Source organism: Cryptomeria japonica, unplaced genomic scaffold (assembly GCF_030272615.1).
Source record: "Cryptomeria japonica unplaced genomic scaffold, Sugi_1.0 HiC_scaffold_19, whole genome shotgun sequence".
Lineage (NCBI taxonomy): Eukaryota > Viridiplantae > Streptophyta > Pinopsida > Cupressales > Cupressaceae > Cryptomeria > Cryptomeria japonica.
The window spans coordinates 244,195-316,283 of NW_026728841.1; positions in this window are offsets into that span (position 1 = coordinate 244,195).

A 72,089-nucleotide genomic window follows, 5' to 3' on the forward strand; every position below is an offset into this window, starting at 1 on the left:
AGAGCAAAATTCCTCTAGACACCTTCCCTAAGGTTAGTTTTTCATGTTTTTATCAATGAATGGCTAAAAGCTTTAAGGTTTAGCTCATAGAATAAAGAGAAGTGAGTGAAAGCAAGTTCAATGATAAGTTTGAAGATCACTTCAAGTGCATCAAGATTGGAGCGAACTTAAAGTGCATCAAGATTGGTGCAAACTTCATGTGCACCATCTTTGGAGCGAACTTCAAGTGCTCCACTTTAGGAGTAAAATGGCTTGTAGAGTCCTCTTCCAGGTTAATTTGATGCCTCCACTTGCATGAAGGACAATTTCTTCAAACCTGAAGTGAGGAAGGGTAGAATTGGACTAGGTTTGAGAGGAATTCTATTGCCCCTTATTGGGAGCGAAATCCTCTTCTCTTGCCTCCATCGTGGAGCGAAGTCATCCTCAATGCATTCAATGAAGGTGATATGATCAATTTTGCACACGAAAACTAAATCTTAAGAGATCAATTGATAGAGAAATGATGAAATGATGCTAAACCTTCTTTGCCTCTCACCATGAGCGAATTTGCTTCAGCTTCCATCGTGCACCCTTAGGAGAGAAATCCTCTTATCAAACCTGCAAATCACATAAAAACAGAGAATATATCAAGTTAGAAGAATTATCAAGGTTATATATTATGTGTTATTGATATCATGTTTGTTTTGTTTTGCAGATGGGAGAGGATGATGAGTGAAAAGCAAAAGGAGAAAGATTGTAAGATCTACACCACCATGCAAAAAGGGAAAACTTCATTTACAAGCACGAAAATGCCCAAGAGGAATCTCAACTCTCACCACAGCATGGAGACATGAAGAGATCAAAGGAGTGCAAAGGAAAAGTCATACAATCACCCCAAGGCAAGCAAGCGAGGATGGAATGCCTCAGCTACATCAATGCTTCCCATCACCACTACTTTGAATGAACTTGAAAAGTTGAGTGTCAAGAGATATCTCTTAACATCCTTTCATGATGACGAATCAAGTCCACAAGTGCAAGTTAAAGTGGTATCCTAGTCATCGTCCCAGTCACTACTCCACTAATCAAAGCATTTCCACATCAACATGTCTAGATGCAATGAACCTGACTCGTCCATGATGGCACAGAATCTGAGGCACCTACACCCATTATCCATTGGTCGAATATTCCAGAGAGGACATGTGGCCAAATGTTGTAATTATTTCATTAGCTAGAATTGAGTTTGTTGTGACAAATGCTAATTAGGGTTTTCATTGTAAAATCTCGACCATTGATTTCAAATTGATCTAAGCCATTGAACTGTATTAAGAGCATTATAAAAGGCTCAAGCTCTTCATTTGTAAAGGTTAATAGAGAAATATTTAATAGATAGTTTTAGAAGAATAGAAAAGAGAATAGTTTGATAGCAGACAGTAGCTAGAGTAGAGTAGGAGGAGAAGGCATAAATTGTTGCCAAAGTTGTAAATAAGCTTCCTTTTCATTGAAGTTATGGTTGAATGTGTTGTTTCTTTAAAAGTGCATAGTCTCTTGTTGGATCTTCTTGCTAGATGATGAATAATTAGATGGAATGGAAGAATTTGTTGAATGCATTTATGTGGAATCAGTTTAGTCCATACCACTAGCCTCTTGCTGATTGTAAGTGTGCCTTGTGTGGTCAACTGGCATTGAATGAGCTTAACTTCAATCATCATACGTTCAAGATGATGTTGAGACCTCGCCCAATAGGATTCCATCGAATCATTCACCCATTCTCTTGCATTCTTAAGATTAGAATAGGATTCTTAAACCCTGTCCTTTTGTCTTTTTTTCAACTCAAGGTAGTTTAGGACAAAAAGCATCACAAGATTGCAACATCAGATGATCGAGTTCCAACAATTCAAACATTCAACAATTCAACATAAGTCCCGTTTGTGATTCCAGGATAATCACATCAAACCATTGAGCTTATCCACACGTTGTAACCCGACATACAAGAACCTTGGAGTTGTCTTGAGTGATCCTTAGGCTAATCTTCAACATTTGAGTAACTTTGTTCAAGAGAGGATAAGATACTTTTGGGTATTTTATTCTCTGTTCGCATGTCCATGAAAAACACATCAATAGGTTTGTCACTGAAATTAATATCTCATGTAGTTTTGAGTAGAGGAATATGAGTAAATTATTGAAGCATTTATAGCACATTTATAAAGAAGAAGCTTATGCAGATTTAAAGACAGATTTGTAGAAGTTTTTGGTAGAGTTGTAGAAAAGAATAAGTGTAGATCGAAGGATAGATTTATAATAAGTTTCATGAGAGATTGAGATCAATTGTGTGGCAAATTTAAAGTTACCATAATAGCAGTTTGAAGAAGGAAACCTCTGGAGAAAAGATTGTCCATCATCCGCTGCAGAAGCAACATTCAAAGGTGGAACCTTTGTTTTGAAGTTGGTGCTTCCTGAAGAAGGGATTGGTGTCTGACGCCAATTTGGTGCTTAGCAAAGGGGGTTGGTGCCTCCATTGGGTTGGTGCTTGCAAATTCAGAAGTGGGAGTTAGTGCTTCCATGGGTTGCTCACAAACAAACTCAGGGGTTGGTGCCTCTAGTGGGTTGGTTCTTACAAACATTATAAAAGAAGAAATATATTAAAGTATTAATTTGTTGTGGTTTTCTCCCTTTAGGGTTTCCACGTAAAACATTGTTGTATTGTGTTCTTATGGGCATTCAGTAATTATTACTATTGTGGTTGATAAAAGTTTAATTTGGTAAAGGTGGTTGTTATACTGATTCACCCACCCGTCTCAATATAACCGTGTGCTCTTCAGTATTGTGAAGATCATTGAGCATTCTTGGGTTGGAGAATTTGTGAGTAAATTGCTGGATAATTTCTCAAGGGTTTGTGAGGGCAAAATCCCTCATGAATGACATTCACTTAGTTGTTTCAAGATTGTTGTTTGGTTTTGTTTTGCATTATTCAACCAGTTTTGGAAGGTCGATTGGAGAGGTTTGTATTTCTTGGAGCAAGATTGGAGTTTGGTTTTGGTTTGCATTATTCAACAAGTTTTGGAGGGTCGATTGGAGAGGTTTTGTATTTGGGAGGTTGTTGTTTGCATTTCTGTCCAGGTCATACTCCTTGTTGGGTCATACTGTTTTTTAGGCATCTCAATTTGGAGTTGCACACTTGCGTTATTGCTAGACGTAGGGTTTGGAGCTGGCCGGCAGGATTTCGGAGACAATAAGTTGCATTCATTGAACAAATTTCTTGTTGAATACTGTCCTTTTCTTCAGTTGTATTGAGCTTGCACCTAGTGTTTGAGGTGACAATATTGTTGTTTCTTGTAACTAAATTCATCCTTCTAGTGTAGCATACTTTTGGGTATGTAAAGGAATGTTTTGTAATCTTGTTCTTTGAAATAAGCTATTACTTTTAATGAAGAAATTTATTATTACAGAAATGATATCTTTATTTTGAAAGCTACTTTGATGCTATTTCTAGCGTTATTGACTATCATTGTCTATTGAGTGTTGCAAATATCTATATTATTGCATTGTATTGTTATTGTTATTGGGTAAACTCTTCAAACATATCAAAACCAATTTCAAAAAATCTAAACAAAAAATTAGAACATGACTGCATATTACAAGAACGTCGCTGCTTACTTTTGGCTAGTTGATGAAGTTGTAAACTCCCTTAAGGGCCTAGGTGAAAAGTTTAAAGACAATAATGTAGTTCAGAAAATTTTAAGATCTTTGACTCTGAGATTTCATGCAAAAGTTTCAGCAATTGAAAAGATGGCTGATCTTGACAAGTTGATTGTTGACAAGCTTCATGGAATCTTAACAGCCTATGAAATGAGAACAAACTCTAACTCTTCATCCAAAATGGAGGCAGCCTTTAAATCTTAAAGGAGAAAAAAGAAAAAGAATATGCATCAAGTGCTAGTTCTGATGATGAATCTGACTTTGAAAAGGATCACTTTGTGAGAAAACTTAAAAAAGGTTCTAGTAAATATTGTAAACCAAATCAGAAATACTGAGAGGGGTGGGGGGTGAATCATTATTTCAAAAACTTTAATATAGATAACAACAAATCAACAAAGCTGAACTAATAAACTCTAAGAGAACACAAGATTTATTTTGTGGAAAACCCTTTCGGGTAAAGAACCATGACATTGAAAGCTGTCATAAAATCAAATGGGCACCAACTCAATTACAATAGTGAGCAGCAACTCACATAAAGAACACCAACTCTAAACAAAAGAGGCACTGACCTCATAAAGAGATCCAACTTTATCAATAACATACAAGCTCCAAGATCTTAATAGAAGAAATAAAACTAAACTTATAACCTCTTGGACTTCAGACTTTTACATATATATTAGATTGTAAATTTCTTGTAAAACTGAGAGGAAATGTATCACAAACACCCTTTTCTCTCCAAAAATTTCAAAATATTACATTGAAGTCACCTATGATATCTTCAATTAAGATTGAACAAGATTTCAAAACTTGAGATTTGGATCAGTTGCCTTGACATTTGTTATTCTTGCATGTGTATCTCAGTTAAAGAAACGGGACTCGGACTTGGCTCGGACTCGGCAAGGCCGAAGTGGACTCAGACTTGGGACTCGGAGTCAGACTCGGCTGGACTCGGGAAAGTGAAAAACTCAAGAAATTTAGAGATTTTAAAATATTTAAAACTTTTTTCAGGCACCCTTTAATGAATACACCTTAAATACACAATAACATCATCAAACTCGGCTCATTTGATTACGTACACAAGTATACATCAATCACATAAGCATAAACGCAAATTGTAGCTAAAGGAAATAACAAACATAGATATATAAATATTGTCAAATGTATACAATATTACAAAACTCATGGAGTAAAAAATCCATGTCATCATATGATCATCATCAAATGTTTCATACAAATACCAAAGGTAAATACAACTACAAGCCTATGGCTCAAAGGAGCCAGCACGGTTGCACCCTTCGGCCCTAGCCCCCTGCGAAGGCGTCTAATGTAGGTCCTCGATGATTCGACAGCCATAGCTGCTCCCCGTGACACCATGCCATGCTCACCAACATAAGGAACATCCGTGTCACTATCTTCCTTTGAATCTCCTATCTATGCTCATGCTCTTCGCTCCTCCTCTGCCATGGCTACAGTATTAGGCTCTATATCTACCTGGTCGATCCAATCAGTGTCAGACTCGGAAGTTAAATTTTCCCTACTTCTATCGACGCAGTTTCCCCCCATATTTTTTGACAGGGGTTTGGGGGCAGCGCCCCCAAGGTTGGGTCAAGGGGCATCGCCCCTTGCGGTGGGTGTTATTTTTCTATTGGCTGACATGTTGTAACTCTTTTCTCATTCTCAGGCAGAGGTTGTAGTGAACAAGACGAGACTATTCATTTTAAAAAACTTTTTAAAATATTTTTTTTTTTGTAATTTTACATAACCTAGCCAGTAGCCAAGTATCAGGCATTGGACTCGCCGAGTTTGGCGAGTTTTTGCCAAACTCGCCAACTCGACAAGTCCGGCGAGTTTGTTCACCAGACTCGGACGAGTCCGAGTCCGAGTCCCAGAGACTCGGCGAGCATGTCTCGGACTCGGACTCGCCAAGTCTGGCGATTTTCGTTTCTATTTCTTAGTATATCATCTTCATAAAATTTTTTTTTGCATGTTATTCTTCAAGAAAAACTTTGCATGTTATTCTGCTCCGCAACTCAGGAAGAACTCTCAAAAACAGTCCTCAAGTCAATATTCACACCTTGAGAATCTTCTCTAAAGATCATATCCCCACACCACACACTAAAGAATAAATCACATTTTCGTTATCAAAAAAACTTTTTCATTCATAACACCAAAAGAAGCTCCGACTCCATCTGGAAAGAATTCTTAGAAAAAATGCATAACACAGTAATGCGAAAAGAATATTAAAACTGACCCAACAACTGAGTTTGAAAAACAAATAGATGCTTTACCAAAGTGAACACACATATACATGTGTGACACATGCTGGTAAGGAGAAACAACAATTACAAATAACTAATGACTGCAAAATTAGAGCCTACAAACTTGTAATTGTTCTGTCCAATACTTGCAAACTGACAACCTCAAAAACATTTTGTCCATAACCTGCAAACAACTTGTCCAACTTCTGACAAACCACCAAAAAATTCACTGTTAAAGTCTTTTGACAAACTACAAAAAATTCTTTGTCAAAGTAAACTGCCAAAGACAAGTGGTAGCCTTGGCATCCATTGGGGCACATCTGCATAACACGAAAACGACAGAAACTGCACTTTTGACTAACCACCAAAAATGCTCTGTCAACGTTAGTAAACCACCAAAGACAAAAAGAATAGTTACAAAACAGAGCCAACCGATCATGAAGAGAAGTGGCAACCTTGACATCCATTGACACATTTGCATAATATGCAAACAATAGAGACTGCACAACAAACCACATGGCAGCAAGCAAACTGCACATATGTTGACAAAATATTCCATGAATATCCACAAACAAAACAAAATTCAGCCTGCAAAACATGGACAACCAACCGTTGACATCAATGACAGAAAACGGTTAACAATTTCCCTCTTTTTGTTCATTGATGGCAACCAACCAATAAAAAACAATTTTAACAAGGGAGCTCCCCTTGTCTCACTACTCCCCCTTTGACATCAATGACTAAACAAAATATGCAAATTTGAAGCCAATACGCATACCTGAACCAGGACATAAAATGTAGCAGAATAATGCTCCCCCTGAGTCCACTCTACACCTTAATGAGGAAGTGAAATCTCTCCTAGTTTCTCCCTCGAAAATTCAAATGTCTCCTTGGGTAATGGCTTGGTAAACACATCTGCACTAGTTTGACAACCCTTGCGAATAATATCTGTTGGTTTTTCAAGTTGTGGCATGTCTCTAATAGCCTCTTTCTTGCTGATTTGAACTAGATTGTCAAAGTTCATATACCCCAATCTTTTATGCCATGACTAGGTATCTTCTAATTGATTTAAACAACAGTTTTCACCATTAGTATCATTAAAAATGTACAAATTATTTTTCTGCTCTACTTGCATTAGCAACATGCTTTACACATTTACTAATGATACAACAGTCTGAATTGAAAACTAGATCATACCCTTGATTGTATAATTGACTAACACTCAAAAAATTGTGTTTTAAACCTTTAACATACAAGACATATTCAACCTTGGTTTCCCCATCATTTAAAACAAGAGTACTTTTACCTGCAACTCTTGCTGAAGTTACCTCCAAATATCACTTTGCCTCCATTCATTCTTTTAAGAGTCAAAAATTTACTTTTATCTCAAGTCATATGTTTGGAACAACCACTATAAACATACCAAATATCTTTCTCGTTTTGTGCAAGAAATCCAGTTTGCACAACCAAGGACATTTTAGTACTCTGCTTTTCCTTCTTCTTCCATAGTTTAGTGTTTACCTATGCTTTTGCTTTTGCTTCATCCTTCTTTGCAATATTTGTCAAGCCAATTTTACACACTCTTGCCGAATGGCCAAGGTTATTGCATTTATAACAAATGACATAATTTCTAAGAGGTGCAAAAGAATTTCTCTTTGCAAAACTGAATTTTCTTCTAGGAAACACCCTACAATTTATGGCCTTGTGACCAAAATAATTGCATGTAAAACAATAACCATAAAAGGAGTTATTAAACCTTTGGAAAGCACCATTTCTGCTTTTACCGTAGGAGCTTCTTGTACCATCAGCTTTAGTTTTCTGCTGTTCACATTCAAAGAGTTTAGAGGATTGATCTTCTTCAAGGCCCACTTCTTTCTTATCAATAGATTGTTTTTGTGAACTTAAGAGACCATCAAGAGTCAAAGTACTCTTTTGAGAATTGATCTCATGATTTTGCAACTTAGAGGTTTTTCCAATCTGTCTTAAGGAGACAACTTCAGCTTCGAGCTTTTCACAATTTTGCTCTTTGTCCTTAATCTGATTTCTAAGTTCTTTCACAATCTTTTTTGCTTCTTCAATCTGCACTTTCAGATCAGTAACCATCTTTTCAGCAGCTTCTAATGCCAAAGTTTTTTCAATTTTTTTTTCATTTTCTTCCTGTAGCAGCAACTTTAAATTTTGATTTTTCTTCCTTAACTTTTTTATCTCATTAAGAGCACCAATCAGCTCTTGCTCAAGATCAACTTCAACCTCCTCTTCATCAAAATAAACTTCTCCTTCTTGTGTGTCTTCAACGACCATGAACAAAATCTCATCATGCAAAGTTTCCTCTGCACTGCTATCAGATGAGCCACTATCTTCTTTGGAATAAAAACTTCTCTTAGAGTTATGAAACTTCTTTCCTTTCTTCACATCCTTCTTATTCTTATATTTAAACTCCTTTTCACTACTTGTGTCCTCTTCTTTTTCATATGGACATTTTGATGCAAAGTGTCCTATCTTTCCATAGTTGAAGCATTTTAAGGGTAGCTTTCCCTTATATTTACTAGAGCTTCTTTTTAACTTTATCTCAAAATGAGCTGCTTCAAAATTTGATTCTTCTTTTGTACTATCACTAGAAACATGTACCTTGTCTTTGCTTTTATTTGAAGCTTTGAACGTAGTTTCTTTCTTTGAAGAACAATCAACATTTGTTCGCATTGTTGTATATTGTTAAAATGCCGTGCAACTTATCAACTATTAACTTGTCTAGTTCAATCATTTTTTCAATAGCTAAAACCTTCAGAGAATTCACCATTTCATCAACTCTCAAGAAATACGGTGCAATACTTTCTTCCTCTTTCCTCTTTCATTTAAGGCTCTCAAACAACATTCTATGTGTTTGCAGTTTAGCATTTTTAACTTTATCATCTCCTTCATAAGCATTCTTCAGCTTATCCCAGATCGCTATAGCTGTATCACAATGCATCACTTTAACAAAATTTGATTCTGATTAACTCTACAATATAGCATTCATTGCCTTGGCATGAAGGCTCTCTTCCCATCAGGATCTATTGGTGGTGTAGACGGTATAGTGTAGCCACTTACAATACTCATTCAAACATCAAATCTCAAAGACATTATATATGTCTGCATCCGTATACTCTAGAAAGCATAATTTGCACCGTCAAACATAGGTGCTTTGTTTATAGCAAGACCTTTTAATGCATTCATCTTAAAAATAGACAGGATCAACTCTCAGACTTTTAAGTTGTAACAGAGAGCACTTGCTTTGATACGGATTGTAAACCAAATCATAAATACTAGGGGGGGGTGTGAATCAGTATTTCATAGAAAACACTAACAAAACACAAGATTTATCTGATGGAAAACCCTTTCGGGTAAAAAACCACGACATCAAAAGCTTTCATAAAATCAAATGGGCACCAACCCGATTACAACAGTGAGCAACGATTCACATATAGAGCACCAACTCTGAATAAAAGAGGCACAAACCTCATAAAGAGCTCCAACTCTATCAATAACATAGAGGCTCCAAGCTCTTAATAGAAAAAATAAAAGTGAACTTATAACTTCTCAGACTTGAGACTTTAACATATATATCAGGCTGTAAATTTCTTGTAAAACTGAGAGGAATGTTGTGATGTTACCATACTATCAAATAATAGTAATCTATATTTGAATATGATTATGGATTAGTTATTTAATTATGAATTTATTGTTTATTTGAATTAAATATTTAAATGCACCTCTTAATAGTAAATAGATTATTATATAACAAATTTCATTAAATAACATCTTTTAAAATTCTTATTTATTTTTCAAGATCATTAATTGACAAATCCCAGAAAAGAAATAAATAAATATTAAATTGAGTAATCATTCAGCATATTGAAATAATGGCAGAGCAGGTCTGACATATCTGAGACATGTCAGATCTGTCTACCCTTTGCATCAATTAAATAATTAAAAGGCAGTGATCATATTAACATTTGTTAAATTATATTCTAAGTGATACGTTTACATGCTGCAATCTGATTAAGGGAATATAATAGTTTGTTGAGTGCAACAGATAACTAAATAGAGATTAGTAAACAGACACGTCATTTTCCAATGGGTATAACCACCAGTTAGAGACACAATTTTTCAGTGATTAGGGAGGGTAGAAGAGACTCATTGCCATGCATCTAAGAAGGCATCGAATGCTAAAGTTGAAAGGCTGTTCGGTCTAAAGGAGAAAGGCAGTTCGGTGAAATTGAAATTAGAACAACAATCACCACTTTTTTTTATTTGTAAGGAAGATTCAGTATTTAATATTGATTGATCACCATTTCAATATATAAATTTACAGATTATATGATAAGAATATTAAAGTATAAATACGATAGGAAGGATAGTAAATTTCTTATATATCTTGTATTATCACTAGAAATTATTATATGAAGAGAGTTAATAATTCTATGAACCATTAATAACTTATATAATAGGTAATTAGCAAATACATAAATAATTAGTAATATAATTTATTTCATTTATTTATTTATGTATATTCAAATCAGAAAAGAATTACATGCATATAATGAATAAGTTACTTGATTATAATTTCTTAGATTATTTATATATGTGCATATGTCTTATCTTGTAATCAATCAAAGGAATGAATGGAGGAAGTACGTTAGGGAATTGTAGTTTACCAGCTCTCCCGAGCTAAGTAGGTCACCCCAAGGGATGAAATTGTCATAGTGGGATGTTCCTGCCTCTTGTGGGCCAAGAGGTGAGTTGTCATAGTGGGACACTGCGAGCTCTTGGGCTTAGTTGGGTTGAGCAGTTTACAGGCTCCCTCGCAAGGCTTTCCTACCAAACTAAACTATGATTGAATATGGGTAGAAAGACATGCTTATCATTCTATGTAATATGTTTGCTATTAATCCATGTATTTATTTTTCTATTCCTAAGTTTATTGAATGACTAGATGAAGTTACTCTTGTATATTGAGAAAAATGATAAACTATATTGTGGAATTACTAATTTAGGAAAAAAATCAAGTAATCACAAGTTGGGGACATTACAATTGGTATCAGAGCATAATCTTGCCATCCTGTGAAGAGTAGTTAATGCAAACTTACTGTACGAGGAGGGCTACATCCACCATGAGTGAACAAATTACTAATGAAATGAGAACTTTCATGGAATAGACCAATAAAACCATCATGAGCCAAAATGAAAGAATCGAAAAAACAAATCAAGCACTCCTCCAAGCTTTGCAAAACATGGGGAGTTCAATCAATAACCTTAAGAACAATTCCTCAAATGGGAGAGACATAAGTTCAAACCTTTCGGGAATAATAATGAGTCATCTACACATAGGGTACCCAAACCCCTTTTCTTAGCTAGGGAAGATACCAAGGGAGGAAGAGGAAACTGACCCATCCACGAATAGCACCGAAGAAATTGTTAGAACTTATGTAAATCTTGAAATAGAGATTAGGGAACTTATAACATTTAGGGAGTTTTGTGAAGCCAAGAGATGTGAGGTACCCAGGAAAGAAAAGAAGCAACCAAATAAAGACTTAAGACATAAGGTGAATAAAGTAACACTCACAAACTTTGATGGATAAGAAAAAATCACAGCCCATGCTTGGTTGCAAAAGTTGAACACCTATTTTACTCTCAGTCCAATGACTGAAGAGGATGCACTCGAATTTGCCATCCTACATTTGGAAGGATTTTCCCACGAGTGGTGGTACCATGGAATCCACACACAAGGGCACCAAAATATTATTTCTTGAAAATGAGTACTTTCAAAAACTTATTAAAAGGTTTGACCAAAAACACCCTCAAAAATATTTTAAAGACTTGACTCAATCAAAGCAACAAGGAACAATAGATGATTACATAGCCGAATTTCAAAAGATTTCAGTTAGGGTTTTAAGAATTGATGAAGATAGCCTCACCTATCTATTTGTTGAAGGATTAAAGGATTCAATTTGAGGATTGGTAAGTGCTTTAAATCCTACGTCTCTTGAGGATGCAATTGACAAAGCCCTAAAACTAGAAGATACAACCTCAAAGGATAATATAAGGGATACACACACCAAACCTCACTATAATAAAGACAAACATAAAAATGCCATTCTCTCTAAAAATGACCATGAGAGGCTTCGGGAAGAAGGATTATGCTTCAATTGTAAAGAGAAATGGGAGCGAGGCCATGTTTGTAAACAAGAGGAGGGAAGAAAAAAGAAATTGTATTACAAGTGCAATGAGGAATGGAGGAGCGTACATGTTTGCAATCTTAATGTTAGGAATTACATGCAGAAAGTATCAATTATATGCAGATAATTATAAAACACAGGAATGAGAAATCACAAAAAATAATCACAGCGAAGAGATAATATTTAACGTAGTTCACCCAATCTCGGGCCACATCCACCAAACAAAGAGTCCAATCTTTTTATCCAGTACATCAAAACTGATTACAACCAACAATCTTCTTGCAACTCAATACCGCTGCAAAATGCTACAAATTCTCTACAAAAAACCCTAACCCTTAGCCTTTTTATCATGACTTACGTCGATTACAAAATTAGGGTTACAACATGTCAGCCAATAGAAAAATAACACCTGATGCCTTATGGCGATGCCCCTTGACCCCAACTTGGGGGCGTTGCCCCCAAACCTCCGTCGAAAATATAGGGGGAAACCGTGCCGATAGAAGTAGGGAAAATTTAACCCTCGAGTCTGATTAGGCTCCACATAACAATAATCTCCCACTTGGAGACTGATCAGACTCCGCAACATATCATCTCCCACTTGGAGACTGATCATAACACCGCTGACCCTGTAGCTTCCACTGGAATAAAACACCCTGGACTTTACTGTTCTATTTTTAATGTGTTCAGTCTTGAAGACCAACAAAAGTTGAAGAGGAGCTTAGCTTCTCCCTTGTCACTACCTTTGTAAACATATCCGCTAGATTTTCATCTGTATGTATCTTTTCCAGCTATAATTGTCGATCATCCAACACTGACTGAATGAAGTGATACCTCAATTGTATGTGTTTTGTCTTTGAATGGATGACACTCTAACTGTTAGTAAACAAATAACTGTTATGTTGTATTTTTCCCAATTCTTCCATGAAAGATTTCAGCCATATCATCTCTTTGCTTGCCTGTATTGTAGCTACATACTCTGCCTCTGTGGTGGATAAAGCAACCACCTTTTGCAACCTGGAGATCCAACTCATCACTATCCCACTGACAGTAAAGACATAACCTATAGTACTACGCCTGTTATCAATATCCCCTGCCAAATCGGATTCTACATAACCTACTAAATCAACATGAGAGCCCCCAAAACATAAATGTTTATTTGATGTTCCTCTCAAATACTTGAGAACCCATTTTACTGCATTCCAATGTTCCTATCCTGGATTACTCATATACCTGCTTACAACTTCAACAGCATGTGCAATATCCGGTCTCGCGCATACCATGGCATACATTAAACTTCCTACAACTGAAGCATATGGTACCTTGAACATTTTGTCTTTCTCCTCTTGTGTCTTTGGACACATCTCCTTTGTCAATTTCAAATGACTAGGCAAAGTTGTGCTGACAACTTTTGCGTTCTCCATATGGAATCTCTGCAACACCTTTTCAATAAAATCAGCCTGAGATAGAGTCAATGGTTTGTTCTGCCTATCTCTGCAAATTTTCATACCAAGGATTTGTTTTGTTGCTCCCAAATCCTTCATAGCAAATGATTTTGCTAACTGTTGTTTTAACTCTCTAATGTGATCCATGTTAGACCCTGCTATAAGCATGCCATCAACATATAAACACAAAATAATGTAGCTTTCATTATCCAACTTCTTAAAATAAACATAATGGTCAGAATTACACCTGTTGTAGCCTTGCTCAGCCACAAAACTTAAAATACCATTGCTGAGGTACTTGTTTCGAGCCATATAAACTCTTCTGCAATCTACACACCAATTTCTCCTTTCCTTTGACGTCATATCCTTGGGGTTGGTCCATATATATCTCCTCCTCCAAATCACCATGGAAAAAGGTATTTTTCACATGTAACTATTCCAAATGCAAATTTTCAGCAGCCACAATACTTAAAATAGTACGAATAGAAGTCATCTTGACAACCGGAGAAAAAGTTTCAGCAAAATCAATGCCCTTTTTCTGTGCAAATCCTTTGACAACTAATCTAGCTTTAAATCTATGCTTACCTCCATTTCCCTCTTTCAGCCTATAAACCCATTTGTTTTGCAAAGCCTTTTTACCTGCAGACAACTTACATAATTTCCAAGTTTGATTTGTCTGCAAGGAGTCCATTTCTTTTTTCATGGCAAACTCCCACTGAACTTTTGTATCCACCTGCATAGCTTCATCATATCCTTCTAGTTCACTAGTTCACCAGCATCTGTTAACAAAATAGAATACAAAGAGGGAGAGAACCAATAAGGAGGTCTACTTAGCCTTGTTGACCATCTAACATTCACTGGAGTTTGTGGTATTTCTTGTTGCTGTTGTGGAGCATGAAGAACCACTGGAATATCACTATCTAGAGTATCATCCAACACCACATAATCCTTTTCTTTCTTCTCATGCTACTGCAACTGATCTTTGTACAACACCTTCTCATTGAATATGTAATGTCCCTACTATTTAGAGATCATTATCCTACAAACAAATTGTTAGAATACAACATATATATATAAAAGCCATTTTTAATTTGCAATCGATCTTTAATGCTAAATTCACACAATCATAATTTTCATCTAATAAAAAGGATACGAATTCCATATGAAGATATGTCCTTAGGAGACCGTGAGGCTCGCCTTCTTGGAACCCATCTTGGTTCCAAGCCCTCCAGGAAGTCGAAGGTGAATTCGAATCCTGTCTTGAATATAATTTCTTACATCCAAGCCCTCCAGGAAGTCGAAGGTGAATTCGAATCCTGTCTTGAATATAATTTCTTACATCCAAGCCCTCCAGGAAGTCGAAGGTGAATTCGACTCCTGTCTTGAATGTAATTTCTTACATCCAAGCCCTCCAGAAAGTCGAAAGTGAATTCGACTTCTGTCTTGAATGTAATTTCTTACATCCAAGCCCTCCAGGAAATCGAAGGTTAATTCGATTCCTATCTTGGGTGTAACCTCTTACACCCAAGCCATCCAAGGAAGACCCTTGTCTATTCCTTGCCTTGGGTGATGCCTTCATCATCCAAGTCCTCAGAGGAATTGGCCAGATCCGTCTCTTCTTGGTTGAACTTAATCGACCAAGCCATATATATATGCATATAGATATTCAGTATATACTGCCCTAGGGATTATCATAATCCCCCCTTAGACTAAAAGAGTTTCCTCCCTATAGCCTTCCTCATGTGATTTCATTCATAATACATTCCTTTGCATTTTCATTTACTATTTCCTATTTCATAATCCACATGTACATAGTCTTGTATTCATTACCTATATTCATAAAAGGTTCATTAACCATTACTCACATGTATTCCTTAACACACATTCCTATTATCCTGATATGTATTTTTCTTATCATTCTTTACTATTTACGAATCATTATATATGCTTACAGCAAGTTCTTTATTCCTATATATATATATATATAAACTTTTCCTCTATGTATTAACATATATATATATATAATGTCACTATCTATCTTTATGTGTTTGTATTTATTAATGTATATATATTAATTATTCCTATTAATATATATGTTAATCCATTGCTTATCTTTATATCTTTATATTTATTAATACATACTATTCCTATTAATATATAGAATAACATTCATATCTTTTTTTATATCAAAAACCACTAATTATATAAAATCCCTTACCTATATTTAATGACCAGTGAATTAATTAATACATATATTTATATGCACTAGACCTCAATTAACACCCCTTATTAATTAAGGTTACACATTACCCATTGAGTATTACCCATTAACTAGAAGTAATGACATTACATATTAACTATTGTCCACCCATTAACTAATATAATTATTTAATACCAGAAACCATCTATTACTTACCTTGCGTCTGCCGTAGAAGACCCTCTTCCGCCTCCTTTTACTAAATGAGTTTCTTCCTTGTATAGTCTTCAATTTGTGGTGGAGGGTTATGTCCCTTCTTAAACTGAATTACCTTTACATTAAATTGACTATGTGCAGATGCAGATCAGGTTGTCTTTATACTCCTCATTTTTGTATTTGCTTCTTACTTGCTATAATGATCGCTGGATCTGAAATCTTCAACCTTGTGCTCATGCGATTATTACCTTGTAATTGGAAGGATTGATACCCCCGTATTACTTGGTTATGAAAACATCTATTACTACTGTCGGAATACATAAATAATACTTTTTTCCCCCTCCAACTACATTTCTTACTCTTCTTTTATATCTTTATGCCACTCAAGAAAGGCTTGCAATTCAATGGAAGGAGGCATTCCTTCCCAATAGACATGTCTACTGTCACTCTATGCTTTATTGTCGTCTCTTCATAATGAAGCGCTGCTTTATTGTATATTTAATTGTTGCTTTTAATATTACTTATATATATCCATATATTGCTGTCTATGATCTTTGTCCATATTTTGTTGTTGAACGCTGTCATTGGAGTCTTATAAAGTGATTGTCTTTGTATTTATTCTATTTCTTAATGAAAATGGAACAATACAAAAATAGCTTCACATAACTTCCATCTTCAGTGATTGTTATTTATATTAGATTGTTATTACGGACTAATTCTTTGTCTTCCATAAATATATAAATTATATATTTATTATTTTAAATATATAATTTTGTTTACAATTAAGAATATGTAAATTATGTTTATAATTTATAATGTATAGGTTATGTTTATAATATTAATTTATTTTTAGTTGAATATTTCAAGAATATTATTAGTAATAAATATTAATAATAATATTTAATAAATAAATAAATTTCAAATAATTATTTGTTGATAATTATTATATTCATAATAATAATTATTGCCTCATTTAGGATATATATAACGATCAGAGGAGGGGACATGACAGAATACAACATTCCTACTTCTCACAATTTTCATATTTTCAACATCCCAAAGCATATAACCAAATTCATCAATGCCATATCCAATGAAAATACACCTTTTTGATTTTGCATCAAACTTGGTTCTATTTTCAGAATCTACATGTGCAAAAGCTTCACATCCGAAGGTTTTGAGAAAAGAATAACACACCTTCTTACCTGTCTGTGCTTCCTTAGGAATACCACAACCCAAAGGTTAAATATACAACAGTATTGATAGCCTTTGCCCACATGTTTAAAGGGAGTCCAACATGTAATCTCATGGTCCTTGCACGCTCCATTATTGTCCTATTCATGCGCTCAACCACTCCATTTTCTTGTGGAGTTCTTGGAACCGTTTTCTGCCTACGAATTTGATTAATGGAACAATAATATTCAAATTCTTTGCTACAATACTCACCACCATTATCAGATCTGAGACATTTTAAACTTTTACCTATCTCATTCTCAACCAAGCTTCTCCATTTCTTAAATGTTTCAAATACATCAGATTTTTGCCTAAGGAAATAAATCCAAACTTTCCTAGTTGCATCATCTATGAATGTAACATAATACCGAGAGCCACCAAGAAAAGATACCTGAGCTGGTCCCCATACATTTGTATGGACAAGCTCCAACTTTTCATCTTTCTTTTGCTTCCCATCCTTGAAAAACCTAACTCTCTTTTGTTTTCCAAACACACAACTTTCATAGAAATCCATATTAATGCATTTCGGACCTGGTAAAACCTTTTTAGAATGAAGTAACTTCATACCTTTTTCACTCATATGACCAAGTCTGTTATGCCACAGTGTTGTCTCAGAACCTACAACAACTATTTTATTTTTTTCCTGCAAACCAGTAGCAACTGTTCCTAAAAGTATTTGGGTTTTCTCTGCAACAACTAAAGTATAAGGAACAATATGACTTGTACAAAGATATAAGGTGCCTACTTTCACACTTTTTGCTACTATCAAGGCACCTTTTGAAACCTTCCAATTTTTATCATTAAAAGTAACTGTGCAACCTTCATCACCTAGTTGCCCTGCTGAAATTAAATTCCTACTCAGCCTTGGAACATGCCTTACCTCTTGTAGTAGCCAATGATTCCCATTCTACAACTTAATCTTAATTCTTCCCTTTCCAACAATCTAACAGGGTTCATTATCTCCCAAATAAAATAGCCCAAAATCCCCTTGGACATAATCAAGAAAATAACTTCTATGGGGAGTAGCATGAAATGAAGCTCCTGAATCTAAAACCCATGAATCATCACCATTATCTAGGGAAAGAATCAAAGCATCTTCTTCAGATTTATTACTTACCACATTTGCCTCCTTATTACCCTCTTGTTTGTCTCCTTTATTCTTCCGAGACCAACAATCTTTCTTTAAATGACCTATCTTCCCACAATACCAACAATCTTTCAGTCCTCTAGATTAGGACCTCTTGTCCTTTAATTTTCCTCATGTCTTCCCATGACCTCCAAAACCTTTTCCTCTCTCCTTCGATCTGCCCCTACTTTTTGCATTCAAAATACTACCTGATGTGGATCAACCTGAGCTTTTCCTGTGTAGTTCCTCACTCAAAATAACACCAACAACATCATCAAATTTCAGAGTATTTGAACCAGAAACAAAATTACTAACCGCCATTACCAAACTATTCCAACTTTCAGGCAAAGAGCATAATAACAAGAGAGCCCTAACTTCTTCATCAAAATTTACCTTTACAGAAGTTAATTGAATGGTAATCGTATTAAACTCATTTAAATGATCTATCATAGATCCACCTTCATTCATTTTTAGATTAAACAAACCCTTCATGAGAAATACCTTATTTGAGGCTGAGGGTTTTTCATACAATTTTTCCAAAGCTTTCATCATGTCAACTGTTGTCTTCACTTTTGTTGTATTGAATGCCACGGGTGGTGCCAGGCACAACCGAATGGTTCCCAATGCCTTTCTGTCCAGTAATTTCCAATCCTCATCACTTATTGTTGCCGGTTTCTTGGCTATTCCTTCCAACGGCCTCCATAAATCCTTCTGATAGAGATAATCTTCCATCTGCATCTTCCATAATTGATAGTTCTGCCCATTGAATTTATCTACCTTCAATTTACCCTCGTCTGCCATTAGTCCCACTTAACTGCGACTCCCACTCAACCATGAGATCTTCCTACAGACGATAATCAAACACAACCCACTTTGATACCACTTGTTAGGAATTACATGCAAAAAGTATCAATTATATGTAGATAATTATAAAACACAGGGATGAGAAAACACATAAAATAATCATAGCAAAGAGACAATATTTAACGTGGTTCACCCAATCTCGGGCTACATCCACCAAATAGAGAGTCCAATCTTATTATTTAGTAAATCAAAACTGATTACAACCAGCAATCTTCTTGCAACTCAATACCGCTGCAAAATACTACAAATTCTCTACAGAAAACCCTAACCCTTAGCCTTTTTATCACGACTTATGTCGGTTACAAAATTAGGGTTACAATATGTCAACCAATAGAAAAATAACACCCAATGCCTTATGGCAATGCCCCTTGACCCCAACTTGGGGGCGCTACCCCCAAACCCTCGTAAAAAATATAGGTGGAAACTGCGCCGATAGAAGTAGGGAAAATTTAACCTCTGAGTCTGATTAGGCTCCACATAACAATACTTAAGAACCAAATAAAGAAAGGTTTGTGTTTCAAATGCAAAGAAAATTGGGAACTAGGGCACATATATGGAAAAAAAGCCGAATACATAATATAGAGGCAATGTCTGATGAAGAAGCAAAGAAAAAATCGAATAAGAAAGCAAGGTACGATAAAGGAGATCTCAAAAACATCCAATCAAAAGAGGAAGGGACGACAAACAAATGAAGTTTCTTGGAGGAACCAATTTAGTAAGACTCAACATCCTTACAAATTACCCAACAAGAAGCATCTAAGATCCGCATTTCACGAGATAGGATAGAAATTGGAAATTGCTTGAGGACAAGCAAGTTTGGGAGGGAAGGACTGTGATGTTCCCATACCGTCGAATAATAGTAATCTATATTTGAATATGATTATGCATCAATTATTTAATTATAAATTTATTGTTCATTTGAATTAAATATTTGAATGCACCTCTTAATAATAAACAGATTATTATATTACATATTTCATTAAATAACATCTTTTAAAATTCTTATTAATATTTCAAGATCATTAATTGACAAATCCCAGAAAAGAAGTGATTATCACAAAAACCATAAATAAATATTAAATTGATTAATCATTCAACATATTCAAATAATGGCAAACCAGATCTGACATATCTGACACATGTCAGATCTGTCTACCCTTTGCATCAATTAAATAATTAAAGGGCAACAATCATATTAACATTTGTTAAATTATGTTCTAAGTCATACGTTTACATGTTACAATCTAATTAAGGGAATATAATAGTTTGTTGAGCGCAACAAATAACTAAATAGAGATTAGTGAATAGACACGTCCTTTTCCAATGGGTATAACCACCAGTTAGGGACATGTTTTTTCAGCGATTAGGGAGGGTATAAGATACTCATTTCCATGCATCTAAGAAGGCATCGAATGCTAAAGGAGAAAGCCAGTTTGGTCAAATTGAAATTAGAACAGCAATCACCAATTTTTTTTATTGGTAAGGAAGATTTAGGATTTAATATTGATTGATCACCATTTCAATATATAAATTATTAAAGTATAAATGTGATAGGAAGGATAGTAAATTTCTGAGATACCTTGTATACTAGAAATTATTATACGAAGAGAGTTAATAATTCTATGAACCATCAATAACTTATATAATAGGTAATTAGCAAATACATAAATAATTGGTAATATAATTTATTTCATTTATTAATTTATATATATTCAAATAAGAAAAGGATTATAGATGTCCAAGGGGTTGAGTTTAACTGGTTAAAACATTGGGTTCTCACTGTGGAGACCCAAGTTCAATTCCCAATAGGGACATCTAAAATGAATTCTAAGTTGTGACTCTTGACCTTCCATAAAAATGGGGAAGGTGTAGGGTCAATCTAATCAAACATAATAATAATAATAATAATAATAATTCAAAATACCGCGGCTTCGGCCTATTACCTACAAAAAAAAAAAAGAAAAGGATTATAGATTTATATATGATAATGATGCTAGCAAGGATTTATATTCGCTTGATATACATACATTTATATTTGAAATAATATTGATAAGATTTTATATATATATATATATATATATATATATAAGGAATCATAAATATATACATTATTATGGATATAATGAATAAGTTACTTGATTAAAATTTCTTAGATTATTTATATATGTGCGTATGTCTTATCTTGTAATCAATCAAAGGAATGAATGGAGGACATACGTTAGGGAATTGCAGTTTACCGGTTCTCCCAAGCTAAGTAGGTCACCCCAAGGGATGGTATTGTGTAATATCCCCTGCTCATATGTGACTGAAAGTGTGCAAGGAATATCAACAAACAATTGTTTCCTAACCTTCAATCTTCTGTTCAAAGGTATTAGACTGTATAACCTGCGCGTTATGCGGTTTTCTGGATAGTTGAATAATCTTGCGTGTTATGCAGTTTTGATTGATATAATACTTCAAACTTGTTTTGACAGCATTAACTTCGACTTACAATCAAATGATGACTTGCAAAAGCTACTAAGCAACAAGATAACCCTCTAGGATGAATGTGCAATTGTTTTTGTGTTTTCTGATGCAATTACATGAATCAAAATACAAGAAATGTACACCTACAGCTGACTGATATTTTGACAAATAGTTGGCATGCAATAATCTAACAACATGATAATGAGATGCAACCTTATCTCTCCTTTATTTAGAAACAATAGGCTGATTACAATGTCCAAACAAAGGCCAAGGCTCTTGGCTATTCAACAATAATTTTCAGAATGTTTGAAGACAAATAGCAGCCATGAATTCATGCATACAAACATGAAAATATAATGAAATCTAATTGCCAAATGAACTTGGAAGTAGCACCTAAATCTGTGATTGAAAAAGCAAGCAATATCTCTCTTATTTGGACCTTCCCTTAGCCAAATCGAAGTATTCTCCAAATCGCCCCTGCTACAGATGTGAGTGACAGTAATGAATTGTTTACATCTCCTTGGACTCCTTTCAAGCCAGTTATGTCATTGTTTAACTCCTCCATCTTGAATGTTCATCCAATAGTCTTCCAATTGCCACTGATGTCCATATTTCCCAAAATTCCTTTTACATTATCATATGGATCAAAGTGATCTCTAGGTGTGAATGGCTTGAGTGAGTAGAGTGCCAACTCTTTCTCAGCATCTTTAGCTACCTAAAAGGAAGGACATACTTTAATAGAGTCTCCAAGTGTAATAGGAAAAGAAACACTGGTTCCATGCTTATTCCTGTATGCCTTGACATATGCCACCAATTGTCTCACCACCTCAAGTAGCACCACTCTGTCTGTTGGGTAGCATGTCAACATGTAGGGAGGAGAAGGACATCCTTGAACTCTAATATAAGTGAACTTTGGGAATTGGATGAACCATGCACCATGCTCTTGAACCAATGCTCATGCTTTTGGAGAGAGTCTTTGCTAAAGTCCTCCTCGAAGCATCCTTGTGATGTGCATAGTGAATGCATCATTCACTCTCCTATAGTGTTTTTTAGGTGGATGATGAAGCTACGTATAACATTCATGCACTTTTATTTCTTCGGGACTTCTTCCAACTATACCCCTATACATCAGTCCAGGATACTCATAATTTCTTGCAAGAGAGTATATGACATAGGAGCTCATGTAGAATGTTCTAGTGCGCATCAACCTTCTTAACTGCAGATCAATATTGTTGCTAATGAGCCTCACACAATTAATTGCATCCTTGCCATGAGTAACTATCTCTATGAAGTAGAACATCCAGTCCTCGAAATATGAAGCCTTGGGTGCACCAACCACTCGATGAAGTCTTTGAATTCATCTTTGAAGTCCACCCTATGTAATTTGTTGGGCCATCTGCTCTTACCACCTCTACTCTTCTTTAACCAAAACTTGTCGATGATCCTTGAGCAAGCTTCTGGATCATCATCGTAGGCTGACTTAACTCCTTCCACACTTCTGTAGACCATGTCCTTAGGCTCAGGTAGATGAAATGCTTCATTGATTGCTGTCTCCAAGAGATATGCAAGTACTATTCCATCCTTCGCTACTATTCTTCTTGAGGGAGAATCATAATGTTGAGCACACTCCATAATTAACTCATAGCATTGCATTGCAGGAGGGAAGCCAGCTGCATTTATAATCCCATTATCAATCATCTTCTTTGTTGTAGCAATAGGTTCACTTGTGTATGACAGGTGCCAGAACTTCTTGGTGTCGAATTTCCCGAGATTGGTGTCTCCTATTTTTCTCCAATGAGATGTGATCCTGGTTTCTAATGCACCATTCTTTGAATCTTCCTTGATGAGTGCTTGACGGGTCATGGTTTTATTCGGTTTAGGCTCTCACCTATAAGAGATATGTAAATTAGGGGAATGGTGAAAGATAGGCAAGATATTAAGCCTATTTGCTAATGAGAATGATAGTAAATGACCTACAATATTGCTCTAAATCAATCTTAAATTCAAATGAGTCTAAAATTCAATGCTAAATTAAACTGATTTTTCCACCCATTTGCACTTTTAATGAGTTGACAGCGATAAGAGAGATCTAATTCAATAAAATTGATTAATTTTGGACACCAATCAGACCTACATCTAATCTTCTATCAATCAATATGTTATACTTACCTCTGATTTTTATTGATTTCACCTTTGAATTGATGCCTTTAATCAAATGATATGACTGAGAATACTCAGCTGGCATGCTGGTGTTTGGAGGTAAGTGAACAAATTTGCCCTTCTTATGATTGAAATCGCTGTACTTCTAGGACAAATTTGCCAATGACACTAATTGTAATTACAGATTTGCTCTTTGAATTCGTTGTTAGAGAGCGAACTCGCTGATGATATATTGAAATATGCTTCCTTATTAAATAGATTCACTCTCCTCTTGATGGATTTCGTTGCTCCTATTTATCAAATTCGCTGATTAGAATGCATGCTCTGCCTTTAATAGAAAAGAAATTTGTTTTGAATTGGTGATTAAATGAATATTTTGAGTCTCATTATATAGACGCTTAGGGATAAAGACATGTCTCTTAGAAGGTTGACTTGATTAAGTAAAAATGAAATTAAATTTGTTTTCTCAAAAAGGCCGACTTGATAATTATTTAAAACGTCTTCATTTTGGATTTGACTTTTTGCACCAAAATAGTGTTTGATTAATCTTTAAAGTGAATTGAAATATGAAGGAAATTCCCTCTCATTTAGGTAGACATGAAGTTCGCTCTTTTATGCTTGAAGGTGAAGTTCGCTCCCATCGGATTCATGAAGTTTTCTCTTGTGGGCTTGAAGGTGAAGTTTGCTCCCCTCCTTGGATTCATGAAGTTTTCTCTTGTGGGCTTGAAGGTGAAGTTTTCTCCCCTCGGATTCATGAAGTTCACTTTTGTGGGCTTGAACATGAAGTTCTCTCCTGTAGGCTTGAACATGAAGTTTGCTTTCAACTCAAAATCGGATCAGCTTAAGTTAAATGCTCTCACATCTTCCCTCGGGCATATAAAAGAAATTCACTCACTTGGGAATTCATGAAGTGAAATTTGCTCCACTTCCTTTGCACATAAATTTCGCTCTTCTACCTCAAGACATGAAGTTCACTCTCCTACGCCCAAACATGAAGTTCGCTCCTATATGCCCAAACATGAAGTTCGCTCCTGAGGGCTTGGAGATGAAGCTAATTTCAAACAAACTTTTCTTCAATCACTTCATTGTCATGATTATGAAGTTATCTTCATTCAAACGCTCAAATTCACACTCAAACATACACTCAAACAAGGCTCCTAGGAGAAATTCGCTCTATATCCTCAATTCATGAAGTTCGCTCCCCTAGGCTTGAACATGAAGTGAATTTCAAATTGAAACTCTGACTCACCTTTTCTCACTTTTACTCACTCTCTCAACTTTATTATTTCATTTATTATTATTTTGATTTTTAAATATAAAGATGAAATAAAATAAATTATTTAATTAATTTTTTTTTTTTAAAATGCTTTAATTAATATATATTAAACTTTATTTAATTGACTTAGGCTCAAAAGTCTTTAAAGGGGAGTGCAAAAAGAAACGACTGCTTAGGCACTTTTACGGAGGTAAAGATGGAGAAGAATAAAAATAACCAAAGGCAAAAATGCCTTAGCTATCGATGCATATTTTAAAGAAGAAAACCCTAAAATGCATTTCATTCTTCATTGATATTTTCACATTTGCTCTACTGCTGGAAACCTCTGCTATGCACCGTGAACTAGGGTTTGGGCGAAATTTGATCTGCAACCTGCTGAAATTGGGCATTGAGCACCGCCATAGATGACTTTCTGGAAAAATTCGAAGAGTCTTACATTGATTCTGGGTAGATCAAAATTTCTTTGGTGTGCAAACCGCCTGGTAAGTCATGAAAACTGAGATTTCGACCTCTATTTTGGAATGAAAGTTACTCTGGTTTAACTGATTTTATGCATATTTTCCCTTCATGTTTCTGCTATGTTGCGCATGATTCTGAGTGCTGGGTTCCGCTATGCGAGCCTCTCCTCCTTGGATCCTTTTTTTTTTCTGAATCTGGAAAAGACAAAAAAAAAAAAACTCCAAGTGCATATTTTCCTGATTCTGAAAGTCGATTTTCTGAGTATATTCTTTTGATTCTAAAAGTCAATTTTTTGAGCATATTCTTTTGATTCTGAAAGTCGATTTTTTGAGCATATTCTTTAAAAAATTGGCGTTTGTTGTTCCTCTTTGGTTGCTTCACATACACAACAAACTATGCCTTGACTGCGATTTTACCGACTTTGTGATAATGTAATGGAACCTTTAATAATTTAATCTTACTTCACATACGATAGGGTCATAAATATGGTTCACGATTTGAGCCCAATGGGCGGGTCCCTCTTCTGGAGCAGTTGACAATACAAAAGTGTATTTTGCATGACCATGAAGGTGTACATTTATCATAGATGCCTAAACTCTACTATAAATTATTGTAACTCTTGCACTATGACCATATTACAGTTATCATTCTTTACCACAGTCAGCCATGATAAGACATCTCCCTTGTTAATAATTGTAACATTTGTTGCTTGCTGTGACTTTATTTCTGCATTTCCATACTCAGTGGATGTATTTGTATTCTATCATTTTGTTTTTAAATGCAACACTTTAGTCTTCTCAAGCTATTACTACACCTTCATTGTTCATTGCTCACTGTCTCACATAGCTGTAGCTGTTGATATTCTTGACATCCACTGTCAGTTTTTATAAAGATGCCCCCTCTGGTGCATGGATCTCGCCTTGAAATTAAGGATATTGCTCCTATTGTTTCCAAACCTCTCCATTTTCGAAAGACAAAACTATTGTAACTCAGTTCCTTCTCATCGAGATTTTTGTTGTATCATGCTCTTCTTGCTTTGTGTATACTTGTCATTACCCTATTCTCCACTATGCACGAATGGTCTCTGCAATGACCTCAAGCTTATATGACTGCGACAAATTTGCAAATTTTCTTTTGTATGCTTCCTAATACTTCAGATTTGCCCTTAATATGTATAATTTTGGTGAATGTTCTCCGTTCTTCCCATATATGACATTATGATTTCATGTTGCAACAAAGGTATTAATGTCAACATTATTTTGGAGCTGCTCTCAGATGTTTACTGTTATGATCTGTTCTATGTTAGTCTTTTTGAAAGTTGAGCATTGCCTTTAAAACCTGCAACTATGAGACCCTATAACTAATAATGACTTGGAATCTCACAGTCCTTTGGAATTTTCTGTACCACTTTGCTATGGTGACATTAATGTTTATTTCATATGAGTTGGGCTCAACCCTTGTGGGAACCTCATTTTCCCCCACTCATTCGTGAAGTTTACAACCAACAAGTTATCTTTTCCTATTCCTGCACATGAAGCAAACAAGTTAAAAATGAAAAGCATTTGATTTCTTCTCTGATTTGATATTTCCCCTTCCGAGACCCCTCTATGATGCTGATTATATGCATCTGATGTAATTTAAGATTTACTTATACATGCATGTGTTAGTATACATGTTTGGAATGTAATCGACCATTGCTTAGAGCAAAATGTTCTAACGCATAGTGTATTTTATTCTTCTGCAGATACTAGAAGGCAGACGCAGACAAAGACGAAGGGAGAATACAAGGGCAACATCGAGGCTACTCCAACCATACTAGTCATTCAGACAATGACTAGTTCCACTCTCAACTTGCTCTCTTTTCTTTTATACTCGTGTATACATGCCTATGTATTTCTTTCTTGCACCAGTTATGTATAGCTAGTCTCACGGCTCTTTGTGTGAGACACGTGTTTGAATATCAATAAAATACTTCCTTTTTTAGATGAGATGTCTCTCTCTTTTGCTGCTACGAACTAGAAGCATTGAAATGTAATCTTTAGTTCACTCTTCCTTAGTTCACTTGGAATGCAATATAGTAGAAGTAATATGTATCTTTGTTCCATTTTGTAAAAACAAGCATAACTTAACCTATTTTTCAGCTAGAAGCGAAAAATAGGTAACAGGTATATTTACAACCTAAAAAAATTGAATTTGGCCTATTATTGAGGAAGTTTTCAGTTGTGATGATTTTGATATTTAGAACTGAAGACTATTATTTGAATTGTGGCCTAAATTTAGCGGGGTTGGACCCGGCACATGGAGGGCATCTATATCATGGATTCATGAAGGAATATTTTTGTAGACCAGGCTGAGAGTTTGCAACTTCTACTATACCCATATTGTAATTTATGGTCTCCATTTTCTCTATTTGGTTTTCCAAAATAGAGGCTTAGCTCTTAATTTTTATTTTACTTGCAAAAACTAAATCAATTACACAAACCTAGTACAAATAGTCCTTAAACAAGTGCACAAAATAAGTCTTGGCAAACAAAGAGTCATATTTTTAATATTCAGTAAATGGGGTTTTAATATTTGACCATATCTAGCTCTCTAGCAAATTTTTCTATCTACATATCTCTTGCAATGCACATGATTTAATAATGGTATACTTGTAGGGTTCACCCCATAGTGTGATGGTTAAGTTGTGGCATTGTTGATATTACCAACAAGGTTCAAACCCTGTTGTGCTACTATGATTGCAGGGTTGTGTCATATTCCTTGCTAGTGCCTATGTCATGCCCCATCATAAGAAGGTAACTAAAAACAAAGAAGGAAAATAAGATATTTCTCTTAATCACAAACTCGTAAATGTTGATCATGTCATTAAAGAATATCACTTAATTAAATACTAGTCGACCAACCTCTTTGTAAATTCTAGTCGGTTACCTTAATTAGTCCCAGTCGGCAATAAGTAATGATTGCATCAAACTTGAAAGGGGATAGTGATTCCTTGTAGGATCATATCTCTCCACTCTAAAAGGTCATGACAACCCGCAAATGAAGATATAAAAGGAGGATTTCCATTGGGTAAAAAGTATGGTGAAGAATGGGATCTGATTGAATAAAAAAAAAATAGCAAATAGGAAGATCAACTTGTGAAATAAGTAAAGTACATAAATTTAAGAGATAAATAGGATTATTCCAACTTTGAATTAGAATAATTAATTACAACAATTTTTTATCTGAAATATAAGACAGTTCTGATCTCCCAAAACAGGGAATAAGAAGAGTTTGATCAAGCAAGTGAGATCTGATCTGAATTTGAATGACAACAAGTAATTGGATTATTAAGCAATAATAATCTGAAACTATATGACAGTAAGATATAGTAGGAAAATATTATATTCCTGAAGCAATTGATATGCTATATGTTGAATCCTATGTTTGCTAGTTTGAGAATTTAATGACAAATTTATTTATTTAAAGCAATTGCCTTTTGTAAGGCAATCATATTAAGCAATTGCAAGGAAACATAATAGGGAGGTGCAGGAGTATGGGCCCTCTCATTTAAGAAGTCCACCCATTGAGTTGGTATTTGTGGGCCAATGAGTTGAATTTTCTTGGTTGGATGTTCGATGGACTTGGGCTTAGTTGAGGAGGGTAGTTTTTGATTAAGGTAAAAACAGGTTTTGAAGGGGCCCCAAAACCCTTAACAATAGGATCTTAAAAGATAAAAGCATTAAGAAACCAAAAGGAACAAACCAACGAAAAGCCAGCAAAAAACCAGAGAAAACCAACAAAAGCCCCAAAAAACCAGCAAAAACCAGCTAGACTTGGAAGAAGAAACTAATTAATATTTTTTAGGGCATCAGCCAGGGTATTGCTAATCCCATACAGTTCTTTGATATTTTCCCTAAGATTAGGGATATCCTTGGCAGAAGCAGTCGCAACTTTCTTGACACTTGCCCTGGTCCTCTTTGCAGCTCTACCTGGATTAGCTTCACCACTACCAATCTCGATAGTATCTTCATCCATGTCAAGGTCCACCACCGGTTTAGAAGAGATGGAATTATCAAGGACCTTAGCAATATCCTCAATGTTTTTAATGATAGCAGACAGGATATTCGGGATAAATCCCAACAAATTTTTCATCGCCACATTCCCTTCTTCCAGCGATTTAACCTTCTCCTCCATATCCTGCTTCCATTTTATCTGATCCCTGTCATAATCCTTCCTTTTTTTGTCCATTTGTTTCCCCTTTTTTTCCAGGTTCTTCAAAAGTTCATATGTCCATCTGTCATAATCCAATCTAGCCTTAGTGAGTTTTTTAAGGTTATCCAAGAATAACCCTTTACTAGCACTTTCCTTATCCTCACTTAAACTGTCCTTAGTCATATCCTTCTCTGGTTCCTTGTTCTTCTCCCTCTCAGAATTCACATCTTTTTCCTCATTATCCTTGTCTTCCACATCCACCATAGGTTAGCTATTGTCATTGCCAGGGCTTGCACTGTGGATTGGGCTATCATTGTCGGACTCATTCTCACTTTCTTCATCCTCTTCACCCACATCCTCATCTTTCTAGCTGTCGTCACCCTCAGATTCATCCGTATCCATTTCACTGCCATCTCTTCCAGTTTCCTCTGTATCATTCTTTTCTTCATGGGCTTCTGTCCCAGAGGCATTCTTACTTTTTTTACTAGAGGTCACCTTCTCCTTGCTGGATTCCCCTCCCTCTAGCTTTCTCTTGCCTTTCCCTGGAGAAGCGGATAGCCTCTTGTTTTCCAGCATGGCAAGGGTTTTGCAGTACTCATAAATAAGCAGCAAAAGCCCGCAATGGAGTACCAGATTCGAGGGATTTTTATTGTGTTTATTGAGAGACCTTGAAAGGGACCTGAAGAGATAGTAGGGAAGGGATACCCTTTTGTCATGTCTGAAATGTTTTAATAGAACAAAGTGATAAGTGTGGGCCCTGGAAAATCTTCCCTCAACAGTTATGTATTCCATTATGGCATTCAAAACCCAGCCCCAGATTTTCTAGATGTTGGAGGCTTCATAGTAACCCCCTGTGGCTTTGCCAATTTTAGCCCTCTCTTTTTCTTTACGCGGGAACATATTAACCGCGTTATTGGAAACTTTAAGATCTCTAAAAAAATTGAGCCCTGAGTGGGGCATACCAGTCACAGTTGCAATGAGTCCCGCGTCCAATTTGAACTTTACCCCATAGATTTTAAAGTACCCATTACACCAATTTTCAAAAATTTTGGAAACAACAAGATTTACCCTACCTTTGTCATAATCAACCAGCTTCTCCATAAAGCTTGTGAGGGACCCTTTTTCCAGCTTTGCCCACACTTTCGGCATGGCCTTCCATCTTTATGTGTTGTCTGGTTCTTCCCTCCTTAAATCTCCTCCCATATTCGAATTCAAACTTTCAGCTTTGTTCTTCTACAAACTCAACACTTTCTTCTCGTAGTTACTCGAAATTTTGAAAAGGATGACCCACAAAGTGTGCAAAGTAATATTAAATTTGATTGGGCTTCTGCCACTTTGCCAGGTAATCATTACCTTTCCATCAAAGCATAAATTACTCATATAACCTATCATGATTATGCGGTCCTTTTCTCCCCGTAAATTTGTCCTTTCTAAGGAGCTCTTTAATATTCATATTAATATCTTCCCCATGCCAAATTATTTGAGAATCAAAATTAACTCCTAGGTTCACCAGACAGTCCACCACCATATTTTTCTCTCTAAAGGCATGTTGAATAATTATTTCTTTAAAACTAGCGATGATTTCCCTAGCTTTCAAAATAATGTTTTCAATTGACCATGATGGCTCGGACTCCCCCTTTAAACACAATAATATTAAGTGAATCTCCCTCAAGCCATAATTTATCATGATTAAGGTTCTTAGCTATGATTAGAGTATTCAGCGTAGCTGAGGCTTTAGCAAAATGACTAGTTTGACTCCCCAAAGGAACAGCCACCGCCACTAGGCAACTTCCAGCAAAATTCCTGACAATGCCCCCATAACCAGCTTTACCCGGGTTCCTCTTAAAGGCTCCATCAAAGTTAGCCTTAATCCATCCCTGAGGAGGAAAACACTAGACTAGACCTTCTCTGCCCTTCTCTTTACTAGGTATGGTAGAAGAGAGGTTCCACCTATCATTGAAGTCATCTTTAGCAGCTGGTCCATTATCAGTACCATAGATGCATTCAAATATGTTCCTATAAATTTTATCCACCACCACTTCAGGGATCGCACTTTTATCCCTAAAAATCCTATTGTTGTGCTCTTTCCATATATTCCAGATAACATTTGGGAAAGTAAGTTTCCAAGTCTCCACAATCTTTGGATTGAAATTAGGGCAATGCCATATATTCCAGATAACATTTGGGAAAGTAAGTTTCCAAGTCTCCACAATCTTTGGATTGAAATTAGGGCAATGCCATTGCTGTCAGGATTCCCCTAGGGAATTCGGGAAAACCCAGCTCAGTTTCCACCTGTTTAAAATGATTTTCCAGATTTCCTGACTGAAAGTACATTGATTGAGAATATAGAAAGCAGTCTCTTTTTCCCTGCAACAAAAAAAATACCTATTAGGAAAAACAAAACCTCTCTTTTGAAGGTTGTCCAAAGTTAAAACCTTGTTTTGGATGAATATCCAAAAAAAGATATTAACCTTAGGAACTAACTTCTTGTTCCAGACTTTAGCCCAAATAGGAGTTTCTTCCACAACTTCATTTTGGATAGCCATAGCTGAGGACATAGAATATTTCCCATTCGGGGTTTCCCTCCAAATCAATCTATCCTCTTTGTTGTCTATAGGAACTTTAGCAGAGAGAACAATTTGAAGAAACTTTAGCCCCGGACACTGCTAGCTAAAATCAATCCATTTCCCATTTCTCCAGTAATCTCTAACCAAATCCGCATATCTGCTTTTGAACCAATCTTTCCAGTCATTAAGGATTGGAATTTCCTCCAGAGGTTTATCCATTATCCACCTGTCTTCCCAAAATCTTATACTTCTGCCATCCCCTAGATTCCACATTTGACCAGCAGTGGCCCAACTTTTAGCCGATTGGACTACATTCCATATTGCAGAACCTTCAACAATAAAAGATTCATCTAAAAATTCTTCCTCAGAAGGTTGCATATGATGATATTTATTTTTCCAGATTAAATTTCATTCTCTTTCCTCCCCTTTCATTCTCCAAATTTGTTTGGCTAATAAAGCCTTATTCGTAGAACTTATATTCCTTAAGCCCAGCCCCTCTGAGGCCTTAGAAGAACAGATTTTATTCCAGGCAATAAGGGGAATTTTGTTTTTGACTTCCACCCCCGACCAAAGAAACTTTTTTTGGATTCTTTCAATTGCTTTCGCAAACTTTCTGGGGATTTTGAACAAACTGAGAGCATAAACAGGCAAGTTTTGGAGAGTGGCTTTGAGCAGAGTAACTTTGCTCACTTCACTTAGGACTACCCCTTTCCAACCAGCCAATTTTGAGTTCAATCTATCCACCAACTTATTCCAGAAATTATCCGTAGGCTTAATACACAGAGGAAGCCCCAGATAAGAAGAGGGAAGCTCAGCTATTTTACAGCCAAGAATTCTTTCAATCCTTAATTGTCTTTGAACAGGGGTATTGATGAAGAACAATGAGCTCTTATCCCAATTAAGTTTTTGACCAGAGGCAGATTCATAAATATTCAACACATTCTTCATGTTTTTAGCTTCCCTAATGGTAGCTTCCCCCATTATGATAGAATCATCAACAAACTGTTCATGAGTGCAAGTGAAATTGGATGAAGATGGTTTTAGTCCTCTAAGATTTCCTTCTTCCACATTTTTAAAGATAAATCTACCCAGGCTTTCAGCTAAAATAGCAAACAAGATAGGGGAAATGGGCTCCCCCTATCTAAGACCTCTTGAACTTTTGAAGAAACTTGATGGGGATCCATTGACAATAACAGTAGAAGAGGAAGTTTCCATTAGTTGAGAGCAAAGCTGAATAACTTTTTCTCCAAAACCAAACGCTTTCATAATCCTTAAGAGAAACTGCCAATTCACTCTATCATAAGCTTTAGCCATATCTAACTTCAGAAAGAAACCCTGATTATTAGCCGCATTTAGAGAATGGATATTTTCATGAACAAATATAATGGAGTCCAGAATCTGTCTACCAGGGACAAAACCATTCTACTAGACAGAGATAATTCTTGGAAGAATATCCAACAGTCTAGAAGTAAGAACCTTGGATAAAATCTTGTAAACAAAGTTACAGAGACTAATAGGTCTAAACTTATTTAGAGAATCAGCTCCAAGGATCTTCGGAATTAGGACAATGAAGGTAGCATTCAGTTCTTTTAAAAGCCTTCTAGAACCAAAGAATTCTTTAACACCTTTACAAATGTCAGTCTCCACAATGTGCCAAAAAAAATGGAAGAAGAACATTGGAAAATGATCCAGTCTAGGAGACTTATCTCCCTGAAAGGAAAACACCGCCTTTTTGATTTCCTGATTAGAGGGAATTCAGGACAAATAATTATTGTCTTCAATAGTTAGGGTAGAAGGAATAGCTTGCAATAGGATGTTTTGATTACTGGCATCCAGGTTATCCACTTCTCCCAAAAGGTTGCCAAAATACTCCAGAGCTTCCTTTCTAATATCATTATCCTCCGTTAAAATCCCTTTATTAAAGGATAACCTAGATATCCTATTAGCTGCCCTATGCTTAAGAGTGGTTAAGTGAAAAAACTGGGTTTTTTTATCACCTTCCTTCAAGTACAAGGCTCTAGATCTTTGTCTCCAGAACATCTCTTCATTAGAAATAATGGTATGGTATTTAGACAACAAACCATTTTCCACAGATCTCAGTTCTTCAGACAACCCATTCTCTTGGATTCTATCTTGAACATTTTTTATTTCTGTTTTAATTTGAATTTTACTCTTGAAGATATCCCCAAAAATCTCTTTGTTCCAGATTTTGATTTTAGCCTTTATAATATTGAGCTTTTTAGCTATTCTAAAGAGAGTCATACCCTCAACCTCAGAATTCCACCAATCAGCAACACAAGCTTCCAAGGAAGGATGGGATAACCACACTTTTTCAAATCTAAAAGTGAAGTTTCTCTTAGCCGAAAAATAATTAGAAGTAAAAGAGATTGGATAATGATCAGAACCAATTTTGATAAGAGATGCAAGAGAACAACAATACTTAGCTAACCACTCAGGAGAAATTAAGGTTCTATCTAACTTAACTTGAATCAGGTCAGCTTCGGTTCTTCTATTAGTCCAGGTATATTTAATCCCTTGAAGATCCACATCCATAAGAGCTTGATCATTAATGAAATCCATAAGATCTTGTTTACCAACAAGCTACAAGGGGAGACCTCCCATCTTCTCTTCCTCTTTTAGCGGAGTATTTAAATCTCCCATTATTATCCAACTTCGATCAGCAAAATTAAGTCTGTCTTCAACAAGGCTTCTCCAATATTTTGCTCTCCTAGTTTTGGTATTAGGTGCATAGACATTGGTTAACACCCAGACAAAATTATCCTTGATATGCTCAAGCTACACAAAGTTCCTATTAAAATAAGAAATGATTTCCTTAGCTTTAATGGTTTTTTGGCTCCAAAAAATCGCAGTTCCTCCAGAAGCTCCCTCTGAGCTAGATCCTATAACTCCATTATTTTTAAAAATTCTAATCTTTTCCACTTTATCCTTACACATCTTGGTTTCCTGAACAAGGACCACATCCGATTTATGATCTCTTATGATGTTTCATAACACATCTTGCTTATGAGGGGCATTCAACCCTCTGATATTCTAAGAGATTATCTTCATACTTTAACCGGAGATAGGGTTGACTCGATGGAACACTATGTTCCATCAGTACGGTTCTTCCAACTTTCTTGTTCCCTCTGATGTTTTAGAGTTGGTCTCCCTTGCTTTTTGTTTTGGCTTCCAACATCTGCCTTTTTCTTATTCTTGCTTCTAGTTGAGATACCTCCATTGGGTTCCTCCTTATTCGATTTTCCCTCTTTCGTACCGAGAATCCTAAGATTTCGTTCCAGGATATCCATTTCCACACTAAGTGATGGGGTTTTACATTGGAGAGGCTTTGGGCTTCCACTGGTTAGAAGCAACAAAGGCTCAATATCAAAAGGGTTAAACTCCTGAGCTTCATTGAAGTTTTCCTCAATTGATTTAGAGAAAGAAGAAGCAGGCACAACATCATTAGGACTTTCCTCTTCTTTCTCCTAGCTGACAGAACCAACCTCCTGGTGCTCTGGATCATTTTTGTTGTTTAACTCTCTTCCTTGCTCACCTTCTTTAGTGCTCTCTATTTGATTATTAGAGCAGACACAATCATGTTTTTCATTATTACTGTTCTCACCCTTCTTCACCTCATTTTCTGGCTCCATTTCTTCCTTTTTTGGATCACACTCTACTAATGGGTCTCCTTTTTTCTCTGTCGTTTGCCATTTATTTTTATACTTGACATTGCTATCGGTCTTGCTTTCCTTACTCTTCTTAAGCGGACAGGATTTTGCTCAATGACTCAATTTTTTTCAATGGAAACAGGCAAACGGGAGCAATTCATATTCAATAGCTTGGGTCTATTTCCCTAATTTAGAAATAATCTCAATAGATTGGGCATATCCATCATTTGATTAACATTTACATAGATGCGAGCAAAGACTAACCTTGATTTAGTTGTCGTCATTGGGTCAATCGAAAGAAGTTCTTCAAAAGAATTCGCAATACCCTTAAAGACTTCGTCATTCCAAAATTCCAGTGGGAGACCCAAGAGGCGCGTCCACACCAACACCGATACAAAGAAGGATTCATCAAGGGAAAGGTTAGGGGCCCATTTCTAAAGAGCCAAAGTTGACTTTCCGAACATCCATGGACCTTCACATAGAGCCTTATTCATATCTTCTTTGAAGTTAAAAGCAAAGGAAAAAAAAACCCCTAGGCAGCGCTGCCACATCCACTTGACCTTTTACAACCCATTTCCTCCTTATAAAATTCCTAACAACATCAATGTTTGGCCTAAAGCCAGCAAATCGACCAACTAATGTCATGGTTAAACCAGCAACAGTAAGATCTACCAATTTGTCCGGAACAAAAATAGCAACCAACCCTGAAACTGGATCAGAGATGTTTGTTACTTTTGGAAGCCCTGATTTAGCCAGCGGCTTCACTCCAAAAAGCGAAGACCATTTTTTTCCCTTAACTCTATCATGTGGGTCCCTAGTTTTGGAATCTTTGTCCTCCATCGATTTGACTGTATCCTTGTCCTCTTCTGTACCTTTAGACGCCTGCCCGCTTGCCTGATTGCCAGTTCCGACCCCAGAAAAACTGCCTTCCCCAGGAAATCTGCCTTTCCCAGGAAATCCGCCATTCCCAGATTTGAAATTTGGGATTCCCGCTTGCCGCTCTCCTTGTCGCTCCGCACCCATTGAAAAGCGATGATGACAATAGTTGAGGAGGGTAGTTGTCTAGGCACACTATCATGCTTTCCCGTCAAGTTTCTGATATGGTTGATCTTTATGATTAAGTTATAGTGTGGATATTTACAATAAGAGTTTCATGATTATTTTGCTTTGTGTCAATTGATTATTTTCCCAAATTCAATCACTATAGCATATAAGAATACTCATGTAAATAATTTGTTTATTGATATTCTTAGTTTTGCGAAAAATTCAAGTATATCCCAAAAGGGGACATTATAAGTGATATAAGAGCCTTGATCTTGCCAGCTTGAGGATCAAGAGGAAAGGTATATGCAAGCAAGCTCAAGGACTTAAAGGGTATTAGAGAGAGGAAGAAGAAAAATGGTAGGGATATGCAGTAGACCAGTTCCCTCTTTTGGGAAATAAACAGGTTCAATACCAAAGATTGTGAAGATCAATCTTTATCCAATAAACTAATCAAATGATTAGGTTCAAGACTTGGATAGTAGCAACATGAAAATATGAACCTCAAATGAAAATCTGAAAATTAAGTTGCATTAATTATGGAAAACCCAAGATTAGATCCTTTTTCTTTCTGATGCCAAAAATCAGCTTGGTAACTATGCTTAATAAGCCTATCTTATGTGAACTTATAACATCAAAAAATAATGATTAACATCAGCATAAGATAACAACAATAAGGCATAAATCAACTACATATCATCTACACATAACACAAGATTTACGTGGAGAAACCCTTGTAGGAAATAACTCCACCAAGAAGAGAGGACAAGCTTGTATTAACAACAATAAAAGTTCTTACTATACAATCACTTCTATTCTCCTCTTTGACTCCACCATCACAACACCTATGTACATGTGAACAACCTCCTTATGCCTCTCATCTACCCTTCATTCTTGTAGAGAGAACTACATTCAACTATTCCACACTGTTCTTCTTAATTCTACACCCAAAAGGTTGTATTTATAGAATGTTAATAGCTCCAAAACAACCAATAAAGGTTTCCAAAGAAGACTCTTCATTACTCATGACCACAGCCCTTGGAATGCCTCCACGAAACTCTAAAAGACATCAGTTTAGCTTCTGATACCTTCCCTCCAACATGGACACCTATACTTAGATAAACATTACAATATATGTAATAAATGTTTGGAAACCAAGAGACATTTGTTGCCTCTTCCATACTCCCACTTGGAGAAGCCCATAGGTGACTCTTTTTCCACTTCTATAAGTCATGAAATATCTTATTCTAGACATTCGTTAGTAGGGAAAAAAATATTAAATATTTGTGTTCACAACCCACTTTTATTGCTGCTAGTGTAACCCATTACCCTTTATGTATATATTACAAACAATGGTGAGAATTGATTATTACAAATTATTTTTCCAATATATCCTAAGTGCCTTAGGACACTTTCCAAGGATGTTGGAACTACATCATAGGATTTACAAGGTGGATTAGTTGGATTACTTGTGGGCCAAGGGGTTGAATTGTCTTGGTTGGATGTTTCATGCCTTTGGGCTTAATTGTGGAGAATAGTGTCTTGGCGCTCTATTGTGCTTTCCTATCAAATCGATCAAGCCAACTTTGCACTTTTATATGTGTGTGCCTTTTAGGTATATGCTTCATGTCTTACATGTATATGCTTAATTCCTTAGGCAATTATGTGTATGCTTCATGCCTTACATGTACTTACTTGTATGCTTGATGCCTTACATGTATTTATGTGCATTCTTCATGCCTTAGTGTATTTACGTGTACTTACTTGTATGCTTGACGCCTTACATGTATTTATGTGCATTCTTCATTCCTTAGTGTATTTATGTGTATGCTTCATGTCGTATGTGTATTTACTTGTATGCTTCATGCCTTACATTTATTTATGTGCATGCTTCATGCCTTATGTGTATTTATGTATCTATACTTCATGTCTTACGTCTATTTATGTGTATATTTCATGCCTTGTGTATTTATGTGTATACTTCATGCCTTACATGTATTTATGTGTATACTTCATGCCTTACATGTATTTATGTGTATTCTTCATGCCTTATGTGTATTTTCTTGTATGCTTCATGTGTATTTATGTGTGTGTACTTCATGCCTTACATCTATTTATGTGTATACTTCATGCCTTATGTGTATTTTATGCGTATGCTTCATGCCTTGTATTTAGTTGTATGCTTTATGCCTTGCATTTACTTGTATGCTTCATGCCTTACGTGCAGACTTCATGCCTTATGTGTATTTATGCGTGTATACTTCATGCCTTACTTCTATTTATGTGTATGCTTCATGCCTTACCTATAATTATGTGTATGCTTCATGCCTTACGTGTATTTACTTGTATGCTACATGTCTTCCATGTATTAATGTGCATGCTTTATGCCTTATGTGTTTTATGTGTGTACACTGTATACTGTTGTGCTGTGCACACACTTCCTATCTCCGATAGGGACTCCTCTCCTTCCTTTGTTGTTGGCATCAGAGAGAGAGAGAGAGAGAGAGGCCTTCAATGGAATAATTCAACCCAGGGATGGGCAATGAGTAAAGTTATGATGGCTCAAAGCAATGGCCAAATTTGGACTTTAGACTAAAATTTGAAGTTCTCCTTCAAAACTTGGTGTTTGCCCTCAAAGGTGGAATAAGACCTTATTCCAAAACCTTCCTTTCACCAAAGTTATGGCTGAAGCCTCCCAAACTCTGTATCTATAGTATAAGACTATAAGTTAGATTAGATGTTATTCCTAAAATTGCCCCTATCACTGAGTTTGGGACAGAGGTTCCACTTAGCCTTCCTAATGCCTGAAGTTTAACCGAGTTTCACCCTTCACAGTCTGAGGATTTAGTGATTATAGTCAAATCAGGGATAAATGTTGTTCCTAAATGATTTCCCAACATCAAGGTTGTATTAATGCCTTAGTTTTAACCTAGTTTCACCCTTCACAGTCTAAGGATTTAGTGATTATAGTCAAATCAGGGATAAATGTTGTTCCTAAATGATTTCCCAACATCAAGGTTGCATTAATGCCTTAGTTTTAATCGAGTTTCACCCTTCACAGTCTGAGGATTTAGTGATTACAGTCAAATTAGGGATAAATGTTGTACCTAAATGATTTCCCAAAATCAAGGTTGTAGCTATCACACCATCTTAGGGCAGAATTTTCTTCATGTGATGTCTCAGGCAGGTCTGAATTAATCCTTTCATGGAGTTTGTCAAAGTATCTATGTGTTCAAGGGGGGGTTTCAAAAGTCCAAATAAGTCTCACAGTTTGAAATTCAATGGTAACACCCTAACATGGAATTAGGCTATTCGTTCCTAGAATCTATCCCGACACCGAAGATTTGACCATGGTTTTTATGTTCGGTTGTAGCATGAAAAAGAGGAATAAGCCTTATTCCAAGAAGGCTTCCTACCCACGAGGTTTTGACCAAACTTTCATCTCTCACTCACCAAATTTGGTGATGGCAATGAAATAAGGAATTGTTATTATTCCAAAAGGGTGTCCTAATGCTAAGGTTAGGAGTGAAGTTCCACCCTCCACTTTGTTGGTTCCGTCTTTGCATGAAGAATTGGAATCAGGCATTTCCCCTAAAGGGGGATTCCATATACTAAATTTATTCAGAGTTTGATAGTAGGTCCCAGCCAAGGTAGTCCCAAATAAGGTTGGAACAAGTGCAACTCAGAATTCAATTTTTTTGAACTTTGAAAATTCAGACAGGGCACTAACCCAAAAAATATTCCTACCCCTGAAGTTTACTCTGAATTTCATCTTTCACTCACAAAGTTTGGCATTTGCACTTGAAATCATATCAGACCTTATTCCAAGAAGGCTTCCTACCCTTGAAGCTTAGTCTAAACTTTCCATTTCAATTCAAAATTCGGTGATGGCACTATAAAAAAGAGCAGTTCTTACTCCAAGGAGCCTTCCTAAGGCCGAGTTTGGGTCCAAATTTTGCCCCTTACTCATCAATCTCGGTGGTAACAGTAAAAAAAATCTGATTGATCTTATTCCTATAGGACTCCCTTGTGCCAAGTTTGATCCTTGGCTCTTCCTGGATCACTTTCCCAAGGCCAAAAGGACTCTCTTAGACATGATTACAAAATGATGTTCAACAAGATGAAACATTGCATCACAAGGGGCTAATCAATTTGAGTTCCTTCAAGGAATGAGTGAAAGAATGAGTGATGATGTGTGTTCAAATGAGTGATGATGTGTGTTCAAGTGGGGAAGGAATGTGATAGTGAGGATTGAATACTATGACAATGTGGTTGATCCTTGAACTTGTTTGTCCATGCAGGGTAAGGTGACCACCAAAGGAATCCAAGAGATGGAAGGATCAAAGAGATAGAGATCACCAATAAGGCAACAAGAGGAAATCCAGAGCATAGGATTGAAGGTACGATCATAGAGTAGTGCCAATGAAGAACGTGTTGCAGAGCCAAAGACAATGCACATGGATAAAGATCAATACTACAATGTTGAAAGCCAAATGTTGTCATTCCCAAGACCCTGTAAGATAGTGACATACGCAAGAATGCTACAAAAGACATGCAAAAATAGAGAAAGAATAGCTGGAGATGACAAAAATTTGAAGCTATTGTAATGGCAATTATTTTATTGTAAGATAACTACTTTTTGGCCCAATTTAATGTAATTCAAAGGGGAGCCAAAAGTTAGTTGTTCTCCCAGCTACCAAGTTTTTCTTTTTGTATCTTGAGACTTGTGAACTGTTGTCTTTTAGTGGGATCAATTGAAGGCAGTTGAAAGTAGCTAAAAAGGTGGTTGAGACCATTAACCAAAAGTTGTCAAGGTTTCTAGAAGTCAAATTTGGGCTATTGAGTGGATTAAATCTTGGCCATTGATTTGGAATATAAAAACTATAAAAGGTTAGTGCCTCTCTGATTATAAGGGGTTAGAATTTTAAGAGATTAGAAGGTTAGAAAATAGAGGTAGGTGGTAGATATTAAGAGTCGAGTAGGAATTGTTGAGTAGAAATTGTTGTAATGGCATTTGAAGCAAGTGAATAAAGTATTGAAGCATGGCATTTCACCATTTGCCTTCTCTTGTTTGCATGGTTTCTTTTCATCAAATTAGCTAAAGTGCAGTGATTTTAATGGTGGAGTGTTGGGGTATCCAATTGATTTCAGGTTCATACCATTGGAGGCTTGCTGACTACAGGTCTCTGTGCATGGTTAGTCTAAGCCTTCTATTGTTGTTAGTTCAATCGTGAATGTTCATTTAAGTTGCACTAGAATTGGGTACTTAATAAATGTTCATGGTTTGAAAATCCCTTTATTTCCCTTTGAAGATTGCACTGTTTTTGTGGTGTTGTGAGTGTATCTCTGGCTATGCAGGAGTTAGTTTTATGTGAAATCTATCTATCTACAACACCGACGATTACTATCATCGTCCTTAGGTTTTCTAAACCCTATCCTTTTGCTCTTTATTTTATCTAGTTTGAGGAGTGAAGAATAATTAGATAGCCATATCAAATGCAAACCGGCTTGTTAGATGCATAGGTCCCCTCGTATTATCGACAAATCACATCAGCCTTGATTTATCCTAAAGCTTACTCATGACCCAACATTAGAAATCTTTAGGTTATCTTGTTTGGATAGTCATAAGGCATACATGATTTCCTTATACAAGAGAGAGTAGAATGTACTTGGTGTTGGTTGAAAATTTTGTACACTTGAGGAAATATACAAAATTGTGGTTTCAACCACAGTGTGTGAGTAAAACTCTCCTAATTAAGGGAGGCTCCCCTTATCTACAAGCTAAACTAATCTAATATGAGTGGGACACCAGTCTTTCTTCTTCTTTCAAGAAAAATTATACTCTTTTCTCTTCACAGAATAGTAATAGCAATTGGAAATAAATAACAACAAATACAAAAATGAGACTTTTTTGGTAGGATTTTTGGAACATAAAGGGAAGCAAAGTTTCCATGAAGGCACAAAGACCTCCATCACTTCCTCGAGACGGGAAAACAAAAAGAAAGCTCAAAGTCTTCAACTATCTATTCTCCTATCAACCTTTTTAGATGATTTTATGCTAACTAAGCACAATATGTAGCAACTCAAAGTCTAACTACATGATGCACTTCAACTCACATGCACAAGTCTTAAAAATAGAAGCAACACAAAGTCTACAAGCTATCTTCCCACTTTAACTTTCCACACTAGTTTCAGCTATCACAAGCAGCTCAAAGTCTGCAAGACCAAATTTGAAAACTAAACATATAACTCTAAATACAATTAGCAGCTCAAAGTCTACAAGATTGAATTCAAATCCCTCTTTCACAATAGAACTGTTATTGAAATTTTCATGATATTTACAATTTAATGGAAAATTCAAGTACCTAGGCAAAGATTATAGTCACATAAGTGAATTTCAAAAAATCTTTCAATTGTTTTTCAATTCATTATATTTTATACAGTTGAAAAGATTATGAGAAGTAATCTATAGATAAATTTTCTCTCACACAAGACTATGAGAGTGATCCTTATTTTCCTATGCAAAGGAGAAGAACTGAATTAAACAAAGCAAATGCATAGAGAAGATAAGAAAGGAACCAGCCATTGCCTGGGGGTATATGGCTAGCATAAGTCTGCTCTCGAAGTCGTAGAGATAGGTAGAGGAATTCCAGATTTCAGAGGTTTTATTATGAGTGGGATTAAATGAGGCTCCCACAAGGGTTGAGCCCAGCTCATAGAAACCATGTGATTGTTCAGAGGGTACTTGCAGGTATATACAGAAAGCAGATATTGATGGTGATGATGTAGTCAATTCAGAGGAGCTTGTTAACCTTCTTACCAATCACGGAGGCAAGGAAATACTTATTAACAACTATCCAGCAAAGGAGAGGAACTTGGTCTCTCAAACAATCTAAATGACATGATTCATGTTAGCCTATGCTTTGACGAGGGAACTGGAAATCAGATTATGACTGGAGGATTCTTGACTGAAAAAACAAGCATCCCATGGATGGATGTTCAAGATAAGTGAATGGCCTCATTTCTCTACTTATGATGTTGGCCTAAAGTTTGAATCAGTAGCTTCACATATTCTTAAGGAAAAAGAAAAAAAAAAGATTAGTGGAGGAAGTGATACAGCGCAAAATTGTCATGCCACTAAGGGCTATTTATCAATCTAAATTGGGCCTTACTCTTATTGACAAAGATACAAATGACCTCTTACAAAGTATATACCAAAGTTTATTGACTTTTTTTGAGGAGCAATGTATTTACAGAGAACAAGCGAGTAGTTTGCATAATTTCAAGTCAAGAATTTGGGAAGATGGCTTTTGTGGCAATTGGAGCAAAAATGGTGGGTAGCATCACTTTTACAAAAAATGAAGGTGGTTACTTATTTTCTGATAGAGGTCCTTGGAAGGATACAAAAAAATAAGGAAGAAAGTTATGAAGGGAGTACCAAAGTCTGCAACAAAAATTATTTATGCTGTTTCCAAAGTATAAAGAAAACCCAGGAAAAATTACAGAGTTTCCATTCCTTCTTTAGATTTCACAGAGAATGAAATTTACAGAATTCTTTTTAGAAAAAGTGCAGAATTTTAAAATATCAGTTTATGCCAAAAAACCCCAAATTCTTTTTGAAATGCAGAGAACCCAGAAAATGAAATTTATAGAATTCTTTTCAGAAAAAGTGCAAAGATAACACAAAATTGACAACCCATCAATGTTTTGTGCCTCATAAATTTGCAAAAAATTTGTGCGTAAAGAAACTATCAGCAATTTTTCCATCCAAAGGAAATTAACAGAGTTTTGTTGAATTACAAATTGCAGAGATTACAAGGAATTTAACGAAAAACCCATTAATGCAGTTTCTTGTGTGAAAAATTTCAAAGAGTTCTTCTTCAGCAGTAAAAATGCAAGCAAAGCTGGTGAATAAATACACATTCGCCAAGTTTTCAAAGGCAAATAAAAAATTGTAGAGATCTATTCCAATATGCACCTTGAAAATACCTTTTCTTGTTTTTGAAGAAGCAAAAAATGCCACGTTTTATAGAGAAGATCTACGAATTTGAAAAAGATGGAGCAAAACGATTGGAATCGTGAACAACTGTCAAAAACAATAGAGTCAACTCGCAGTCTATATTTCTCATCTCCTTGTCCAAACCCTAGCAGCTCGGCGGGATACCTCTTCAGTAGTGGAAAAACTTACAATGCAAAATGAATATTAACTTTAGGTTTTCATCGCTTTATTCCCCCTTATCTTGCTTTTTCCCATTTTAATGGGATCGCATTTTGTAACAAGGTAATTAATATATGGTGGTCGAGTTCCAAACTCCCACTTATATGTTAAATAATAACTTTTCCTAGCTATGGGGAGGCTTTAAAACCCCTAAGTCTTTCTAAGACTTATAAATTTTAAAGGATGTAAATTAATTTTTATATTTATTAATTATATTAATGTTGAAAAAATTAACATTTTCTAGCAACATTAATATAATTAATAAATATTCAAATTAATTATTTTGCATATATTAAAATTTCCTAACAATATTCTTAAAAGGAAATTGAATTTTGTGCATCTTTTAAACTTTAGGATTCAATGCCTTTCATCCATAGACACATGAAAAATGTAAAATGAATATTTTAATTGGATAATCTATAAATCCAATTAATATTTGTTATTTGTGTCTTTAAAATTATTCCCAATATGCATATGGAGGGAAAATATTGAATCCTAAAGAGGTGAAGTTATCTCAAGAATTTGGGGTCGAATTTGAGCTTGAAATGCAGTTATCCATGAGTTTGGGCTAGTTCTCCAGCAATTAAAGCCTGATTTTGAGTATTTCATGGTCAACCTTCAGTTGACCAAGAGTTTACACCTGATTTCACACATTTATGCAGAGTTTGAAGCCTTTTTGTGGGGGTTTCTTTCTCTACTCAGATTTGGAGATATTTTTGACTTGGAGATCACTCAAGGAAGCTTTCAGTTGACTTGCAATCATCTTATCCTTGCCTTTGGAAGGCTTTTTACATAAAGGAAGAAAGGATTTCAGTTTGAGGGGGTTCCGGATTTTTTTTCTCAAGCCTAGCTGAGTTTTCTTTCTTGTAACCCATTTGCAGTTCTGACAGTTAATTTCAAATAAAAATATCAGTTTATGCCTTCTCATTTCTAAGTTATTTTTCATTGTGTGATTGACAGTAAGTTTCATTTTTGTGTTATTTATCAAATAACCTTTCTTGAAGTTTTTGTCTCATGCATGAATCACAAGTCATGCATTGTGATTTATCAATTTAATTGTTTGTGAAAGTCATTTCCTTTCAATTTTTTTGAGCAATGATCCTATGCATGAAACACTTTCGTGATATGAATTCAAGGATGTTATATGTGTAAAACAGGTGGATTTAGAAGAGTTTTCTTGTCATTTTACAGATCTTATGGTGTATCACCCTATTTAAGCTGTTATTTTTCCTTTTTATCCTTATTTATTCCCTCTCCCTTTTCCCCAAAAGCTTTTTTAAGGTCTTATTATAATAAGTGATCCATCAGTATCAGGAACCGGCCTATCCAGAGGTCCAATCATAATAATAGTTTACCCATAGACTCATGAGTGTTCTCATGTTATCCCAAAGTGCTAGGTTTTAATAGCTTAGTTTTTGGGTGCACTTTTGGGCCTTAAAAAGAACAAAATTCACAATCAACTCTAAAAATGTCGTCACATAACAACTTGAATTGGCACAAAGTCTCAACACAACTTGCCTCTTTTATTGAAAGCAATCTGATTTACATCTAAGCTCAAAGTCTTAGAGTGCACATACAAACTGGCAAAATTTTGTTGCATTGCCAAAAGATATCCATTACAATAGACCCCCTCAAGTATTTATAGGAGAGGAGTCTTGAGAAAAAGGTGGGAGAATCCTAACTAACTTGAGAAATTCTCTCAACGACCAAGACTTATTCAATAACTAACTATGACTTATTCCAACTACAGTCCTAATTGAACTCAACTTGTAGTTGTTTTACATGTAATTACAAAAGTGCAAGTGATGAGTTAACTTGCAATTACAAATTTATTTTTTTTACATGTAACTTGTCAAAACAAAATTACAAATGCATAACTAGAACAAGGTGGGAGAATCCTAACTAACTTGAGAAATTCTCTCAACAACCAAGACTTATTCAATAACTAACTATGACTTATTCCAACTACAGTCCTAATTGAACTCAACTTGTAGTTGTTTTACATGTAATTACAAAAGTGCAAGTGATGAGTTAACATGCAATTACAAATTTTTTTTTTTTTACATGTAACTTGTCAAAACAAAATTACAAATGCATAACTAGAACTATTCCATGTGTCTAAAGACACAACTCTAACTGCATCATCCTTTGTCTGTGATGATCTTCATGTCGCTTCATGATGCTAGAACTTGAAGTATTTTGGATTGGTAAAGACATCTTGAATTGGAAAGGGAACTTGTATTCTTATCTTCATGCTTGGGGTAGTACTAGTTTTTCAGGAGGGAAAGGGTTGCCTTCCTCTTTTCATGCTATGACCATCTTTGTCTTGAAAGCATTCTATGTTCTCAACCATGAATTGTTGTTGTATCTCTTCTTTGTATCACCCTCCAATCTTGAAATCTGCTTGCAAAATAAGGCCCATGCCTTAATCCATTGATTTGGTAGATCGTGTGTGCAAACAAGACTGACATGGGAAGGGATAAATTGATGCAAAAATGGGCTCAAAGGTGAATTTCGGGTTCTGGAAGTTGCATTACATGTGTGGGAAAAACAAGAGCATTAACTTGCAATTGTGAAGAACAAACATGCAACTTCATATGTGTAATCGGTAACTACAAGTTTTCACTTGTAATTGGACCTTTAAAACTCATTTACAAGTGTTTTTTGAGTGCATTTTGGACCAATTTCGGGTTCTGGATGGTTGATTGCAGGTAGACTTTAAATGGGAAAAATGAATGAAGGTGTGAAATGAGTGGATGAAATGGTGGGAATGGTATGCACGAATGATGGAAATGAATATGAGTGAAAACAAAAAGATTTTGGGAAGATCATTTTCAAGAAAATAGGAAGAACTTTCAACATGTAATCCGGTTCTAAAAACCCGATTTTGAAAGAATGGGTATTTTTCATCTTTGAAACTTGGAATTTCAACAAAAGATGGTTAAAATATTACAATCATAAGGGAAGATCAATTATTTTCATCCTACTTGTAATCGGGATTTAAAATCCTAAATACAAGTAAAGAGGGAAAATGGGGAAGATCAATGCAATTCACAAATTGCTTTGCAAACTTGGAACAAAGGGGAAAATCTCTCACAAAACTGATTTTAGGAAAGAACAAAACAAAACATATAACTATCATGAAGAGAAAGAATCTCTTATAGATAAAAGAAGAAGATTCAAACCCTAGCCACGTTTTTGAAAAAATTCCATATGTATCAAAATGCCCATTAAAAGCATGAAGAATCGGTCAAGTAAAGCACCCAACCTCCACGCCTAGGCAAGACAAGCCAAAATGATTTAGGAAAGACAAGATTCGTGGCACTTGAATGAGGCAAATCATGGCATTTTTCAAAAATGTTTTTACTATTAAAACACCATAAAACCAGTGATAATGTCTTCCAAATGGCGTGAAGAGAGTTGGAAAATGCATGAAAATAGCAAGGAATCCAAAACGCCTTCCTCCTCTTAAGATTTGTCCACAAAAATAGGTGGAAATTGTCAACAAAATCCTCCAATATTGCTAGTCGGGTTTTTGGGAATGAACAAGTTTAAAATGCACGCAATAAGGAAAATCAGGTTTCTTAAACCTTTTTACATGTTTAAAATGTTCACTTTTCCCCTCATAAGGCAAAATTGGGTTTTTGAGAGCAAACAACAAGTTTAAAATATTTGTAATAGGGAAATAAACCTCCCATTACAAGTTTTAAACAACTCAACAAAAGACTAGTAAAGGGAAAATGAAATTCCTTTTACAAGTCACAAAAACAACTTAAAAAAAAAACATGTAATAGGGAAATAAAATCCCTATTACAACTTAAAGTGACTTTATAAAACTTGTAATGGAGGAGAAAAACCCCTACCATAACTTAAAACCACTTAAGTGGAACTTTTTAAAAGAATTACAAGTTTTGTTTTAACTTAATAATTTAAAGTTCACTTGTAATATACCCAAAAAGTTCCTACAATGACTTAAAAGACAAAAAACAACAATGGGGAAATAAAAAGTAAGTTACAAGTTCTATTTTTCATAAAGTGCACTTGTATTTAACTAAAAATTTCCCTACAAAGACTAAAACAAAGGAAAACTTTAAAACTTGCAACTGAAGGAAAATTTCCCACTTGCAGTTAGGGAGAAAAAACCCGAAATTGAAGGAAAGACATAGCAAACGGACCCATAATGCGACAAAATTTGAAACATGGTTTGAGGATGGACTGAGGATTAATACAGTCCAAGGGCAAAACAAAATTTTGCCTTGGGAAGCATGCCATAAAGTAAAATCTTCAACCGGCAATGACTGTTCTGAAACATGAAATTGCATAGAAAGCTAGGAAAAGGAAGACTAAAACTCACCAAAACTTGGACAATGATGGAAAAGACACCCCCCAATGATTTGACACTATCAAATGTGAGTTTTGTACCTCGTAAAATGTGCCTTGGAGATAAAAATTACACTTTTTAGGCAAAAATTTGTAGGGGTTGTCACATTTTTGAGAATCCAAAACTGAGGACAACACTTGGTGCATTTTATTTTGTATTGACGAAAGTGTTGAATTTCCTCATCAACATATACTTCATGCCTTATGTTTATTTTTGTGTATGCTTCATGCCTTCTATGTATTTATGTGTATGCTTCATGCCTTATGTGTATTTATGTGTTTACTTCATGCCTTGAGTGTATTTATGTGCATACTTCACGCCTTACATGTATTTATGTGCATACTTCATACCTTGCATGTATTTATGTGTATGCTTCATGGTTCACGTCTATTTAGGTGTATCCTTCATGTGTTGCGTTTATTTATTTGTATTCTTCATGCCTTGTGTGTATTTACTTGTATGCTTCATGTCTTATGTGTGTACACTGCATATTGTTGTGTTGTATACATCTTTTTATGTGTGTACTTTATGCCTTATGTGTATTTATGTGTGTATTTACTTGTATGTTTAATGCCTTATGTGTATTTATGTACATGCTTCAAAGTTGATGTTTTTATGTGTGTATACTTCATGCCTTACGTCTATTTATTTGTATACTTCATGTCTTATGTGTATGCTTCGTGCCTTAAATTGTATTTATGTGTATGCTTCATGCTTACATGTATTTACTTTCATGGTTCATGCCTTATGTGTATTTATGTGCATGCTTCATGCCTTATGTGTATTTATGTGTATACTTCATGCCTTACATCTATTTATGTGTATGCTTCATGCCCTACATGAAATTATGTGTATGCTTCATACCTTTTGTGTATTTACTTGTATGCTTCATGCCTTATGTGTATTTATGGGTGTACACTGTATACTTCATGCCTTACATCTATTTGTGTGTATTTTTCATGCCTTAAATGTATTTACTTGTATGCTTCATGCCTTCTATCTATTTATGTGTATGCTTCATGCATTCCATGCATTTATGTGTATGCTTCATGCCTTTTGTGTATTTATGTGTATGATTCATGCCTTACGTGTATTTATGTGCTATCTTCATGCTTACTTGTATTTACTTGCAGGCTTCATGCCTTGCATGTATTTATGTGCATGCTTCATGTCTTATGTGTATTTATGTGTGTATACTTCATGCCTTATGTCTATTTATGTTTATGCTTCACGCCTTACGTGTATTTACTTGTATGCTTCATGCCTTATGTGTATTAATGTGCATGCTTAATGCCTTATGTGTATTTATGTGTGTACATTGTATACTTCATGCCTTATTGATGCAGAGCCTTGTGAGGGTTTTAGTTGACAAGACAACTTTTGAGGCACAACTCCAAAACTGACAAGCCCAACTTAGGGCAGTCACACAACAATCTCAGACCCTACACAAGACCCTAAGCATCAACAAAATCAACCTAGGTGTAGCATCGGAATTAGGAATCATCAAAAACAAGTTAAACGTAATAGCTCAATCAAAACACTAAACATGATAACTCAATCAAAAGAACACTCATTGCAATGAACCTAATCCCAAGCACACTCAATAGAGGCATAAAAACAAAGCATTTAAAAGAAAGTATCATGCAAACCATATAACAATTTGGATGCTTCTTCCATGCAGCTCCATTGTTCTTCTTTCCTCTTCAATGGATTTGTGGATCTCACCTACAAGTGCACATACAATTAAAAGCAAGATTGATGAAAAGCTCAAGAGTACTAGAAGCATAAGTTCGATAGTCTGATAGGGATTTGGCTTTGATTGATGAAGATCATCCAATTTATAGAGAAATTGGAGAAATGACAAGATTAGCATGATAGTGATTCGAATAGAAATTCAAATCAATAATAGCAAAATTATGACATATCTATGACAAATTGCTATGCAAGGATTATGACAATTCATGACAAATTTCTATGTCAAGAATTTATGACATTTTATGACATTTTATGACAAATTCTATGACAAATTTCTATGTCAAGAATTTGTCACAATTTATGACAAATTCTATGACAAATTTCTATGTCAAGAATTTATGACAATTTATGACAAATTTCTATGTCATTGCCATAAATTTAGGAAAGAAATAGGAGGAAATTGAATTTAAGAATTAAGAAATTAGGAAATTAGAAATTAGTGAATTAATCAATAATTTTTCATTTATTAATTAATTCACTCACAAAGAGGAATAATTATCCAATTAAATGAATATTTAATTGTAATGAGAAAACTTAGGATAAATAAGTAATTTATTAATCCTAAAGGAAGAAATGACACATTAGGTTAAATGATTGAATCATGAAACCCTAGAAGGTGAATTAGAAATGCAAAAAAGACAATTAGGTCTTGATTTGAAGATAATTAATGTCATGATTTTGAATTGATAAATGACTAGTGCGACAAAATGATTTGATTGAGAAATGCGCCAATTGGTGAGGAACAATGACAAATTGATCCAAATTGACATAATTGAGACAGACAATGATCGATAATAAATCGGTTGAAAAATGACAAAATCGACAAAAGGGCAAGAATCGATGACAAAATGGATTGCAAGATGACAAGATTGGAAATAATCACGATTGATGAAAAATCGATCGCAAAATGACAAGATCGAACAAGACAACGATCGATGACAAATCGATCGTAAAACGACAAGATTGATAAACTGATCGCCAGATGATAAGATTGAAAAGAGGACAACGATCGATGACAAATCGATCACAAGATTGACAGGATTGATAAGAGGACAAAACCCTAATTAGGATTGACGATGTCCAAAATGATGACAAATAAGCATGCTCATTGATGCAACAAGATCAAATCGGTCAAAATCATGACTGGATAATGTTGTCGATAAGACCAAATTTGAGGACGAGATGATTGAAGAATATAGAAGAATGACTCGATGTTCACAAATGATAAAGACCAAGTGCGTGACATAGGAGAGATGTTAATGCAACGCAAAAACCTAAAATGAGGCAATGCGCAAATGTTAAAGTATGACCTCGCAAGCGTTGACCATTTTTGGGTGTCTACATTTTGCCTCTCTTTGAGACAATGTGATTTTAAGCGTTGTTTCAAAGAACAATAATGAAAATGCCCTAGACAACGATAATGACATATGCATGTTATGTAGCATCGGAATTAGGAATCATCAAAAACAAGTTAAACGTAATAGCTCAATCAAAACACTAAACATGATAACTCAATCAAAAGAACACTCATTGCAATGAACCTAATCCCAAGCACACTCAATAGAGGCATAAAAACAAAGCATTTAAAAGAAAGTATTATGCAAACCATATAAAAATTTGGATGCTTCTTCCATGTGGCTCCATTGTTCTTCTTTCCTCTTCAATGGATTTGTGGATCTCACCTACAAGTGCACATACAATTGAAAGCAAGATTGATGAAAAGCTCAAGAGTACTAGAAGCATAAGTTCGATAGTCTGATAGGGATTCAGCTTTGATTGATGAAGATCATCCAATTTATAGAGAAATTGGAGAAATGACAAGATTAGCATGATAGTGATTCGAATAGAAATTCAAATCAATAATAGCAAAATTATGACATATTTATGACAAATTGCTATGCATGGATTATGACAATTCATGACAAATTTCTATGTCAAGAATTTATGACATTTTATGACAATTTATGACAAATTCTATGACAAATTTCTATGTCAAGAATTTATGACAATTTATGACAAATTCTATGACAAATTTCTATGTCAAGAATTTATGACAATTTATGACAAATTCTATGACAAATTTCTATGTCATTGGCATAAATTTAGGAAAGAAATAGGAGGAAATTGAATTTAAGAATTAAGAAATTAGGAAATTAGAAATTAGTGAATTAATCAATAATTTTTCATTTATTAATTAATTCACTCACAAAGAGGAATAATTATCCAATTAAATGAATATTTAATTATAATGAGAAAACTTAGGATAAATAAGTAATTTATTAATCCTAAAGGAAGAAAAGACACATTAGGTTAAATGATTGAATCATGAAACCCTAGAAGGTGAATTAGAAATGCAAAAATGACAATTAGGTCTTGATTTGAAGATAATTAATGTCATGATTTTGAATTGATAAATGACCAGTGCGACAAAATGATTTGATTGAGAAATGCGCCAATTGACGAGGAACAATGACAAATTGATCCAAATTGACATAATTGAGACAGACAATGATTGATAATAAATCGGTTGAAAAATGACAAAATCGACAAAAGGGCAAGAATCGATGACAAAATGGATTGCAAGATGACAACATTGGAAATAATCACGATTGATGACAAATCGATCGCAAAATGACAAGATCGAACAAGACAACGATCGATGACAAATCGATCGTAAAACGACAAGATTGATAAACTGATCACCAGATGATAAGATTGAAAAGAGGACAATGATCGATGACAAATCAATCGCAAGATTGACAGGATTGATAAGAGGACAAAACCCTAATTAGGATTGACGATGTCCAAAATGATGACAAATAAGCATGCTCATTGATGCAACAAGATCAAATCGATCTAAATCATGACTGGATAATGTTGTCGATAAGACCAAATTTGAGGACGAGATGATTGAAGAATATAGAAGAATGACTTGATGTTCGCAAATGATAAAGACCAAGTGCGTGACATAGGAGAGATGTTAATGCGATGCAAAAACCTAAAATGAGGCAATGCGCAAATGTTAAAGTATGACCTCGCAAGCATTGACCATTTTTGGGTGTCTACATTTTGCCCCTCTTTGAGACAATGTGATTTTAAGCATTGTTTCAAAGAACAATAATGAAAATGTCCCAGACAACGATAATAAAATATGCATGTTATGTAGCATCGGAATTAGGAATCATCAAAAACAAGTTAAACGTAATAGCTCAATCAAAACACTAAACATGATAACTCAATCAAAAGAACACTCATTGCAATGAAGCTAATCCCAAGCACACTCAATAGAGGCATAAAAACAAAGCATTTAAAAGAAAGTATCATGCAAACCATATAACAATTTGGATGCTTCTTCCATGCGGCTCCATTGTTCTTCTTTTCTCTTCAATGGATTTGTGGATCTCACCTACAAGTGCACATACAATTGAAAGCAAGATTGATGAAAAGCTCAAGAGTACTAGAAGCATAAGTTCGATAGTCTGATAGGGATTCGGCTTTGATTGATGAAGATCATCCAATTTATAGAGAAATTGGAGAAATGACAAGATTAGCATGATAGTGATTCGAATAGAAATTCAAATCAACAATAGCAAAATTATGACATATTTATGACAAATTGCTATGCAAGGATTATGACAATTCATGACAAATTTCTATGTCAAGAATTTATTACATTTTATGACATTTTATGACAAATTCTATGACAAATTTCTATGTCAAGAATTTATGACAATTTATGACAAATTCTATGACAAATTTCTATGTCAAGAATTTATGACAATTTATGACAAATTCTATGAAAAATTTCTATGTCATTGCCATAAATTTAGGAAAGAAATAGGAGGAAATTGAATTTAAGAATTAAGAAATTAGGAAATTAGAAATTAGTGAATTAATCAATAATTTTTCATTTATTAATTAATTCACTCACAAAGAGGAATAATTATCCAATTAAATGAATATTTAATTGTAATGAGAAAACTTAGGATAAATAAGTAATTTATTAATCCTAAAGGAAGAAATGACACATTAGGTTAAATGATTGAATCATGAAACCCTAGAAGGTGAATTACAAATGCAAAAATGACAATTAGGTCTTGATTTGAAGATAATTAATGTCATGATTTTGAATTGATAAATGACCAGTGCAACAAAATCCGTTGATCACGCGGGAGAATCGACCTGACTGTTTCATGCTACGACATAGACTCAGGAGCACAAAGAGAGACACATTAGCTAGACTGGGGATATATTACATCACATACATGCCCGAGATTAGGGCAAACACAGGATTGTTGACCGCATTGGGAAAGTGATGGCACTCGAAGACTTCCTCATTCCATTTGGCGACTAGCGAGGCGACGGTGACTCTAGAGGATGTATGGCGCATCCTCCGCATTCTGATACATGGGGAGATGATAGAGTACGACCCCGTGACAGGGAGAGATGCATTATGCAGGCTGTTTGAGTGCAACACAGATGAGCTGGACATTATCGAGAGGGAGATCGGCTAGGAGAGCATGGCTGCCGAGTATGACCGACGATATGTGGTGATAGCAGTGGTGATAGCATGTCTTCTAGCAAGTGATAGACGAGGACATGGATTCCCTATTGGATGGGGAAGAGTGCTAGAGTGGATGGCGATAGAGGGGACAGTGTACGCGTGGGGACCATGTGTACTTGCTATGTTGTATTTCCAGCTGCATCAGATAGCGTATCAGGGAGTTCAGACTTTGAGCTGTGGAGTCACGTTGCTTCAGGTATGGGCATTCGATCATATTGCCATATGTCGGCCGATTACAGATAGACAGGTTGTACCACACCGACCATATGTGTATAGCTATGGGGGAGCACTGAGACAGGGTCCATTTGGATACATATTATACTGGCGACATGAGCTAGACAGACTGAGAGAGTTCATATGGAGGCCATATCGAGATTGCCCCGGATGGTCAGATGATCATGATGAGTTACCATATTGTAGACAGGAGAGGTACCTGATTGGGCGACCAGTGAACCGCCAGAGAGTGATTGAGTTGTACTTGCCAGAGAGGGTCAGATGACAGTTTGCAGAGACACAGGATGTACCTTGGAGGACTGCATGCTTTTCCCGATCTCACTGAGAGACGAGTCAGTGGGGGAGTATGATTCAGCCACACATAGCATATGCCGACTTTGCATAGTTACAGCAGAGACAGTGGGATTGGATGTCAGATGTGGTAGATGCTGGGACTACAAAGGAGTATGAGACATGGTTTGCACGACGATGGCCAGTGCCTTTGACTGATCCTGATATTCCAATACCGAGGAGACAGGAGGACTTCCCACTCACAGGAGAGGAGGGAGATGATGAGGATGAGGAGGATGACGAGGAGGATGAGGATGACAAGGATGGGGGAGAGGATGGTGAGGAGGATGATGATGACAAGGGTGATGAGGAGGATGAGGGAGATGATGGTGGGGAGGATGATGATGAGCTAGACGCAACGGATCAGGAGACTTTGCAGGATATTCCCATAGAGCCAGAGACAGCTAGGACAGATGAGATGGACATGTGTAGGGCTACCATAGCAAGCCAGCAGGATTACATTGCAACATTGGAAAGACAACATGAGCAGTTCAGAGCGGAGATAGCTAGACTCACAAAGGCTCGGGATACAGCCATAGCTCAGGCACAGTGAGAGGGACAGAGAGTCACTGAGTTCATTGGGTCGATTAGGGATGCCAGTGCACGGGAGATGGCACAGATGTTGGTAGAGACTGGAGAGGAGAGACTGTATTGGAGGACACTATATGAGAGTGCAGTTCCACCAGAGCGGAGAGCACCTTCATATCAGGCACGATCGAGGACAGAGAGCAGGTCACGCTCTCGAAGGTCATTGAGCAACATAGGAGTGAGTGGACCAACAAGACCACCATAGCCAGGACCAGGAGGGACATCATCTGCGAGACATGGTAGGGATGAGGAGGACAAAGGGAGCACCTAGTGACAGAGGCACGTACTCATGACAGACAGTGGACATTATGTAGCTTGACATTTTGTAGTCAGCCTGCGGGCCATACTTAGGACAGATAGTCCGATTTTGTACTCGGATATGATTTTGACATATGATATGATATGCATCGATATGATGGGATGCAATGTGTTATGACTGATGTTATTTTCCATGTATGGATAACTTATGCACTGTTGATGTATGAATGTATTTTTATGTATTTTTGATGTATTTATGAAATGAAATGGATAAAATGCTTGATATAATATGTGATGTGATGTTTGATGCAAATGTGCTAACCAAATGGATGCAGGATGCAACATGTGTGTTTGGATATCAGAGCACTAGATCGAACTGACTATCTGACCGAACGGAAGAAGTGTTAGTAAGAAGAAATGAGACAGAGGGAAATTAGAGATGAAGAAAAAAATTTGCTTTCAGTAATGCACTTTGTAGGTGAGAACCTTTATTTTTATTTAGCAAAATGGATGCGTAGCATCATGGCATTGAAGGCCAGAGCTGAAATGCAACCCTTTTTGCAAAAGACAGACACGTCACACACAAAAGACAATCATAATCAAAAAAGAAAGGGATCATGAGCCATCCCGGTCACTCTAAATCACTCAGTGACATCATCGAACGACATAGGAACATGATCGAAGATAAATCAAGAAAAAGATAAGATGCACAAATTCAAACAAATCAAACAAACATCTTGATCTTCATTGTCAAAAGTTGAAAGTGCTGATAGGATGATCATGCTGTTTGGTTTCAGGAAATGCGGTACCCCGTCTAAGACAGGACACAGTCTAGTTTCGAGTATACCACACCCTGTATAAGACCCATGATAATAGGAACAAGGACAAATGATTTGGATACTGATATTCGATTGAAATGACAATTATGATCAGTTTGAATGTCTAGTTTTTGATTGAAAAAGTTCATCTGGTTAAAGCATGATTTCATTAAAGCACAGCGTTAAATGGATTGCGAGTGTCATTGGAGGAATGCTCAGTAAGCTGTCGTATGCACAAAAGGAATAATTTATTGCAGAATGCGTGTTTTGTGAATTTTATAATTTTTTTTTGTTCATTTTTTCAGGACTTTATTTGATTTTTTTTGGATTATTTCAGGACATTATTCAAATTTTAAACTTTTTTCAGGACATTTTTTGATTTTTTTTGAATTATTTCAGGCCATTATTTGATTTTTAAGACTTTTTTCAGGACATTTTTCAATTTTTTTGGATTATTTCAGGACATTATTTGATTTTTAAGACCTTTTTTTTTTTTTTTTTTTAAGGACATTTTTCAATTTTTAAGACTTTTTTTTTTTCAGGACATTTTTCAATTTTTAAAGCTTTTTTTCAGGACATTATTCCAATTTTTATGATTTTTTCAAGACATTATTTCAATTTGTATGACTTTTTCAGGACATTATTTCAATTTTTTTGAATTATTTTTCCGCTAGTGTCTAGCAAGGCAAGGAATATGACAGGTGACTAAACAGGCTTGCTGAAATGTTGGTGGATAGAGGGAAGACAAAGGCCTTTTATCATGGAGACAACGCAGATGCAATTTCCAAGAGCTATTGCGTGATGGGACAAGAGACTGGATATGACAATGTAAAGCAGGAACATGGCATGAGGGACATGTCAAGAGGTTTTTGAAAGCATGTTTAAATTTTGCGTCCTTATGTCAGATCAAGATCAAGGGACAGAAAGAGTGTATGGATAGTGATAAAATATGGATAGGATAAGCAAGACCAAGAATGGATAAGGGACATGGACTGAAGGTCGAGGTAGGATACAAGATAGTTGCAGAAAGTTGAAATAAGCTAGGGAATATGGATGAAAGGTGATAATAAGCAAATGGATAAATGACCAAAAGCTATGATAGACTAAAAGCTGCGAACAAGATGCATGATGCTCATAACAATCCTCAGCCTTGTCAAGATCAAAGGTGGAAAGGGATTCTGGACATGAGGGACAAGAGGATATAAAGGGTAATGATAGGGGTTCGATAGGATAATGGAACAATGAAGGACAAAAGAATATGAAGGAGGAAATCTGCCCCCAAGTGTGGTGTACAAGAAGTTCATAGATTACACATGACGCCTGTTTGCCAAGTTTTCATCATGGTACTTGCCCAAGGCGCCTGTTTGCCAGGTTTTCACCAGTGGACGAATTATTTTTCTTTACTTTTTTCTTTTTCTTTTTTTTTTCACTTTTTTTTTTTGTATTTTTTTGTATTTTGACTTTTTCACAAGAAGATGGACACATGATAGGAGATGGAAGAAGGACTCAAACATCTTTTTGTTTGGATAGTAGCCTTGAAAAAAAATGGACCATGACCTTTAAAAAGTATGCTCAAAGACGTTGGTAGGATAAGGACATGGAAAATGAGATGAGACTAAGGCAAGGATTTATGCAAAGGATTGGACGAGAGGGATGGAAGGTTGGAAAATATGCATTGGATAATGGATAGGGTATTGGAAGAATTGGGCTTTAGTGGATGGAAATGAAGGTAAGATTGACATTGGCACACACCTTGAGGGGTGATGGATTGATGGAGGACAAATGGATCTCAGATTGTGAGATTTGGATGGAGGAATAGCTTGGGATTTTGGGACATAAGGGCCCAAAATGGATGAAGAAGGTGATGGAGAAATAGAATTGGAAGGTTTGGATGGAGGAACAGCAATTTTAGATGCCAATTTGGGTTGTTCTTTTTGTGCTTCAAGGAGCTTCTTAGGGATCCACATGGTTTTTGATTTTTCATGCTTTTGTGGTTCCTTAGAGTGCATTGCTTGCACAAGGGATTTAGGAACCCATATAGATTTTAACTTTGCTTTATTTTGCTCAGTGGGCCTTTGTGGCCTTTTGGATATTTCTTTTTCTTTATAGATCATATTGTTCTTTGTTTTGACATGTTGATTATATTGGACATGTTGATCCTTGAATACATGTGGATTTCTAGCCTTATGACTTTTATACTTGGCATCCAAATTGCTTGGAGGGGGAAAGGAATGCATGGATGGATAGGAATGAAATGGAGGCATGTGGGATGGATGGAAGGTTCTCCAAGATGTGTGCCTTTGCTGATGTTGCATAGGAGATGGAGGAATATAGGGACCTAGAATGGACGGAAGTGATGATGGGGAAGGTGGACATTTGGATTTTGACTTTGAAGGGATGTTGGATTTAGTAGGGGTACCAATGTCTTGAGAGTGAGTTGTGTAGACATGACCCTTAAGATCTTCTTTGATATGGAAGGGTTCTTTCTTATGAAGGTCTACCCCTTTGCCTTTATCAATATTTTGACTAATAGGATACTCTTTGCTTTGGCAAGAAGACGCAAGTCCATTATGAGGTGGATATGATATACGAGAAATAATGAGATCTTGAAGTGGATCAGATTGCACCAAATTGGAAGAATCCATTATGCATGTCGAGGGTTCATGAACATCTTGCACTGACACGTTAGAATCATGAGGGGGATTAGGATCATGAGGGGGACTAGGATTGTGTAGTGGACATGGTTCAATGACAGGCTCTTCAAGAGATGGAATGGGAGGAATAATGGGATCATCAAAAGAAATGTGATCTTGGAGTGTATATGTAGGATTAGGATGTGGAGATGGAGGAACAAGTGGATCTTGTGGAGGATCTAAAGGAATAATTTGATCTTGACAAGGAGGAAGATCATTGGAATCCTCTTTAAAGGTGCTTTGCTCTTGACTTTCAATGGGATCATCGGAAAGGATGGAAAGGATATCTTGATCTTTCTCAGGAAGTGGAATGGCAATGGGATTTGAAAGGACATTATGTTCATGAAATGGAAGGTGATCGTTTGGGATTGGATGAACTGGGATATCTTGATCTTGCTTGGGGAATGGAGTGTCAATAGGACTTTGGATAGGATGGACAAGAATAGGGGAATCATCATGAGTTTCGGGGAACATGGGGTCCTGGACAACAATTCGATGGGATGATAAGGTTTCAGGATCTTGATCTTGATTTTCTTAAGGACTCATTTTTTTGTGCTCTAAATTATCGTCTTGACATGAGGTTGGACTTTGGATATGCATGGGGGATTTTGACAAGGGATCAATGCTTGAACATGAGGAAGAAGGACTTTGAATGGGGTCCTCTAAAATAGGTAATGGCAATAAAGTGCATGGTGGCATTGGGTCTTGTATTTCTGAAACATGACAAGGATGTGCATCATGAATTGGATTATCTTGGCAATCAATTATGGATAGCTCTTGGATAATTGCATCCTTGGGTGTATTGTTTGATGAGGACAATATGGAAGGTTCTTGGGAAACTTCTAAAGGTGTAGGGATAGATGCCACTGGAGAGTCAATTTGTTTGTGGGGGGATGAGGCATTACTAGACATAAGTGTATTATCTTGATCTTCCTCAATAAACTCACTTGGTAATTTCCTTAAGAGCATTGCAATAAAACCACCTTTCTTTCGAGGTTTTGACATAGTTGTATCTGGGATTTGAACTTGTTTGGTAAGAAGTTGGCCCTGATTTGATGTCATGTTTTGATATTGGACTTGGTTCAATTGTTCTGACATGTTTGAAACTTGGGTTAGTGTGTGCTGCAACCTTTGTTTTTGAATGTTTGGTTGGTGTTGACATTGATATGTTGATTGAACTTGTTGATATTCCACCATTGGTTGAACTATTTGTGGACATTGTATAGTTGGTTGGACACATTGTTGAAATTGGACCATTGGTTGCATTGGCTGTATATGTTGGACAATTGGTTGAACCATTGGTTGTATTGGTTGAAAATCTAATTGATAGTAAACACCTTCTTGTTCTTGTTGTGGAGGCACATAATGTTGAAATTGATGTTGTCTCCTTTCTTGAAATTGTTTCATCATCTCTATTTGTGAGAGGAGAGCTGGTATGTTTGAGCGTTCAAGAAGAGATATTACATCAATTGGCTCAATATTTGGATTTCGACTTGGAAATTTTTGAAACATCTTGGACATTTGTGATCTATTCTTCTGAATGTTTTTCACTCTTTGTTCCAATATCTAATTTTCTTGAGCTAGCTTCTCCTCTAGTTTTTGTATTTGGAGATTTACATCATAAAAAGTTTGATCAATGTTGCTTTGTTGTTGGGTTGGATAGAATTGTGATTGCATTGGATTAAAATTTGATTGCATTGTCGATTGATATGTCAAACTTTGTTGCATCATTGGTGCTTGGAACCTTGTTTCAATAGACATGTCACTATGCAAATGCAATATTTTTGGAATTTTTCAAGGATAATGTATGATATGCAACTAAATGCAACCTATTATTTTGGTTGTTTTTCAAGATTTTGACAAACTTTTTGGAATGCAAATCTAAAAGAGACCCTTAGGAAATTGAAATGATATCTAGACCTCAAAGGACAAAAGGACTTAATTGATAAAGGACAAGATGACAATGTCTCCCCTATATGCTTGGATACTAAGCTAGGTTTAATGAAATGATATTGATGACAAAAGGACAAAAGATTTGATAAGGTCTAGACTTCCTAACAATGACTTAGGGTTTATCAAAGATTTGGACTACTCAAGTATGACAAAACCTAGTTTTGACACTATATGCAAAAGGATAATTAATATGCAAGTGACCCTAATATGATATGATAATGACTTAAGCTTAATGAAGAGACCTAAGGTATCAAAATATGAATGTATGACAATGGTATGACTTTAATGTAAGAGGACACATGCAAATGGATGACTTTTATTGGTATGCAAAAGAAGTATGACTTAGGTGAAACCTAACCTTGATACTTGACAATGACTTTGCAAAATGCAACCTAGGATGAACCTAAATGTAAGTGACATGAATGTTAAGACAAGTTTTCAAACAATGTTGGATAACCATGTTTTAGGAAGATGATCTGTGAATCTCGTTGAATTTTTTTTGGATGAATGTCTCTTGTGTTAGATCAATTTGTTTGGAATCAATTTTCCTTGTTCTTGAAATGAGATAAAATTCAACTTTTTGACAATCAAAGAATACAAGATATTGCAAGTTAGACTCAAGACAATCATGCTCATTCCCACATTTCTTATGGTAGGCAAAGACATTAGGTACTTGAGAGGTAGACTCATTATGAGATTCAAGGAGAATACATAGATGCTTGACCCCACGGGCTCCCCTCCATGGCACTCACTTCTCAGGGCAGCCAAGCATCAGTCCCCATGGAAATCTCCCCATGGTGAACTTAGTATCTCTTCCAAGTATCTGAACTTGTCCTTCTCAAGCAACTAGAAGGGTTTTTGGCCTCTAAAAACAAGGTGTTTAGTAAGGATTTCTGTTAAGTGTTACTCCTTGATGTCACACAAGCGTGATTGAGACATTAAGCCCATCAAGATACCAAACAAATGTAGTCGCACAAGCGCGATTTAGACCAAGAGGCCCTACTTAGATGTTGATATGAGAAAGAGTTCAAGGGTCATCACTTCCCAAGTAACTGCAATTCCCACGTAACACTTCCTTCAAAGCTTTCTCTCATCGGGTATTTTTTTATAGTGAGTTATAATGCCAAGAATTTCTAGCCGTACTCACTTTGGGTCATTCCCTTCTCACGATTATCACTTTCTTGCAAAAGCAAAGTGGTCGGGAAGGCAGGCCCTCTAATGGAGACACTCAATCAACAACACAAGCATGGTATCAAAGATCTGGATTTCTGATCACCCTAAAAGGATGAGAGCATACTCTCCTACTCCAATGTCACACTTAACAATCAAAGCAAACAAATGTTCATTCCAACCTATTTATAAATCACTAAGTGCCTAATTAAAAATCTCAAACACACAGTTTGGTTGTTTCTCCAAGGCAACCTGCAAAACCCAAGTTAGAGGTTTGATTTGTTGTCTTTGACCATCGAATCTGCATAACACATGTTAGTAGTTTGATTTATAGCCTTTTCCATGTGTATGCCAAGATTCTGCACAAATAATTAGTACCAAAATCCAAAGCACAGAAAACAGAAAGCAAAAACACCAAAAATTTCAAGTAAAAACTGCATTTTTCACCTCTGTTCTGGACTTTACACAAGCGCAGAACTCATGACATAGGCGCAAGATGTTTGACACAAGTGTAGAATGTTGCATAAACACGTGCAAGATGCATGACACAGGCGCAAGATGCTTCACACAAGCGTAGAAGTCTCCAGAATACCCTGCATGGCCCTGTTTTTGGGTTTTTGACCTGCAAAATCAACTTAGAAGCACTCCAAAACACAGTAAAAGGGTTAGAAGGTTAGTATTCACGTCAGGTTCACCAATTTTTGTAGCATTGGAATTAGGAATCATCAAAAACAAGTTAAACGTAATAGCTCAATCAAAACACTAAACATGATAACTCAATCAAAAGAACACTCATTGCAATGAACCTAATCCCAAGCACACTCAATAGAGGCATAAAAACAAAGCATTTAAAAGAAAGTATCATGCAAACCATATAAAAATTTGGATGCTTCTTCCATGCGGCTCCATTGTTCTTCTTTCCTCTTCAATGGATTTGTGGATCTCACCTACAAGTGCACATACAATTGAAAGCAAGATTGATGAAAAGCTCAAGAGTACTAGAAGCATAAGTTCGATAGTCTGATAGGGATTCGGCTTTGATTGATGAAGATCATCCAATTTATAGAGAAATTGGAGAAATGACAAGATTAGCATGATAGTGATTCGAATAGAAATTCAAATCAATAATAGCAAAATTATGACATATCTATGACAAATTGCTATGCAAGGATTATGACAATTCATGACAAATTTCTATGTCAAGAATTTATGACATTTTATGACATTTTATGACAAATTCTATGACAAATTTCTATGTCAAGAATTTATGACAATTTATGACAAATTCTATGACAAATTTCTATGTCATTGCCATAAATTTAGGAAAGAAATAGGAGGAAATTGAATTTAAGAATTAAGAAATTAGGAAATTAGAAATTAGTGAATTAATCAATAATTTTTCATTTATTAATTAATTCACTCACAAAGAGGAATAATTATCCAATTAAATGAATATTTAATTGTAATGAGAAAACTTAGGATAAATAAGTAATTTATTAATCCTAAAGGAAGAAATGACACATTAGGTTAAATGATTGAATCATGAAACCCTAGAAGGTGAATTACAAATGCAAAAATGACAATTAGGTCTTGATTTGAAGATAATTAATGTCACGATTTTGAATTGATAAATGACCAGTGTGACAAAATGATTTGATTGAGAAATGCGCCAATTGACGAGGAACAATGACAAATTGATCCAAATTGACATAATTGAGACAGACTGATCGATAATAAATCGGTTGAAAAATGACAAAATCGACAAAAGGGCAAGAATCGATGACAAAATGGATTGCAAGATGACAAGATTGGAAATAATCACGATTGATGTCAAATTGATCGCAAAATGACAAGATCGAACAAGACAATGATCGATGACAAATCGATCGTAAAACGACAAGATTGATAAACTGATCGCCAGATGATAAGATTGAAAAGAGGACAACGATCAATGACAAATCGATCGCAAGATTGATAGGATTGATAAGAGGAAAAAACCCTAATTAGGATTGACGATGTCCAAAATGATGACAAATAAGCATGCTCAATGATGCAACAAGATAAAATCGATCAAAATCATGACTGGATAATGTTGTCGATAAGACCAAATTCGAGGACGAGATGATTGAAGAATATAGAAGAATGACTCGATTTTCACAAATGATAAAGACCAAGTGCGTGACATAGGAGAGATGTTAATGCGATGCAAAAACCTAAAATGAGGCAATGCGCAAATGTTAAAGTATGACCTCGCAAGCGTTGACCATTTTTGGGTGTCTACACTAGGTATGATGGATGATTCATCATTAAAAACCATCCCAAATGCTTGTGCACGATTTGTTTTTTGTTTTCTCCCTTTTCTTCTGCGATTTTCGGGTAACGAGGATGTAAAAGTATTCAAATTTATGTTCAAAATTGGAATGTTAAGGATTTTGTCTTTCTTTAATTCCTTAGACAATATTCAATGCTATTAATGTGTGATCTCTTAGTTATTTTTGATTATGAACTGAAACTTCTTTGTTTGTAGGTGGCTATAGATAATATTTATTGATTTCGATATATCTTCAACATGCTTCATGGCACATATATAGGCATTGCCTTGTAAGATCAAGGCATGCCTTGACCGGACATGTCTCATGACATGTCCGATCAAGACATGTCTTGATCAAGGGTGGTGCCTCTTCATAAAGCAAACCGATAACTATCGGTTAATGTCAATGTTGATACATAACAAATGCCAATCGGTTTGTGATTTGATGCAGTTTGATTATCATTGTAACCGATACTAAATTGGTTAAATTCTAATGCAGTTTATCATTAACCGATCACTAACCGGTTTATTCTTAATACTATTTCGTGATAATCGATGGTAAATGGAACCCGATTATGGATCAGTATAAGAGAAAAAATATGTTAAGACGATAACTATTGTAGTTATCATATGACAACACTAATTAGTGTTGTCATATGACAACTAGAATAGATAAGCATAACTGATTACAATCACAACATATAAATGAAATCATTGCATAGCATATACGATCATATCTTGATCAATGATAGAAATTCTTATAAAGATGATTATGATGTCTACCATTAGTATGTAGATTTAATGATAGGATAGATGATTGAATGAGAGAGTTCATGTATCTCTCATTCAATCATTTATCTTACCGAAGCTACATTGTTTCAACACTCCCTCTTAGCTAGGGAAGATAAATGGAGATCTATGTAAACATTGAAATAATCATCTATTTATATAGCATCACATTTCTCATAATAGAATGTATTACATGACTTCATAATAAAAAGATCAAGTCACATATGCTCGTGACATGATGTATCACATAACACGTGATATAGAAATATATCACATCATCTCGTGATATAGAGATATCACATAACACGTGATATCAATATCGCATAACACGTGATATCACTATCGCATAACATGTGATACCTTGGATATAAAATAATTTGAGAATATTGAATTCTCTTATATCTAGGTTATGTTATGTGTACTGACATTATGTCACATAATGTTTACCATAACATATCATGGCACACCCATGAGTCAAGATGATATCAAGTCAGCGTGATATCAACATTACAAGATCGTCACCTTGTAATGTTTGATACAAGTGTTCATTATCTAAAATGTCATCACCTCTTAGAAATGGACATAAGGGGAGGAGCCCATAAAGTCATAACATGACAAAAGAAGTTTACACATTAAACATCTTATATATTAGTACGGATAATAAAGCAAATTACAATTCAATCATACCAATTCCTTTCCTGAAGTGTTCAACTTTTACTCTGGATAGAGGCTTGGTCAGTGTGTCTATTGTCTAGTCTCCTATACTGATATACTACAACTGAATCACATTCCTATCCACCATGTCTCTCACATAGTGGTAAGGAATCTATGTGTTTGGATCTATCCTGAAATACAAGGTTCACGAAGAGTTTTATACAGCTCTGGTTATCACAATGAATTATAGTAGGCTTCAGTGGCTCACCGAATAATCCCACAAGTAGTTTTCTAAGCCATATAGCTTCTCGTGCAGCCATGGAAGTTGTGATATATTCGGCCTCTGTAGAACTCTGAGCTACTGAAGACTGTTTCTAGCTAATCCAAGATATCATGGCTGAACCCAAACTGAAGCAGCATCCTAAGGTGCTTTTCCTGTCAGTCACACTTCCAGCCCAGTCTGAATCAGTGAACCCATGAAGATCCAAATCAACTTTCCAATCTGATGGACTTTCCAACCTTTGGCTGCTGCAATGGCCAGTATTGCTCTGACTAAGGTGTACCTAGCAACTGGAGCAAATGTCTCATCATAGTCTATCCCTTCTTTCTATGAGAATCCCTGGGCAACAAATTTGGCTTTGTGTTTCTCTATGCTACCATCTGTGGCATGTTTGATTTTGAACAACCACTTGGATGAAACAACGGATTTCCCTTTTGGCCTAGGAAAAATTTCCCACACATCATTGTTAAGTATGGATGTATATTCTTCAGACATTGCATTTCTCCAAACTTGATGGTTAAGAGCTTATGGTACACTAGAGGGTTCTGATTTGGAGAGATCATTCATAAGGGATACATAGCTAGAAAATCTTTGGGGCCTCTTACTTTCTCTAAAGTTCCTTGAAGGAGCTGCAAAGTCTCTTGCATCCTCCATTGTTTTTTGAGCCCATAGAGGTCTTTTCTTAGGGATTTCTTGGGGAGGAATCTTAGGAGTGGGATCCTCTTCTAGGTCTGAAGATGGAGCATAGGTTTCAGACTCAATAGAGTATTTATCCCTTTTGAAGGCTATGTCTTCTTCAAATATAACATCTCTACTAAGTTCAATATTGCTATGTCTAGGTACAAAAATTCTGTAAGCTTTAGAGGTTTCACTATATCCAACAAAGATTCCTTTTCTTCCAGAGGGTTCTAGTTTTTTCCTTTTCTCTTTAGGTATGTGAAAGTAAACAAGGTAGCCAAATATTCTAAAGTGGGTGATATCTGGGTTTATCCTGGTGAAGACTTCTTCAAGGGTTTTGTCTTCAATGTGGGAATGAGGACATCTATTTTGTATGTAAACAATAGTGTTGGAGGCTTTTGCCCAAAGGTGAGTTTCTAAGTTCTGATCAAGGAGCATGGCTTTGGCTACTTCTACAGTGGTTCTATTTTTCCTTTCAGCAACCCCATTTTGTTGGGGGTTGTAAGGAACAGTGAACTCCCTCTTAATCCCAGCTTCTTTACAAAATTCCCTAAAGCTGTCTGAGGTATATTCCCTCCCATTATCAGTTCTTAGGACTTTTATTTTCTTTCCGAAAGAGTTTTCAGAGAGGGATTTGAATTCCTTAAATATCTTGAGAATCTCTTCAGATTCTTTACATTTAAGGAAGTAGATCCAGGTCTTCCCAGAGAAGTCATCAATGAATATTATATAATAAAAGAACCCTCCTAATGATGGTATAGACATTGGCCCACATAGGTCAGAATGAACTAGTTCCAAAACATTGCTCGTTTTCCTAGAACTATTCTACAAGGAACTCTTAATTACATGTACTAGAATGGTATTGTTTTAACTTAGGCAAACCAATTACTAATTTTTCCATTGAACATAAAGCACAAAAGTTTAAATGACCTAATCTTCTATGCCAAATTTCATTAGAATCTACAATCTCATGAAGTAGGGCTAGGTTAGATTCAGTACATACCTTGTACAAATAGCCTTTTCTATGTCCTAGGGTTATAGCCTTCTTGATGGAAGAGTTTTGTGGCCATACTAGAACTTTACCATTCATGAAGGTTATTCTCTACCCATCATCTTCAAGTGCAGATGTGGAGATTAAGTTCCTCTTGATGCCAGGAACGAATAGGACTCCAATGAGTTGGAGAGACATGCCTGTCTTCAACTTAATGGTGTAGGTACCGACACCTTTCACTGGATGTGCAGAGTCATCACCAATGGTTACTTCTTCATCAGTTTCTTCTAACATGGAATCCAATAATTCTCTATACCTAGTGATGTGTCTTGAAGACCCACTGCCAATGATCCAGGTGTTAGATTTATTGGATACTTGACTAGAAAGGGCAGAGTAGAATACATGGTCCTCGGAGTCATATTCTTCCCTTTTCACTTTTGCAAATGTAGCTTCTTGTTTGATTCTATCTGGACATCTTGCTGCATAGTGTCCATATTGATCACACCTAAAGCACTGAATGTGAGAGTTGTCTTTCTTAGATGACCTTTTCTCAAGTCGGTTCTTTCTCTTCTTGAAATGTTTCTTCTTGCTTTTCTTGATGGAGTTGGTATTTAGAACATGGAGATCTTCATCTATGTTCTTTTTCTTCATCCTCTTTTTATTTAACCTTGACTCCTCTTGAAGACAATCTGCTCTTAGCCTATCAAATTTCAGATATTTAGCCCTTGCACTAATGCCTTGGATGAATGTTTCCCATGTACTAGGCAACCCATCTAGAGCAATGAGCGTTAGCTCTTTTCTCTAGATCTCATATCCAAGCATTGCCAGTTCATCCCTTAGGGCTAATATCCGCATAAAGTATGCATTGATTGACTCTCCTTTGTTCATACTTATATGATTTATTTCCCTTTTTAGAGCCAGGGTTCTACTTGCGTTGTTTATCTTGAATGCACTTTCGAGTGCGTTGAACATATGGTAGGCAGTCTCATGTTTTGTTATTATTGGCATAATGTGATTTCTCACTCCATTGACTATGATCTTCATGACTTTTTCATTTCCCTCGATCCATACCGATTTGTCAGGTTCATTCTCAGGTTCTTTAGATTCAACTTTTATAAATGATTCAACTTTATTCTCTTTTAGAATCATCTTAATTCTGAATTTCCATGCTGAGAAATTGTCACCTCCTTCAAGTCTATCCACAAATCTAATAGCGTTAGCCATGGAAATGTGATGTCTATATCCTTGATTTGAACTTCTCAAATTTGAATGCCTTAGGTTCGATCACCTTGGCTCTGATACCATGTAAAAGTATTCAAATCTATGTTCAAAATTGGAATGTTAAGGATTTTGTCTTTCTTTAATTCCTTAGACAATATTCAATGCTATTAATGTGTGCTCTCTTAGTTATTTCTGATTATGAACTGAAACTTCTTTGTTTCCAAGTGGCTGTAGATAATATTTATTGATTTTGATATATCTTCAGCATGCTTCATGACACATATATAGGTATTGCCTTGTAAGATCAAGGCATGCCTTGACTGGACATGTTTCATGACATGTCGGATCAAGACATGTCTTGATCAAGGGTGGTGCCTCTTCATAAAGCAAACCGATAACTATCGGTTAATGTCAATGCCGATAGATAACAAATGCCAATCAGTTTGTGATTTAATGTAGTTTGATTATCATTGTAACCGATAATAAATTGGTTAGATTCTAATGCAGTTTATCATTAACCAATCACTAATCGGTTTATTCTTAATGCTATTTCATGATAATCGATGATAAATGTAACTTGATTATGGATTGATATAAGAGCAAAAATATGTTAAGACGATAATTATTGTAGTTATCATATGACAACTAGAATAGATAAAATTCCTTATTGGGTCTATTTGAAAGTAAATGTGTCCATTCCAGATTATACAGAGAACCACGGTAAAATTCTTTATTAGGACTGTTTGTAAGTGAATGTGTATGTTTCAGAATATGCAATGAAGTATTACTTTTAACTGGTTGATTTTTGTAATGCCTCAGAATTTCCTTAAGCAATATAATTCATACATTTCAGAATTTACTTGCACGCTTCTTAATCACATAGCATTGTTACGCAGTTTGTTGTAAACATTCAACACTGTATAATTAAATATTTCATTGCATTTAGACTGTATGACTAAATATTTCATTGATTTTATTGTGCACCTATAGTTTCACAACAATACAACGCTAAAGAATGGTTGTTAAACACATGTGTTGCAATCATCCTACAGCTTCCTCCATCACGATCACTGGTGTCGTCGGTACAACTCATGGCAGTAGAAGCATTTCCCGATATCGGGACTCTTGGCTTGTGGTAGTAACCTG